The following is a 72089-nucleotide window of genomic DNA, read 5'->3' on the forward strand; positions in this document are numbered from 1 at the left end:
TTTTTTTTTCACAATACATGAAATTAATATGCAGGTGTGATGTGATGATACAAGAGGCTGATCGCATTAAAAAAAAAACATTGTTACTGCATTGTAAAGTTTTAACATAAATGTTTATCACAAAAGCGATGAAAAGCAAAAAAGCTGCAATACTCACTTGTTTCTGGCACTGGCTCCTGCAGTACCTTTTTATTGCCACAAGAGGTACTGAATGATGTCTAGTGTCTTTTAGCATGAAATTATGGGGCAATACTGTAAGTGCAAGGCAGCATGGACTAATTCTGTATTCTCTTTGTATTGTTGTGGAGACTTGCAAATATAAAATTTAGGGCATGGGGGACCAAGAAGTGTAGGGGGTCCTCTTGGGAGAAGCATTGAAGCTGCATGTAGACACTGAAGCCTACTGTAAAAATAAGCAATAGAATAATGAAACAGATTACTTACAGGAGATATTCAATTTAGGGGAGATGTCCAAACCATTCCTTTATACCTACTGGATTGTAAGCTCTTCGGGGCAGGGTCCTCTCTTCCTGTATTACTGTCTGTATTTGTCTGTCATTTGCAACCCCTGTTTATTGTACAGTGCTGCATAATATGTTGGCGCTATATAAATCCTGTTTAATATTAATAATAATATTACCCCTTCAGCTAGAAATTCAAAGAATAAATCTCTACTTTCTCATTGGTTCTCAGGCCACAGTTTCCATGCACTGTGCTAATGTGGGCCAACAAACTGCATGACGTTTGGAATAAATGGCTTTATATCCTTGGGCTGTATCTTGCCTATAAACAGGGGTTTGGGATGTACAATTAGCTCAAGAATGATTTTTTGTGGCCACTCTACCAAAGGAGGAATAGCACCCTTCGTTTTGGGGGATTTGTGATGGAATGAGACATGTAGACTGATTTTGTTCTAAGAAGATTCCACTGTGCTTTGCAGTGGTCCCATGGCTCAGTCCCACCTAACTATAGGATGTCTGTAAATGAGGCAATACACACTGAGATGAGATATATTGGGGGCAACATAGGTGGTACAATGAGGAGGCAGCAGTGAACATGGAGAGAAATGGGGTGGATCTGCGCATGGGTGGATCTGAACTGTGTGTGCTCCAGCTCAACTGGATTGAAGAGTTAGGATAGAAATCCAAATTGCTGATGCTGCTGAAACCAATGGTCCTTCTGACCCCCAAGTCTCTGGGCTGCCCTGTTGCCCCCACAATGATAGTTACACGACTGCACACACAAACTATAACACATACACTAATACATGCTGTACACTTAAACACGCTCCTACCTGGGCTCTCTGGAACCTCATCTCCTGTTCTGCCTTTTTGCTATGGCACCCTGCTGTTTTTCTTAAAGTGTACCTGAACTCAACATTCTCACTTTACATAAAAGGATAGACAACCTTTATATGTAAAGGAAAAATGTTGTTCATTTTTAATTTTATTTAGTGCGACATCCTTTTTAAAAAAAAAAATGGGTGCAGCACCTCTTCTTTTAGTCTTGATCGCCTAGGCAGAGCCTCCCGGGATACCTATATCACACATCACAGGAGGCTCTGGGTGCTCCTTCTGCACATGCCCTAATCTCGGACATGGGCAGAAGGGGCATTTTTTCTATTAAGGGAAAAAGATGCCGATCTCACGTAAGCACAGTGAGATCGGATCTCTTTTTTTTTCCCCTTTACGTCACCAGATCTCGCACCTGCACAGTGCAAGATGGGGTGACCTGCCAAGAAGACCGATGAAGAAGAAGGAAGTGAAGGATAAGGATGGCAGTGTACCGGGACGAAGAGGAATTCCATGAAGACGGGGGACCGGATTGCAGGAAGGACCAACGACATCGAGGGACCTACAGGATTAAAGGTTAAAAGTGTAATTTTTTCATTTTCGGTTTAGTTCGTGAAACACGCCATCCTCTCCCTGGAACTCGGCCCTGACTCCCAGCCATCCTGTGCACCAGGAAGCGGGTCTATATAGGCAGATACAGACAATCAAAGACATTCAGGAGTTTACATGGCCGCAATCATTTTCCTTTCTCTGGGTTGTGCTGCTGTACAATGTGGCAGAGGAAGTTGGTAGTGGCATGGTCAGATACAGACCCTTTAAAAGGGGCATTACATTTTAGCCCACCACCATGACTGCAGAGGTGATAGATAGTATTATTATCAAATATTTATATAGCGCCGACATATTACGCAGTGCTGTACAAAGTCTATTGTCATATTACTAACTGTCCCTCAAAGGGGCTCACAATCTAATGATATAATTGGAACTACAACATCTTGATACTGTTTGTTTTTATCAACCAGTGGCAGTCTTTTATTTTACAGAATACTTCCACCCAAAGCATTTTTCTGTTGATAAAGAGTTTTGTGTTCAGAGAGATAAGTTAAAGCAGAACTAAACCTAAAAGTGAAAAGAAATTGTAAGCAAGCAGGTTCTTTATTACAGAAGCAACAGGCAATGCCCCTTCCACATTAAAACAAATGTACCTACCTGTTCACATTTATTAAGTAAACGTACCTTTCCTTTCTCCTGCACCAGCATTGACATTACTACCTAGTCCTCTTCTGGATTCGGGATCTATGGCCATGAGGATTTTCCAGGCCAGAATGATTTCATTTTCTCGAGCTGCATTTGTACTTTAAAGAAAAGATTGCCAACAGGCAGGTAAGTTTGTTTCATGGCAGAAGAGGCATTGTCTGCACCTTCTGGAAAAAAAGAACCTGCCTGTTCATAATTTATAAATACAGGTAGTCCCCGGGTTATATACGAGATAGGGACTGTAGGATTGTTCTTAAGTTAACTTTGTATGTAAGTGCGAACAGGTATATTATTTTACTAAACCAATTTAGGACAGATGTTTGTCTCAACATATTATTAGGCAGCGTGGTGTCAGTTACTGTATAAAATCCTCACTGTGAGTTAATGACAAACAATGCAAAAAAAAAAAAACTTTATGGAGCCTAGACATTCATTAACATTCACATTAACTGGAGCAAGATGTGAAAAATAAACAACTACAGAATTTGTCTTGGTAATAAAGAGTTACAAGATGTTGCAAAAGAGCTCACCCCCCTAAGATCACCCACACTCTCAGCATTCTCCTCTGAAAGTCATGCAAACCCCCTCCCCCCTCCAAGCCTCTGTCCTGCACACAAGGGAGCAGGGAAGCCCTGTATCTAGGAGTCGTCTGTCAGATGTCCTTAACCCTAGGACTGCCTGTAGTAGGTTTAGTCTTACCTTTACTTTCAGGTTAACATTAATATTACATTATTATTTTTTCTTTATTATGTATTTACATTATTAATAAATAGAAATTGTAAAAGGAAATGGAGAGAACCATTCCTAGAAGAGCTAAGAGATGAGGGAAGTATTTTCCAGTGGTAAATATTATTATTATTAATATTATTATTATTTAACCACCTGGGCGTTACACTGATGTCTAGATTTCTGTACCAAAAGCCGTACACTGTTTTTCATGAAATTTCTTTTTTAAATTGTAGACCTGTAACCTACAGAAATATGTCCGAACAGGTTTCTAGTAGATATCATGAATATAAAAAATGTTTGAAACGCACAATCATGTAAAAAAAATTACTTTATTAAATACATAAATAAATCAAAAATACTGAAAATGCAATAATTCGGTAAAACACCTCCCTAGTGTCCAACAGTCCAACGTCACATACCTATAGACAAAACCACATAAATATAATTTGTATTATTTTGTATTGGATTGGATACAGGACTTTGTATTGAATCCAATACAAAATATTTGAATTTCCCGCTATGACCCCCATTGACGGGAGCATGCACGGACATCATCAGAAATCGCCAAGGGACGCGTACGAGAACGCCGGGTATTCTAATTCTTTCCAAACTTCCATACTTCCATGCAAAAAGTGGTAATTTTTTTGCATGGAAGTTTATTTTATATTGTAGGCTATAACTCACCGAATTACTCAATAATTACTTATAATTCACCGAATTAAAGCATAACTCACCGAAATATGTCCAAAATTTTATAAATTTAATAATAATTTTTTTTTTATAAAACATAAAAAAAAAATCTTTAAAAAAAAAAATAGTGTATAATGTGATGTAACTGTATAGTAGCTTATATAATATATATATAATACAATTATATAAGAATTTTTCTTTGTATTGGACTCAATACAGCTTTTTTGTATTGAGTTCAATGCAAGGTGATTTGAATCTCCCGCCCCGCCTCCCGCACCAACGCATGCAGCGACATCACCGGAGATCGTCACTGCACACGCGGGAGAAGACAGAAGAGGACAGACGTGTCCGGAGGAGCTGCGGGGACAAGGTAAGTATTTTTTTAGAGATCGACGCTGGAACAGAACAGATGATCACAGCAGGGACCAGGTAAGTTAATGCATTTAACCACCTGAGAAAAGTTCGGGTTTAACACTTTTTGCAAGTGTTTTAACCCTGAACCAAGGTCGGTTTAACGGCCAGGTGGTTAAATCTATTTGATTTATTTATTTATTTATTTATTTCAACTTAAAATTTTGATTTTATACTAATAAAATTTCATGAAAAACAATGTACCACTTTTAGACATATTAATCCAGACAGAAATGAACCGCTCTGGAGATTTTTATAATAATAATAATAATTATAATAATAACAATAATAATGGTAATAACAAACAGGATTTATACATTGACAACTCTGCACTTTTTGAGCATAGACATATGTCTAAAGAACAGAATATCCTAGAAAATGCACCATGGTATTAAACAGAAAAACCTGCCTTTGCTACGGTTTGGAAACAAGGGGAGAAATGACAGTTGCCACAGATGAAACAATTGAAGAAATATTATTTCTGCAATAAATAGAAAAGATTTGTTGTCAGAAGTGGGATTCGAACCCACGCCTCCAGAGGAGACTGCGACCTGAACGCAGCGCCTTAGACCGCTCGGCCATCCTGACTACATATTTGTGGTGATCCCTTTGTGTTCTACCTGCAATGTTTTTTAGTGTAATTGTGCTCTACACTGAATTAATATTTGAAGAAATAAAAGTTAGTTCTTTAATTTTGTTTTTGGAAACAGAACACACTTATGTAAAGGATCCAACAAATGTCTAGTATATACTAAATATGCATATACCTGGTATTCCAAGCCAATTTTGTAGCAGCCCCAGTGGCCTAATGGATAAGGCACTGGCCTCCTAAGCCAGGGATTGTGGGTTCGAGTCCCATCTGGGGTGGAAAACATTTTTCTTCTACCTTTTATTTTCCTTTTTATTTTATTTTAGGTTTTTTTGGTTACTTTATGCGAAATACGCTAAACCTCATCAAAATTAAGGTTCCTCTAAATGCAAAATAATTTCTGTAATTAAATTATTAAACATTTATTTGACATTTGAAGCATCTTTGTAACATTTGATATTATTCTTGGCCCAGGAATGCAGTTTATCATAATTCATGACATCATGACCAATTAAACCATATAGGACACCCAGATTCTTCAGGGTTTATGTGAAATAAATTCGTCTATAAAATTCGTTCAACAATGCTTTGCCTTTTGTTCCTGTGCTGGTGTACTACCACCCTCTGCTGGTGTGATATAAAACTGCACACAGCCACACCATTCATGGACTGCAGTTGATAAAATAACTCTCCTGCTGGGGAGGGTTGCAGAACAGACTTTCAAAAAACTATTCCAAGAAATATATATATATCTTTGGCTTGCTTCAAGCCACTTTAATTATAACATCTTAAGTTAGATAAATATAGGTGTGTTAATGTATTTTTATGTGTATGTGCTAATCTATTTTGAATCTGGGGAGAAAGAAAAATCCTTTTTTGCTCATTTATGTAAAAAAAAAATGAAAATTATATGCTGTCTGATCAATTTGCTACATTGAATCATTTCACAGTTAAATATAATGCCTATTCATATTTTATATTCATATTTTAGCTCTGGTTATTCTACATTGTCCTTGATTCAGCAGGTTCATTTATCTGCTGTTCTCTCCAGCTGCACCTACTCACCTTTTCTTTGTCCTGTTCATCTGCTAGAAAACGATGAAGGGAGTCCTGTGTCAGCTCCAACAAACTTCCCAACTTTTGGATAAAAGTAGCATTAAATAGTTAAAAGTATGCAGGTATTTGACACACCCCGCCACGCCTCATTTTGGGCAGCAAAAAAATTAATACACATCCATTCATTTATTAATGTTCTCCAAAGCTGGAGAGGATGCACTTTCATTAGTAAAGCTGGGTGATCCAGCAAACCTGGAATGGTTTTCTTGAAAGTAATTTTTAATTTGTTAGCAAATGTTTTCAATCCTTCTACGTTTGCTTTATCTTCTCCAGCCTTGGAAAGCTTTAATAAATCAAGCCCTTTATGAGAAGAATTGCAAAAACAGAACAAGTGGAAGGCATGGTGTACCTGGTTTGGGATGGTGGAGAGTAGTTGGCAAGCTGTGGTATCCTTGTAACATTGCAGGAGCTTGCACTACAATTTTATACAAGGTGGTCCACCAAATCTGGACAGGGGAGATGCAATGAAAACTGAATTCCAGCTAAATTCCCCGGCCAAATACAAATTTGGCAGCTTGATGGTTTGTATGCCTGTCCTTCCAGTTCATAGATTTACACAGCTCACTCACAGGTATGCTGTAAAAAGAATATTCTGGTGTCCTTTCTCAATCCTAAACCTGCTAAATGGACACTAATAAAGCAGCCATGTACAGATCAGGTCATCCATCCGCTCACTCCTATTGTCAGCATGTTTTGAGATGGCAAACTATAAATGTGACCCCAATTTAATTCACACCTTGTAATCTAAATGGGTAATTACACAATAAAGCAGATGGTCAGTGCTCCTAATTCTATACAGGTTGTCCCCGAGTTGCGGACATCTGAAATACGGACGACTCCTAAATACAAACGGGCTTCCCTGCTCATTTGTGTGCAGGACGGAGGCTTGATAGGGAGGAGGGGGCAGTTTGCATGACTTGCAGAAGAAATCTTTTGCTAAACACAGCTAAGACTGAGCTCTTTTGCAACATCTTGTAACTCTTTAATGACCAAGACAAACTGTGCAGTTGTTCCTTTTGCATATCAAAGTAACGGTACATACAGTAACTGACACCACACTGCCCAATAATATGTTCAGACAAACATTTGTCCTAATTGCATTTATTAAAATAATGTACCTGTCCCGACTTACATACAAATTCAACTAAAGAACAAACCTACAGTCCCTATCTCGTATATAACCGGGGGACCCGTATATAACTCGTGTAAAGATGCCAAACACTTAACCTTACAGTTAAACATAACCTTATATAAAGTGAACCAAATACCAAAAATGTATTTGTGCGCTTGGTCCCTTTATCAAAAATTAGGTTTTTAGTTTTTCAGGGTCCACTTTCAGGGTTCTTCCTGTGGCAAGAAAGTTTGACGGGTAATTCAACAGCCTCCTATGTAACATACCACAGGAGACTATAAGATTCTACAACTGTTGAAGGATCTTTATCTGTGTGTCTGCCAGATTGGGCACAATGGGCATTCTACAAATGTAAATGACCCGATGGCCTGATCTCACACATGTGCTATCCGGAACTGTTGCAAGAATCATCAGAGTAGTCGGCAGACAGAACAAAGAAGGTAGTAGTGTGGGATATGAGTGGAAACTGCAGCATGAAGAATTACATTAAGACTGCTTGAAATTGTCTGGATGGCGTAAATATATCATCTGGAAGGGTAGGTGCAATAAAAACACAAATAAATAAAAGGTGCAAAGTCTCAATTTATCAATAAACCCCCTAATCCTAACTTTTAAAGTCAACCATGTCAAGATATTGACACTGAAGACCCCTGTTTTGTGCAAAACTGACTAACGGGCCCCTGTGCAGATCCCTAATGTGGTGAACAGCAAAGCAAAAGCTGCTGAACAGCTCTAAAAAAAAAGTAGCCAGTGCAGGAATTTTTAGGAGAATGTATTCACCTGTCACAGACCAGGGTGTGCATATCACTTCTCTGGCCTGGTGCCTAAGGGATGAATGGTGGGGTTCTGAGGGTGACAATGAAGGAAGTAGGGCCGGCGTTCAGGCGGATGTAAGACCGTGCAAGCTGCTGTGTGGCCCCCTACTAGCCTAGTAGTGTTTGTGGCCCTCAGAGGCACACTTTGCACATTGCTATCCCCACCTCTGTTTAGAGGTGGGTAAACCTGTCATTTAAAGTCATGTAGGACATGTGTATGACATGTGTAATCATTACAAGCTGGTAAAGTCAACCATCATCCTAACCAACTAATTAGCCTGCAACATAAAGCAATGGAAACATGTAATAGAAGGGGTAACAGCAGGTCAAAGGTGATACAGCATGGTGGGGGCAGCTCTTCGTGTTCTCAAAGGTTTCACTTTTTTATAATTTTGCAGCAGATTTGGCACTTCTGTTGGCTGCAAGCAGTTTGTGATACACCAATTGCATAGTTACACTAGAACCTACCAGTTGGACTACTCATTGAGTCCCTAAGCAAGGAACCTCCCGAGAAAAGACAAAGGAAAGTTGGGAGGAGAACTAAGGACTGAAAACAAAATTGTTATCTTTCTGGGAGGTGCGGTATGATTGCACTACTGATTCAACAGACTAAAACAAAATCATTATGTGGTTGGGTATACAGTGGAGTGGTTGGGTATACAACCTTTGAAAAAAAAAATAAAGATACTAAATATAAAGCTCAATAATCGCTTAGGTAGCAAATTTTTTTTATTTTTTTTTATTTTTTTATTTACTTTTATTTTTTACAACATTTTTATTGGTAACACTTTATTAATGTATATTGAAAATAAGAGCAATAGATCATTTTTCAGAAGGTGTTAATATATGTGATGTAGAATAAAAAAACATTGTATAGATTAAAAAAAATGATAAAGTCCAAACATTTAATATATACATAAAAGGAGAGACTGATCAGCAGAACTTATAGAAGTTATACAATTTACAACAACTGCCTGCACATATTACATCATGTATACATCACCCCCTGTATAGTGGTTGGGTTTACGCAATATTCTATATATTTCAATTTTTTGATTTGTTCAGAATTAGATATGAATATTTCCTTTGCATAGACCTAACTCTTGTTTTGGAGACCAGACTGCATCATGCGTCAGGTGACAGTTGACTGATTTCAGGTGGCCTTTGATCTCTTAAATTAAATTGCTTTAAAAAATGATTTAAAAAAAAGGGGAGATATAAACCTTTGGTGAATATACCTGTACAGGTATAGGAAGTTAAGAATAAGTGTTATGATTCCAACATAGGTCCTTGAAGGTAACATTTTTTAAATGACCTAAATGAATACACAGATGTCTAGTTATCAAGAATGTTGATCCTAATAAACTAACATAAAGATCATCTTTTAGTTTGATATAGAATATATATTTTCATGACAGATGAATATTCATATTCACAATTCAATTATCTGTGTAGAAATGTGTTGGCGTCCATGTGGACATCTCTTGCTGCTTTGAGGCCAGTTTTACAAGCCGTGTCAATCCAACCATGTGGAGCTGATGTGTGTTCCCCAGCAAAATATATTCTGCCTTCAGGTTGAGACAGGTGTTCATACATGTCACCATACTGATATGGGATAAAATGGGCGAATGCTCCCATGGAATATGGATCCAAGCTCCACTTCTTTACAACGGCCTTGGTACAAAGACGTCGGAGCTCCTCTTGTGGTCTTCTGTGGATGGCAGCCAAGTCATCAAACACAACGTCAACACATTCTTCATCAGTAAGGGAAAGGAAGAATCCTGACTCATCTGACAAAGTGTATGATGCAAGGAGGACCCCTCTTCCTCCTGTAAAGTTGTGACTTGGATAATAGATGAACCGTGATGGGCGATCGGTAAAACTTCTCCCACCAACTATACCATCCTTCTCCCAGAAACTCTCACTGCAGCTCAGTAAGATTTTTGTGGCACCTGCATAGTGAATGTAACCTAATGCGTAAACCTTGTCATTGCTCAGAGGGGGGTTGAACTTAATGCGCTTGGTTGCTTTGGCAGTGGATGTGATGATGATGTAGTCTGCCTTTATACTGGTGGGAGGGGTGGATTTATTTTTACGGTATTGAACAATCACCGATTTCTCCCTTCTTGTAACGGCAACTACGGTGGAATTCAACCTGATCACATTTCCTAAATGTTTTGCAAAGGCCAAGGGCAATTGATCGAAACCTCCAGTGATCTCGTCCAACCTAGTGAGAAAGAATATTTCTTGATAACATCATATTTACCAGTATTCAGTCATAAAAGCCATTCAAGTATAACAATTCAGCCATTTAAATACTAGCTCCAATTACGGATTAAAATAAAAAGGGATTTAAACTGTCAATTTCTTTTTCAGTTTCAAACATATAAAAAAAAAATCAACAGTTTACAGATGTCAGAAACAAAGAATACAGGTAGTCCCCGAGTTAAGGACATCTGACATATGGACGACTCCTAGATACTATTCTAGATAGGCTTGATAGGGGGGAAGGGAGCGGTTTGCATGACTTGCAGAAGAAATCTTTTGCCTTTTGCTAAACACAGCTGAGGTTGTGGGTGAGCCGAGCTGATCGGTAACATCTTGTAACTTTTTGATGACCAAGACAAATTCTGCAGTTGTTTCTTTTTGTATATCGAAGCACAGCTAGCATCAAAAGTTAATTAATGTCTAGGCTCAATAAAGTTTCTTTTTTTTGCTTTGTGATTAGCTCACAGTGAGGATTTTATTCAGTAACCGACACCACACTGCCTAATAATATGTTGAGACAAACATCTGTTCTAATTGTATTTATTAAATATTGTACCTGTTCCAACTTACATACAAATTCAACTTAAAAACAAACATACAGTCCCTATCTTGTATGTAACCCGGGGACTACCTGTATATAGAAAGGAAAATATTGGGAGTTTCTGTGGCAATAGTTTTTATATAGAAAAATCTTGGTTACAAAGACGAATTATTGTTCACAACAACAATGCACATACCTTGTACTACCCTGTTTTCCCGATGATAAGGCACTGTCTTATATTTTTTGAAATGCCAAAATATGTCCTAGGTCTTATTTTCAGGGGGATGTCTTATTTTTCCATGAAGAAGACTACAGTACACATTTATTGTTGAAAATCACTCATGATCACTCATGTGCCATTGATTGTCCCCTTGTGATCACTCATGTGCCATTGATTGTCCCCTTCTGATCACTCTGTGCCATTGATTGCCCCCTTTTGATCACTCATGTGCCATTCATTGTCCCCTTCTGATCACTATGTGCCATTCATTGTCCCCTTCTGATCACTCATGTGCCATTCATTGTCCCCTTCTGATCACTATGTGCCATTCATTGTCCCCTTCTGTTCACTGACTCACTTTTTTTTTGGCTTCTACAGCCGGGTAACAGACTCCGTTAGGGCAGGGATCAGCAGCTTGCTTGTCCTTCCTGGAGTCGCGGGCGTGTGTGCGGGCCTTTGAAGTCACTTTCAGTTTCGCTCTGCACTGCAGCCAGCACCAAGGAGTCACACAGAGGCACACAGTGGCAAGTTTCGGTGGGAGTCTTTTTTGCGGGGGGGTGCTTTTTTTTAATGTTTTGAGCAAAAATCGGGGGGTGGCTTATTTGATGGGGATGCCTTATCATCGGGGAAACACGGTACAAAGATTATGGTCCTAACCCCATCTATTTCAGTGAGTAGATAGGGCTGAATACCAAGTAAGTTTTTCCTAACTATACGAATAGGCATAAATTCCAAAAAAGAGAGGCTAAACACTGTACAAGTAATTAATTAGTCTCAGGTCCCAGCTCATTTCGCCTTATGGGATTCCTCAGGGATAGTGAGAACCATCAAATAGCGATTGGGTATTCAATATGAGAGAATTGGCACAACTCATGCTCAGATTGAGTGGATAGACCTGTGGTACATGTTTACCCTTCTCACTTCTTTGGAATTGACGCCTACTAATAGAAATGTACTATCCAGTCCTATTCACCCCACTGAAATGGATGGGGTTTAGACCAAACTTTGTTGTAGTATGCACGCTGTTGACAAATTTGTCTTTGTAATCAATAGTTTTCTATTAAAAAAAAACTTTTTGCCACAGAAATTCTCTTTTTTTTTACTTCATTTCCATTTAAGACCAAGGGTTAACTAACTATATTCTTAGAACGAAAGAACCACCTATTTGTACTTCCTTCATGCTTTTACATATATTACCAAAACACAGAGTAGCTGTACCAGTAGGGAATTTTGTTCCTTTCAGTGACAAATGTCTAAGAATGGATTATCCCTCAAGTAGGATAGATTTCCTCTTACTTACTGTTGCATCCCCATGATAGGAAATAGAGGGCATCTCTCCAAAGGTATAAAGACAGCACAAAATAAATTGACCCTACACAACCCTGCACAAAACTGATTGTCCAAGATTTTTTATCCTATTAAAAACTATAAAGAAAAGTTTTGACTATACATACACTTTAATCTAAATGGTCAAAAATAAATTATATGGCTAGTTTTAGCCAGTTTACCTCCAAACATAGAATGACAATTACGAGTACCCTGATTCGCTGCCTAATACACATTTCCGGGAATACTAATATCCAGACATTTTTGGTGGAAAGAGCTTTAGAAAACCTGTTTTGATTCCAATTGTTCTCCAACTGACAAGCCATTTCTGGACAACTCTCCTGTGCTGCTTTCTGCTCTTCCCCTCATCACTAAAATAAATTTCCCACTGCAACAAAATCAAGTTTGGTGCCCTCATCTGCTGTAAACAACTCCTTAGGAACCCCCAGTGCTTGGTATGGAGTGCAAATAATTGTTTGCCACCTCTATACACTTTGCTTCCCATGACCCTGGGACAGGTGTATATTATGTGCCATACTGAAGCACAGTAATACATCGAAATCGTTGCAGAAATATTGGTACTTCAGTCCATATTCTTGTTGGATTGTATTGGTTAGTCACATGAAATATAGTAGGTACCATCTGTGTGCTGTGGCCCTGGTCCCAAAATCTGTGTACTGACATTGGCACCTTGCAAACCCCACACATTATTATGTAAAGAATCAGTTTTTTGTATTTCTCAATGACCACCTCAACCCCTCCCGCCATTAAACTCTCCCTTTCAGATAGCGCCAACAGATGTTAGTTGTTGCAGGATGTTGTTGTGCTTTCTTGTATTTCTGTATGTCATGGAGTTTGCCTTCTACCTTTAACCTGTTTAACTCTGTATTAGGTAGTTGTGTTTACAAACAACATAAGATATTGAATCCTTTTCCCTAGGGTGAAAGTACCCAATTCAGATTCAAATTTATGACCTTGGTTGGCCCCATTAGTCTTTGGTATATATACATAAGCGTTACAAAAGAAAATATGTGAAATATGAGATATGTATACATTTTGTTACCAACCTTGTGGTTTTAAAAACGTTTGTGTCCAGGGCTGCTTCCATATATGAGACATAGGGCTGGCTATTAGTATTCATGTAACTTCCCAGCATCTGAGTAGCACCAGCACTTAAATGTCCTTCATCCCTCAGGACAGACTGTTTCAGGGAGAAAAAAGAAATGATGTTAGTTTTTTTTGTAACCCTAGTTCCATTAAATCAAATGTATTTTAAACAAAGTATTTGCCCAGAGATTGACATAGACACCAACATTTCCCATAGCCCATTGTCTTAACATAATAATATTACCTGGAGGGAAGCTCTGTCAAACTGGGTCAAGAGTGCTGAGCAGTTTTGTCCATTATTTTGTTTTAAAAACTGTAAAAAGAATGTGAGAATTTACAATGAAGAATACATTTCTTTTGAATGCCAAGTTCTATCATTTTTTTAATCCTATCTGTGTTGGTTTTGTCTTCTGGCCATCTCTGCATGTATTTGCATTTTGTTGCTCCTGGTCATGATGCCATATGCTTCTGTCTGCCATGTGTATACTGGTGCTCTACTTTCATTTATATTTTTTAACTAGGAATGTGCTGGGAGTTGTTTCACCACATAAGTCCATCTATACCTTCAAAGACATTGATAGAATAAGGATTTCTTTTCTGTGCACTCTAATAAGTGTTATTTACCAATAGCTAGCAATTCTGTATAGTCTTATTTGACTGTTGTGACCTACAGCTACACCTACACCCCATTTGTGTTTCTGGTCGGTCTCAAATTTGCATTTGTCATCATGTTCCTTCAACCCAGACGTGTCCAGAAAACCTCAAGATATGGCCAGCAGTTTCCTACTTCCAATGACAGTCCCATTATTAGGTATGTAAGATATTCTGGAAAGAAGTGTGTTACCTTGTATGCTACTTGAGAATATAGGTTATCAGCGGATTGTTTTTCTTCCTCGGGTGTCAATGAAAACCCAAACAAGTTGGATTTCTTACTAACATCTTTTTGCAGTTGTCTTATATTATTGAACAAGTATATGTTGTCTTCGTCAGATATGATAAAAGGGTTCAACTGCAAATAAAATTGACTAATGTATTCTCGTACTATCCTGCAAAGAAAAAAAAAAGATTGATGTACATTTCATTAATTTCACATACAAAGGTTATAAGGCTTTCTGGAAAACAAATACATTCTGCAATGGCCTGTCTGATCGAATACAACTTCATTGGGTGGGTTAGGTTGTTCCTTATATTATTATGTTATGCGTTTTCATTATCTCAGGGTACAGACGTGAACTTTTTATTTAGATATATTTAAAAAAATATGTTTTTTTTATAATAAAGGAAACTTCTATACATACCTGTGAGATGGAGGAAGACGCATGGGTCCCAGTTCTCCATACCAGCCTTCTGGATCTCTATAAGTCAGGACACGACCTCCTACACGGTTACTGGCTTCCAACACTGTCACCTGAGGTTTAAAGAATAGAATGAAGATTTTTCTATATTGTTTCTATATTTACCAGTTACTACTTTTCAATAAACAACTATTATTGCTGCAATATTTTGATGAAAAATTAAACAAACTGAACATTTAAAATTGGGTTCTTAACGAACTGAATAAACTTCATAGTCCCTTAAGGCACACAGCAGGGAGCCAATAACGTACTGGGGGTTCCTGTAAGAGATTTGTCTGCGGTAAAGCGAATATTTCTTAAGCTGCGTAGACACTAGGTTTTTGTCACCTGAGACATACATTCAAGGTCAACCTTTTTACCCTTCATAAACCCTTAAAATAATTTTCTTCTGTAATCAGTTGAAAAAATGCTATTTGTATTGGTTGCCAATGGAAAGAATTTACCCCACCCATTAGCATTCAGAATGCCCTTTGTTCAAAAAGAAAAATAGGTCCTTGGTTTAATGCAGCTAGCTCTGCCAAGTGCTATTGGTCTTGGAAGTATGCTGGCATCATTGTATGGAAGATCAGTCAGCCACAGCTCAAGGAGCTCCTGGAAACACGGGTTTCATATTGTATGGCTGCTAAAATTTAGCTCCCATACTACCATCCTCCTACACTATGTGGTGATCCAGGAACTATAGTTGGGTGTTGGCACATAACTTTAGATCCAAAGTACCAACATGCCCTTTCCAATCCTGCACATGTCACCCCTCGTGTGTCCATCACTAAACACTTGATGAACCTATCATCCCACTCTTATATATATAATATTACACAATGGTGAAAAAACAATATTGTGCAACACAAATTAGATGTCGATGGAGTGAGAGGAATAAATATGAGGCCATTATTTATAATTAACACCAAACTAAACAACTGTAAAGATTTTTAAAGACTCACTTATAGAGAATTTCTACTGTTGCAGTCTTGATCCAAATTGCTTTTGTGTGAATGTCTTGACACATTCACTATTTACCATTTACTCAACTCATTTTTATAGGTATTTATATTATACATTCATTATATTGGAATCCATCTCATCTTCAGCTCCCAAGACTTTTTATATGCCAGCTACCCATGTTGTAAAGTCTATTTGCAGCTATTAGACCACACCTAGTTATACCACTTGGCCGCAATAATTAATTTAGTATTATTAGATCTCAGCAAGTTAGTCATCAAACATTTTCTTATAATGTTATCTCCTACATGGCTACATTGGGCAAGCCTAAATTAGTGGATTATGTATTACTCATATTACTAATACTAATTCATATTTAATGATGTTTCTTTTCTTTTTGGATAACACAAATACTGTACATTGTAGTTTATTCCATTTCTAAGAGTTGATATTTTAAGTGATTGCAAAACACGTTTTGGATAAAGACCATTGTCACTAAGACAAAAGGTAAGAGGAAATTCAACATTTTAGGGTCTATTTATAAAGCAGTGAATAAGATATTCACTAATACATTCTCTGAATTCTGAGAATCTTCCAGGTCCATGTGTTTCAATGGTAGTAATTGATTATCTACCGGAGAAATTTTCAGTGAATGTCAGATCCACTGTTTTATAAATAGACCCCACCTTTCAATAGGTGCCTCCAATGCAGCCATCTGGTCTGGGGGGAACTTTTTGGGATTAGAAATGTGTTTCCGCTCACTTCCTGCTCCGTGTTTAGGACAGGCAGTGAAAACTAATCACTGCCTTGTCATGTGTGTCTTTTTACAATAAATAAATAAAAATAAACATGCATGTAAAACTCAACTTTTTACTTATTTTTAGTTTTGTTTTTTGTTCTGCCTTTTTCAACACATAAGGTGTTCTTTATTATACTTGGTTATGAAAAAAAAAATTTTTTAAAAAGGTTAAAAATGTTTTAAAGTTTTTTGTAAATTCCTATTTCTTGTTTTTTTTAGGCATTTCTTGATGTATTTTGTTATTTTAGTAATGTTTTCTAATACTAATATAAATATATATTTATATATATATATATATATATATATATATATATATATATATATATATATATAAGAAAAGTCCAAATGATCCCAGTGTTTTAAATAAAAGAACAGAACAGGGTGAATGGGTATTCTAAGAGAGACTTGCTTCTGTACTCTTTCAGTCTCTGACTGGGGTCAAATCTGCAGGTTAGATAAGTGTTTATCTACATGTTATGGGTCAGAGACCAAAGTATTGAACCCAGAGGCTCAGCATGAAAGATAAGCAACTAGCACATTCAGCACAAGTCAGCAGCATGTTCGTTTAAACACTGTTCCCTCCACCCAGTTGCTAATACTCACTTTGCCTTTACTCTCATGATAGTTCACTAAATAGAAAAAAAATGCAATTTGCACTTTTAGGTAAGGAGGAGCATTAAGTCCCCCCTACACCCCAAATGCTGCAGGGCTGGATACCTAAATAGTCAATCCCCAGACATCAGACCTTAGAGACAAGAAAAAAGGTCATCGCCCTTGAATATTATCTGATCATTTTGTCATTTTGTTATCATGGATAATGGACAGTGCCCCTGAAAAATGGTCATTTGATTTAGGCAGAAATAGTATGGAGAGAGGAAAACTTGGATACAGTTATGGTTACGACTGTCAAGCCAAACCCTCTCATACATAACCAATGTACATCATATTGCAAGTGTGCTGATAAGAATTAATATTATCATCTATGAGTTTCATCCAACAGATTCATCTACTTACTCTATGGCCAGCATCCTTCAAAGCCTTGGCTGCTGTCATCCCGGACATCCCAGCACCGACAATTACAACATGTTTTTGGTGTATCTTTGGGACGGGAGGCAATCCACGTGTAGCAATATTCATCAGCTCTTCATATTCTGGATCCTGAAGACATTCCTCTAACAAGTTCGAACCTTTGACACTTTGACCATTTGCTCCAGCCCATACCAAAAGGCTGAGAAATACTAAGGGAAAAGAAAAATGAGATGAGTACCATAGATCAGAAATCTACTCATAAACAATAAAAACCTGACTATAATAAATGGAATCCCTTCCCTCACTGAACATCTTTAAGGTTTTTGGGTTAGACACCAATGCTTTTTAGATGACATTTCCCTTGCAGTTGCGTACAGTTGCATACAGCACAACCCTAAGTGTGAACTTATGGTAAACTGGATGTTCAGAAAGAAAGATGAATGTCTAAAAAATTGTATACATTATACATTGTATATATTGAGACATGTTAAGTTACCGACAGGTTGTCTTTAAGGGTAAATGGTTGAACCAAATTTAATGGCACTCCATAGGTTGCTGTTTTCTTAACTGCCATAGGTGATGGCGTGCTATTGAAAAGGAACTATTCATCCTATACTTTCTTGATATTGTACCTAATTATACTATAATATAATTATCATGGCCTTGCATTCCTATTACTTGATGCAATATTACCATTGTCCTGGGCAAATTTCTGGTGAATGCCGCAGCCAAAACCTTGTCACGCTCCAGACTATTGCGTCTTCATAAGATTTTGGCTGCTCTATGTTTACAATGATTAGGATGATACCTTGAAGGATGCTGACATTATCTTCGTCTAGACCAGTGATTCCCAATCAGGGTTCCTCCAGTTCATGGGGCTTCCTTGAGTAATGAGAAATCTGTGCCTCGAGTTACGATTGACACCTAACTATTTGGGTATCTGTAAGGGTGGCATTCTTCTCGTTGACCAACATAAAAATGTACAATGAAGTAGGCATATCATGAATTTTATCAGGGGTTCCCTAAGACCTGAAAGTTTTGTCAAGGGTTCCCCCATGTTAAATAGGTTGAGAAAGGCTGATCTAGACTGAAGATATTGGTAAGGTAAGTATAAATTTATTTTTTGTCTCCAAGTGCGTTCTTTGCCTAGATGATTTTGAAAGGGGCACATACCAGCGATAGCATACTTGGAAAAAACATGCAGGTACTAATAGTCTAGGGGTGTGTTAGCTCAATTTTTACATAAAGCTCTTCTTTTCAGTTTTGCATAGAATAAAACATGGTTAAAATTTCCTTTGGCTTTTATGTATTTCTATTTACGTGCAGGGGCGGACATCTGAAAATGCAAAGTGTGCCATGGGATAGGGTCCCTAGACCCATACCAGCTAACATGGCTCCCACAGGGGCCGCAAGTCAGTTAAACAGGGGGGCCAAGTCATTTTTGCACTGGAGCTCACTGTTGGCTATGTCCACCACTATTCAGCAGAGACCCCTTGTCTTTTAGAGAGACCACCAATTAGTTTTCCTGCATAAATTTTCCCAAAGATCACAAGAAAGTACCAGGTTTTATTTAGGCTACATACACATGTCAGATCATTCTCGTCTTATTATCGCTTCAGGGCTGGTATCTGACCAGAATCTGACATGTATACAGTGGCCATTCAATGACGTCCATGGATCCATCCTGGTGGATCCAGGAATGACTGCAATGCAGGTTAAGGGTTCTCCCCCTCCCCTCTCTATAAAGCACTGTATGTACAGTGCTCATTTATGCATCTTTCTGTCCTTTGTCGTTGGAAAGTTTTTCCAATGACAAAAACCTTTCCAATGACAAATCTAACGTGTGTACATGGCCTTAGTCATGTGAGTGGTAACTCCAAGCAATGCCGCCATATTGGTCCCTCTTCCACCTCCTAAAACCCCCTTCATGCATAATATGCTTTCTTTTGTATTAATAGTTACCTTTTTATGTTTTCCAGGGATGGACGGTCCCTGATGATGCATCTTTACACCGTCAATGCAGGGTCCTGTGACAACACTCCTACAGGAGGACTTGACACCCTGGCTCATGACTGAGAACAATTTGTGGCAAGAAGAAATTACTAGAAAGAGGCCACCACGAAAAGATGCCTATTGCTGTCTGAACTGAGGAGATGGCTTTTAAATAAGGGAATTAGTCCAGATGGGTCTTCAAAATCCTCAAGGTCACCTATTTGTCTCTTTTGCAGCACCATATGGGGACCAATCCTTGATGTCCTCTGATTGTTTTCTCACCCTAGATAAGCCTTTTATGACATGTAATTGTAGCATGTATTTACAGTTTATCATAAATCACTTACCCAGCCTTTTGTTTTACTAATCTTGATTCTTTGTATGTATGATCAATGATATGATTTGTTTTTAGGCATTTAGCATGATAAAAGCTGGCACTGGTTTATTACACTGTAAGTTCTTGTTAAAATGTTCCTTCATTGTTCACTGATAGATGGAGGGTGTCATCTTTGTTTCCTTTTATGTTGCTTAATAAAGGGCTAAGATAAACTCTTTTAATTATATGATATGCCTCATTGCTCATTGGGTGTGAAATGGCGTAATGTGTAATGTAGAAAATTTGTTGCTACAACTAAGAGATTAGCTGTACACCAATTGTAAATTACAGATTAAATTACATACATCCATGTTACATGTATCTACATAGTACAATGATTTTCTATGTATTTATTCTAATATAAAAATATTCTTTGTTTTAAACTGCTACCTCAAATATTGATTGTTTCTTTCATGTTTACGCCAAATTAAATTCCCATTTTGGACTATGAGGGTCTTTTCTTTCTATTGTTTCAGTCATTCATATCAGTGATGTGGCATTCTATCCAATAATTTTATCAATATATGTAACACACCATAAGTGCCTTCATTTAATTTTTTTTTTGGCATTTCTGTTGATTAGTTTTGAATTTTGTGCTTTAGGTTTATACTTGAGTTAGTTTCCTGGGATTTCTTTTTTCAGGTAAATGTAGTTATATACAGTATTTAGCTTTTTGACAACCTGCTTTAAAATTGCATATTCCTCGTTCCCTAACCACTGCAAATATTCCACTTACAGGTGTGGAATATCTGTTTTCTTGCTGCTCACAGTGGTTTCACCAACCAGCTTGTATGTCGCTTTCAGACATACGAGCCAGTAGGAGAAATCATTAAATGTGGATGAGGAAACTGGTTCTGGACTGGTAAAATACTTGCTGATAGTATAACTTAAAAGTGTAATAGATTGAGTGATTTATTGACCATGCCATCACAAACTATCCCACACTGGCTCCTCAAATAGCAAAGTGTGTGGTGCATGACAATAGTGACAACATATAAACCTGGTGGAAAACAATGGCAGCACTTGTGGTTCCTTGAATATTCCTTTACTGTGATTATATGGACCAATGGAATCACAGCAAAGATATATTTGAAGAACCATAGGTGATGACATATTTCAGGCTATATCAGGTTTCTGTGTTGTGCCCTCCTGTCCTAACCCCATTCGGTAAAATTGATGTTAGACTGACTATAAATGAAGGAAACAGAACCCAGGAAAGCAAAGAAACCCAACCCAAACCTAAAATTACAGATTTTCAAATTCGCCCTGCAAAGTCCCCCCCCCCCTGTGCAGAACTGATGTGGACCACCCCTTCTGAAATGACTTGTGGGTCCTGTGGGGCCCCTGTAGGCTGAGGAGGGCCCTCATGAATAGCATATTTTGCACCTCCCTATATCTGTCCCTGATTTTCAGCTCACCACATTGAGGGGCTTTGCAAAATACTTGCATTGGATGGTAATATGGCCACCATGTTATACATAAAAAAATATTTAAATAACAAAAATTTAAAATCATGAATCTATGCAAAGATTCATTCACCTTTGACCCCAAAATTCACACTATTGTCTTGTTGGATTCAATAAGAAAGTGTATGAATTAACTTTTACTCCTGATCTTTCTAATTAAATCTATTGTAAAAAAATTGGGTAAAAGTTGGGTGAAAACATGACTACATTTCCCCAAATACATTTTTGCATTGGGTCTGTTAAAATTATTTTTAATACTTTTTTTCTGTGTGTTGCTTTATTCAAATCACAGCAAAATATACAAAAAAAAATAAAATAAACAAAAACTAATCTTTCTGGGGCTTTTCTAATTCTATTACACCCCTCACTGCCCCTTTAAAAAACACTCCAACCCGCTTTAATCCCTCCATCTTTATTGACAACACATTTCACTAAAATGGTGTAAATTATGGGAAATAAAGAAAATGTTGCTAAAGGTTTTGATTTTGGAAAAATATTCAGCTTCCCTCATCCTAAACGATTAAATAATTAAAATAGTATAAGTTAAAAAGCATGCAAAGCTTACCCAACTTCTCCATGTCCTTCTCCTATATGTGCAGAGCTGATGCTGTACATTCGCTGAAATTTCTTATTAATACCTAGTGGGAGGAGCAGTTCCTGCATACTGTAGTATTAAATCATCAAGATGCTAATTTGATTTAATATACATAGCATACAATTGTAATGTGTTCCTGTGTGTTCTGGTGATTAATGAATATGCAAAGTAAATCCATGTACAAGTCAGCAGCTCCCATTTGAATGGAAATATTTGGGTACTAGATAAGTTCATTGCTGATAGCTTCTATTGTCTCTGGATAATGTGACTTGTATAGCTTTGTACAACTATAGATACTTCTTATATATATCTTTCTTCTGTTCGACTGTTTCTTGCCATACCAGATGCCCCTGAAAATGTTCAGGTTCTGCCTAACAACACTTCTATAAAAATAAAAAAATGGCAGCCACTGACTTTAACTTGTTTTGTTGAAAGCAGCAATCCGCCAGATTATGAGATCACATGGTACAAAGATAATTGACAAGAAAACTTTAAAAAAGGAAGTAAAAAAGAATTTCAAGTTGTTACTTCAGGAATGTATTTTTGTAAGGCAAAAAACAAAATTGGTGAAACAACGTCAAACTCGCTTGAAGTACTTGTGCTGTGTTAGTAGTCGGGCTTGTGCTGGAAGGTTGTGTGCATTTTTTAACTTGATACAGATATGAAAAGAAATGTTCTACTCACTTTATTCATTCATTCATTTATGAATGAATACCACATTCCATTATACCATTATGTTGAAAAAGAAAAACTTTTGAAAATATCAGGGACTTTAATGGCATACAAGTAACTTCTTTTTAAATAACAAAACAATTAACATCTTAAATTCAATCCATATACCGAAAAAAACATTACCAAAAGACAATAGTACCTATTAATAAAAACATCAATCATTTGGTAGTCTCAGTTTCTGACATATGTCCTAAAAATAGGCTCAACGTGTTTCGCAGACCATAATCACTGCTTCTTCAGGAGCGAAACAGGACATATCAGACCTATGTCACAAACGACTGACATGAAAATAATTCAATAAATTACAAATCACCCCATCCATATGTGACCCATAGCTGAGGACAGTAGAGGAATACCACTTGACATGGAACAGATGGGGAAACAATTGATCGTACCACAGCATCAGTGAAGTGTATTATTAGTGCTACTTTTTAGGTTAAACTTTTCAATTCAGAAATTGTGAAGCCCTATTTCACCATAAAGTTAGCTGTTTGTATCATGTGCATGCACAGGTCCACTCCACAATCGCTAATAGAGGCGAAAACACTATAGCTACATATATATGTGCAATGGTTCCCGTCCGATAATCCGCTCAGGGCTCATATCGGTTGGGAATCTTTTGTGTACAGTGCTTGTCGTCCATCGTCCGAACGACCATCCTGGTGGATCCACGAACGATGGACGACGAACCATTGTAATGCAAGTGAAGGGGAAAGGGTGCAATGGGGTGATGCTCTGTCGTTCTCCCACCTTCCCTCTCCATAGAGCAGAACGGCGCTGTATGTATGGCATTCGGTAATGCATCTTGCAGTGGTTTGTCGTTGGAAAGGATCGTGATAGATCCTTTCCAATGACAATTATTGCACATGTGTACATAACCTAAAGATTGAATTCAAGATGTTTATTGTTTTGTTTTATTAAAAGAAGTTACTTTGTTCTCAGTGTTATTTGTATGCCTTTATAGATAAGTCACATTCTGCACATAAAGTACTGTAGTAATAAACACATCAGGGGGCACTATTTATAAAGCAGAGAATCTAACATTCCCTCAAACATTCCTTGGTGGGAATCAATCACTGATTCCCTGTTTCATAAATAGAGCCCAATATGTGCATTCTACATTAATGTTTCATTTACTCATTCTACTTAATGTAGCTACATCTGTTCCTGTAGCACTTTATACTGCACATACAAAATGAATGAATGCGTGTTGTACGCATTGTAGCAACTGATGGTGTTTTTTTTTGCTCTGCACATACTCGTGCACACAATCACACTTCAGAATATTTTTGCTGACCTTTTGTTTTTGTGCCTCATTACCATCACATTCAAATCCCCGAAGGGGCTTGGTTATAAGAAGGTCTATGAAGAGGGTCCTTGGAACGGGGAGAGCAAATTCAAAAATGGAAAGCAAAGACAAACACATAGGAAATGCAAAAAATACATGTGCGTATTATATGTTTTTATTTTTTAACAAGAGGGCTTTCTAACACTTTAAAGCAGAACTTCACTGAGAGAATATATAATCCGTACGTTTTGAAGGGTTTTTTTTACAGCTTGCCTGGTTGGTGTTCCAATCCTCTTCCTTTATTATGTTCTGCATCACTGGCCCAGAATGTATATACAGCTCAGGTGTTCAGATAATTGTACAGATAATTGGCTTACATCATTTCTCAGTGGTAGGTCCACTTTAGAGCTCTTTTTGGCTAAACCCATGAAGTGTTGGTCGGTCCGGAGCAGAACGCATTTGTATCATGCCCAAAAATAATGTTTTGTACATGAGCTTGCACAATTTATTTGGTAAAACATATGAAGTCTTTTTTATTAGTTGATTTTTATCCCTTTCAGCCTCATGTTTTGTAATTGCATTGAAATTAAAGCTAAAGGTTGCAGGAGGATTTAAACATAAGTAATGCAAATTGATTGAATCTGACCTGTCAGCACAAATTGGATTCCCTATTATCAGCTTCCTCCTACTCCCTAATACATAATTATATGAAACTTTAATGTTGTTTACCATGTTGTAATAGCTTGTTCTCACTATATTGCGATATGGCACAGCACGTTGCAATGCACAAGACATACATTAGTGCACTGGGTTACAATTTATTCTCAACGGAACCCAAGTGCACCTTACCAACATGTTATAACACAATGAAAGGAAAAGACCAATAGGGTGTTGCTCTGCACTCACTGAACTAGGGTTCAGTAGGATGTAATGCATCGGTCAGCTCATTCAAATGAATACAGCGTGCCACACCTGTAATGGGGATGGGTCTTGAAGATGATCTTTTGGCTTCATTAGTTTCACATCTGAAACACACATAGAGATTATTACAGCATGAACACCTGAGCTGCTTACAGTTTGTGGGTCATTGATTCAGAAAGTATTAAATGCAGAGGATCAGAACACCAACCAGTTAAGCTAAATATCATAGAACAGGCCAGCAATGGCAGTTTACATAATCCCTGAGACTAGGTCTATACAGGTACATACTTTACATACTTACCTGCTGGCTCCAGAACCAAGATGGTAATGAGGGACAAAGCCTAAGCAGAAGAAAATCTGTAGTTTAAAAGAGCATAACAGGGGATTAGATGAGTATGTTAGTATATTTATGGCCATGTGGACAGTACCAGCAAGTGGACCAGATGGACATATATTAGATGGTAATGAAATGTGGAAAAGACCATTTAAAGTTTTAATGTTTTTTGATTGAAAAACAGCTTTTATTCATTCTGACAACAAAAGCAATACACTTAGGGTACATTCACCCAAGGTAATGGCAATCCCTCCCCAAAGTAATGGCTAATAAATACATTCACTTCTGCACACTGCGGTGTGATGCCTGACGTGTGGTGCGAGACCAAGGCCTGTCCCAACAGATTGTATGCAACAACTTATATTCCAAACTTTTACACAGTATACATGTCCTAATGAGCTGCCAGGCCCAAAGCTTTATTTTAGTTCATATACTACAACTAAATGACAGTACTCTAATTGCATTCAGGTGTGCAATGGGTTAGGGGTGGGGGGTAAGAGAAAGGGGGGGGAACTCACAGGCCCGAAGCTTTATTAAAGTTCCTAAAAAGGTGCTTGGTGGGTGAGGAGGGAAAGGGGGTCCTTCCAGACTTCCTCTTCTGGAGGATCCATCAAGGTGTAGTCCCTGAGAAGACTGAGAACCAGTCTGCGACAGTCCAGAGACACGACCCGCCCACTTCCCTGAGCCTGCGTCCTGTATGGGGGGCATGGTCCCCAGCTCTAGGCGGTGTGTCTCCCCTCGCGGGGTCCTTCTCCTGACCCTGTTTGGGGGCGCACCGGCCAGAGCCGCGGACCACCAAACTTTTCTTGCGAACCACCAATTGGCGAAACACTATTATCAATCTTTTGAGGTTTGCTACATTGCTAGCAACCAGCAGCTGTTTAATGTTGGTAATGTAAGCCATTGCCATTGACTACTGTGTAAACATTATTTGTCTTTCACCTCTATTGTTTTTTGAGTGTTGACTGAAATCACTGTATCCCATCAACATTATCCTTGTACATGTACACAATGTACACACATCAGATGATTGTTGCCCAATATGAATATTTGTTCTTGTCTGGGTCAAAAATCTGACGTGCACAATGGTCCTCCAATGTCAATCATTTATCTTCTCTGTATGACCTCTGTATGGGGCTTCGTTGTCTTCTCTGTCTTTTGTCATCTGTTCCATTGTTCAGAGTTGAAAAGATATTCATTGTATAGTGTTGTGTCTTAACTCATTGGTGTGTTAAATAATGTAGTCTTGCATATGTATTGCTTCTTTGTGTTTTTAGTTTTTTTACACTTTTATCACTCAGCTAATTAGTGTAACCTACTTAAATGGTGATTAAACAATGACAATTTGTAAACCAGTTTTACCATTTGTTGTGTAACTTACTCAATCAAAAAAAAAGTTGTACCATTTGTTATAAAAAGCTGCCATGTCTAGCTTGGAAAGTTTACAATCTTATGCATAGGAGCTATGAATTTGCATATGATGCAGATTTTAAAGATACACCTTGGTATATGTTCAGGATTATTCAATAAACAATATAAAGTTTAAAGGCCCAGCCACAGCAGGTATATATACCCACTACTTGCCAATGAAAGGGTCTATTGGGGGATGATCCACAATCCACGACTGTAAGAGATTCAAATGTTAAAGAATCAGAAAAAAAAGTTTTACAAAACCAAGTAAAACATTGACAACTCTAATGGAAATAAATGTTTTAAACTATAAATCTGTAAGAAAATGTACTTGCTTCAAGTTATATTTATGTATTCATTTTTTTTTCTGTCTGTGGCAGTCAAAAAAAAAAAACACTGATTCACAGGAACATACTGTTGAGATCGACTCCAACAATATTGGGAACATATCAATTCTAATTGATGAGGCTGGTAAATCCCTTAACATTGGTAAACCCTCAAATTTCTCTGCAAAGTTTTTTTTGGATTGTCTTAGAAAAGGAAAGTAAGTATTCATACAAAAGTAGTCTTGTCTGCTGCCAGATTACAGGTGGCTCAGCTCTTAAGCTGTATACACACGTGCAATATTAGTCATTGGAAAGGATATTTCACGATCCTTTCCAATGACTATTATTGCATACAGCACTGTTCTGCTCTATGCAGAGGGAAGGGGGAGAGCAACAGAGCGGCACCCCGCTGCGCGCTCTCTCCCTTCCCTTGCATTTGGATCGTTAGTCTTCCTTCCTCCGTGGATCCGCCAGGACCGTCGTTCAGGCGGTGGATGACTGGCGCTGTACAGACGCCAGATTCTCACCTGATATCGGCCCTGAGCCAATTATCGGGTGAGAACCGTTGGACGTGTGTACGTAGCTTTAGTGTTCAAGCCATGGAGACCCTGGTTTAAATGTTGGCTATCTACATGGAGTTGGAATGTTCTCCCATTGTTTGTGTTGGTTTTCTTTAGTTTACTCCAAAAAGCATACTGACAAGTCAATTGGCTTTGGTTTTGATAACGATATTAGACTGGAAGCTACTTTTTGGGACAGTTACTGACATGATTATATAAGGAGCAGCATAATGTTCTGACACTTGGAGTGCTTGCTAACACAGATGCATTAATATAGAAACCAGAAAAATCCAGTTGCAACCTAATCCTGGGTAGTTGGTTATGAAGTTTATCAAACTTTTCACATGGGTCACATAAGGTAAACTGTCAAGCGGTTGGCCCCATTGCAACCAACAACCATGACTGGTTGGAGCCAGCCAGTTGTACGCCTTGACCCCCCTCGGCAGTGCTTGGCTTGTGTGGATGCAGATCCATAAAACTTGAATCATGACACCTATTCCCAATACAGCGCATGTTGTTGATACAGATATGAGAGTCTAGGAGATGGAAGCTCAATTTTTCATTGCAAAGAAAATTCAATTCTTATGCAAATTGTTCTGACTTGAAACCAAGCAAATCAAAATGCAATTTTTTTTGAGCTTTAATGCTTTTATAGTTAGAATTCTTTATATCTCTAATGTCTGCTTAGCATTCAGATGAACTAGAAAAACAAGTATTACTTTGTGTGAGTTTAATTATACTGTATTACCAGAAGATTTCAGGAACAATTTACATCCTACATATGATTTCCATTAAATACTTGGCATGTGGTTCTGCTTAATGTTGGACATCTGCATTATAATGTACATTACTTTGTTATTGGCGGTGTCTTGGCTTAATATCAAACTCATAAATATTGCCACACTCTCTATTATTACATTAACATGACTTAAAAAGTCCAATAAATAAGGGAATTATAATTGTAACATTTAGTTTGCAGGAGGTAACCCCTAGCACCATGACCAATGGTTCACATTTGGTGGATGGACTCTAATGTAATACTGAATAAAAAAAGGTCCACCAGTGCCACATTCACAAACTTTAGAACCTAATTATACATATAAAATAGACCGGGACATTATTGGTACAACTGGTATTACATAAAACCATAGCTTACAATAATGAAAAATACGGGTGCATATGCCCAAATAGAAATAACCTTTACAATGTCCTCTAAAACTTAATCCACCAATTTATGAATACAGTGTACATAGAACTTGCTTCTTCAGGAAGAGCAAATTCATCCTATAGTAGGATGTATAGTCAAAGTTGATGTACAGTAGGATAAGTATAATGGTATAATAGGTGGCAACATTGGAATACAATAAATACTTTTCTAGGGCTGCCCGACTCTTTGGAATGGTATTTCTGAACCTTTTTGGCTTATTTATAGTTTTTGCACCCTTAGAGCCCTTAAACCCCATCCATTCAAACTTGGCTACCTATCTGTCTCTTAAACCCTCACTACTCACCACCAATTCATATCCCCCTTCCTATTGTGTGCTGTTTCCCCTTCCTCTTAGATTGTAAGCACCTCTAAGCAAATAATGTTTTAGTGAATGTTCTTAGCATTTAAATCTAATCAGAAACAGTCAGAAAAGATTCAGAGAAAATTCATAACATTCAATCTTCAGAGAAAATGGCATAAAACATCTCAAATAACACTGGGGAACTATTTTGAACATTTTTTTTGTTGACTTCAATTTTTAAGCTTATATACACTAAAATAGGTATGCTGATTCTAAAAGTGCAGTTAGTATTCCTCTATCACGTCAGGTTTTTTCTCTACTGCTTATGTTAATGCAATTACTGTAGCGTGGATTTGTATAGGCTATTCATTTACACGCAAGACAGTGTGGTCAGAGGTTGTGCGTGGCTCTACGTAGCGAATAAGCAAACTTTATTTTTCTACTTACACACGTATTTCATTTCTTTCAGATCATGTCTGGCTCTGCTGTTACTCGTCGTAAGTGCCAAAACAACCCTGATTCATTTTGTTATATCTGTGGCAGTTTCACCATTCCCAGTCTAAGGGCTAACATCAGCACATTTGTAGAGCAAGCCTATTTGGCATATTTCAAAATTAAACTTGGTGAACAAGATAAGTCTTGGGCCCCTCATAAGGTGTGCAAACAGTGTGCCGAGGGTTTACGGATGTGGACAAAGAGAACACGTGAAAAGATGCCATTTGGTATTCCTATGGTTTGGTGGGAGCCAGGAGATCATTTCAGTGACTTCAGAGTTACTTTTATATAGTGAAAACTTCAGTATATAACAAGAAAAATAAATGTAACATAGATTATCCTAGTCTACCATTGGCTTTACGCCCAGTGGCCCATTCAGATGAAATCCCAGTGCCAGTTATCGTTACACCACTCTCTCTTGAAGAACATGAATATGGTGATGAACTAGGTGACAACAATGATGAAAAGTTTGAAATTGAAGAGGACTCTGTTCGTAAGGGATTCGATCAACATGAATTGAGTGATTTGGGACTATTGAAGAAGGCTTCGGAACTCCTAGCATCAAGACTGCGTGAGAAAAACTTACTTGAATAAGGAACAAAGGTATCATACTTTCGAACCAGAGAAATTGCATTTCTGCAGTACTTTAGAACTGACAGTGGCTTTGTGTATTGCCATAAAATACCTGGTTTAATGGAGGAATTGGGAATGCCAATCTTTAACTCAACTGAATGGAGAATCTGTGCATGTGGGACAGCAGAGCTCGTGAGAGGTGAAAGGTGGAAAGGAATTGGCGTCCAAGATCTGCCCTAAAACCAGGTGATCCAAACATTCTACATGAGACACTTGTTGATAGAAAGAATATTATATTCCAGCCTCTGCCAATTAAACTGGGTCTGATGAAACAGTTCTTTAAAGCTTTACTAACTGAAGGAGAATGTTTTAAGTACCTCATTTGATGGTCCCCAGCTTATCAAAGATGAACATTTCATCAGGACAATGTAAGAGATCAAAAGGAATGCTTGGATATCATTCAAAGCCATTGTCAAAGACTTTCTTGGAAACACACAAGCAATTAATTACACAGAAATTGTCCATAAACTCTTGGAGAGCTCAAAATGTTTGGTTGCAATATGAGCATTAAGGTGCATTTTCTGCATAGCCATCTTTCTAACTTCCAGGAAAACCTTGGTGCATTCAGTGATGAGCAAGGTGAACGATTCCACCAAGATTTGAAGGTCATGGAAGGACGGTATCAGGGTAGATGGGATGTACATATGATGGCTGACTATTGTTGGAGCATCCAGTGGGATTGTCCTAACACGGAACACTGACGCCTATAAGCTATAGGCGTAAAATTTTACCTTAACTGTAACCTTAACGATTCATTTTCAAATGTTTTACTGTAAAAAAAAAGTCATAGAGTAACAATAAATCCTTTGTATGAACAAAAGAAATGTAAATAAACAGTACATTAAAGTTATGTCATTATTTTTTCATTGTATGTAAAATTTGTATGTTTTTTGACAGGGTACCTTGTATCGTAAAAACTGGATGTGATAGTAAAAAACTGGGGTCATTTCTAGATTCACCTCCCAAAAATTAGTAAAAACAAGTGTAAGATCTAACTCAACAAAAATGCATTCCCCAGTGTAATTTTATACTGAATTATTCATATTTTTGCAAAACAATCTCTTGTTACAGAAGTTTTATGTAAAATATTTATCTTCACCCATAGCAGGTTAGTGTTGTTCATGCAGACTTTACAATTAGAATTATTTTTACCTCTTCTATAAAATTTAAATTCAATTGGGAAGGTGTGTCCTCTGGTTTATGATTCCCAGAAGAAATAAATAAAATGATCAGCATTCCCGTAATTTATTTTGCATTATTATAGCCTATGAAATAAAGCTGTAGCTGTTATGAGTTGAGTTTCATAACCCGCCTTTCTTATTTACATGGAGGTGCAGAGGAGGAAATCCAAGTTTCAGTGTTACACCTGGGAATGTACAGAATGTGGCCATAATGTACCAACTATTCTTAAGTCCCAGGACAGGATTTTGTACATTGCTGAATGTTTAAAAAATGAAGAAATCAACTTGATGAATCAGATTACAGCGGGTAACATTATCTGTAGCTGTACTTTTATATTTAGAATGCACAAAAACAGTGCAAATATGCAAGTAGTAGCCAGCTGATGTACTTAAGTAAAGCAAAATATAACCAGATAAATATAAATTGCTTTCTAAAAGATAAAATAACAAAAATAGCTGCAATATTCAGGTTCAATCCAAAGATTTCATCTGCAGTACTTTATCTGCCACTAGAGGTCCTCAGTCTGATGACAAGCATCCTTCATCCTTTTTTAGGCCCAGGTCATCCTGGAAAAAACAGGAAGCATAATAAAATTGAATTGATGTTCATGCATTCTTTTCACATTGCTGTACATACTGCTGCCCCATATTTATAGCAGAGTAAGTGAGCATGGCCACCCTAGATAAATAGGTTAAAATAGGAGAATGAAGCCCCAAATTTAAGGACAATATTCTACAATCTTGTTCTGGGATTTAGCTTTGCCTGGACTGACACTCTGGATGTGTATTTGTATAATGTAGTTAGCTGATTAGATAATATCATGTATAAATAAATCAGTGTTCCTAAAAATGTGAGTGAAATTAAAAAGGGCTTGGCATGAGGTATGTGTTTTAATTTACATACATGTATATTAGTTGTGTATAAATATAACACTTGCAGTTCTCCATTACCTTCCACAGTGATTACAGTAACTCCGGGATAATATTTTCGTCCAGCACCACTTGTGTTCAGGCATCAACCAGGGTCATCATATACTTCCTGTAAATGGCTAAAGCCATGTACAGACAGACAATGGATTTTTGTCACCCAAGATGATTATTGGTGATTAAAATCACAGCTGCACCCCATAACTGCTCACTGATCCGCCTGCAGATCACTAAATCACAGACAGCCAATGGCTGCTGCTGTTTCCTATGGAGGAGGACATAATAAGGCTTCTCCTGCTTGTCCTCCCCCTCCTCCATTAAATGAATAATATTGTCTGTCCAGCACTCATATGTTACTACTATGGCTGGAAGCAATCAGGACTGATTGTTTAAAATTATAAATATTGAAAATGTATGCACTGCTTTAGGGATGGCACAATTACATATCATCATCATCCTGGTAGCTTTGTAATTTGTACAGTCAGATCAGCGGAGTGGAAGAGACTGAGGAAACGCCACCTAACACAGACTGATGACATCTCATTTAGGTAAAGTCATGTGACTTGATCCGCAGGGGCGGGGCTTTTTGCCTAACGTATGAGGATATTGTTGTATATTGACCAACCACTCATCACACTACCCCCTCCCCCTTCACTGAGGATGCTGGACAACTTTGTAATTATGTATTTCATAGGGCCTGATTTATTAAAGCACTTCAAGACACTTTCTAACAGTGAACCTGTGTGATCCAAAGAACCTGTAATGGATCTGGTTCAGGATTGAGAACATTTGCTAACAAATAGCAAGTGACTCTAAAAAAATCCATTCCAGGTTTGCTAGATCACCCAGGTTCATTGATTAAAATGTATCCTCTCTAGCCTTTAGTGAATCAGGCTTCTTGTATCTATACATAGTATGTCATTTCTAAACGCCCCTGACAAATATTGCAATATATGAATCTATATTAATAATAACTAGTAAAGATACAACTTTTATTTTTAATGGAAATACCTTTCGTTACTTTATATTGTGAATTTATTTGTGGACGTGCCACTTTGAATTTGTTCTGTACTCCAGCTCCTCCGGAACTCTGCATCCCTACCTGCAATAAATCATACATTGGGTGTGAACAGGAAAGAACATTTATAAGGACAGTTTCCTAATTCACATTATTATCACATAGCGTATTAAAATTTCTAAACTAGGATTGTGACATAAAAACAGTAACCTCACGGAGAATGTGGCCCGGCCTAGGAGGGACAGCAGATCTTGTTGTTGCAATCAAGTCATGCAAATCCTGGTGTCTGCGCAATCCTTCAGATCAGCCTGATGCCATCTCTTTCCTTGTGAATGCAAAGTTACAATGTTGCATAAACAACAATACCATTGATCCGCTGGGCATGCAAATTATTATTATGATCATATATATGATCTACTAGATTGTATATTTGAATATTTTGATATTTTTTCATATTTTTTATGTTTAAGAAATATTCCTTGTTACTTATTCTTTATCCCTGATTTTTTGTCTTGATGAGTAAGATGATAAGCCCCTAAAATCATCAATACGTTTACATTTCAACAGCATGTAACTATCTTTAGTAGATATATCTAGATAGATATAAATAGTTCCTTAAAAGATCAAATAAACCAGCTTTTGCTGCAATATTCAGGTTATTTTCAAAGATTTCCCCTGCAGTATATTTCTTCTGCCACTAGATGTCCTCAGTCTGATAGCCAGCATCTTGTAACACACTTCCCCTAATCCCACTTGCTCTTATCCTGCACCCCAAAAAACCCAGCAACAAAAATACCTATTAAACTTAACTGGTCAACTGGTTAATCTGCACTCTTTTTTGTGCATGTTATATTGTTGTAGATATCTTTGAGAACTACATAATCATGGCTCTCTATGCTATGGGGGACAATATATCTTACTTCCAAATATATATTTTGGAGAAAAAATTGAAAGATCTGCAGTGTTTTCACCCATTTGTATGGTTGTATGAGCTACAGAGAACAGAAATCACGATGATCCGCATACGAGAAATTATAACCCCGGTGTGCAACCATTACAATTAAATTATAAAACGTTCATGGCAGCGGTGGGATTCGAACCCACGCCTCCAGAGAGACTGGAGCCTAAATCCAGCGCCTTAGACCGCTCGGCCACGCTACCAGCTGATTATACTGCTTTATTATATATGCAATTGTACAAAGCATACAAACAATATTGTAACACAAGAAAGATTCTTTTTTTACTGAATGTAAATTGTGCCTGTGGAGTGGCTGAAAGTGAATGGTAGTAAAGGAAAACTAGAGCTTGATGACGATGAATACTATTGTTATAAATAATGCAATAAGATTCACTAACAGAGATTTTAATTCACTACATAATACAAATATATGCGCTAAACAAAGCAGGTTCTGTACTTATATACACCAGACTGTTTCCACCTTGGATGCTGCCATCTGCCCCAGTGGCCTAATGGATAAGGCACTGGCCTCCTAAGCCAGGGATTGTGGGTTCGAGTCCCATCTGGGGTGCAATCCAAGCATTTTGATTATGACCCTAATCAATTCATATTATCTCTTGTGATGTCTGTTTACACATCTGTAATGCAAATATTTTTTATCTTCTAAATAAACAAATATATTAACATAGTAATTAACCACCGGGGCGGTTAGCCCGACCTTGGTTCGGGGTAAGTAAACTTGCTACAATCGTTTACCCTGCACCAAGGTCGGGGTATCTAAAAGTATAAACATGCGTTACAGTGCAATCCGATTGTCATACAACATTGTACCACAATCAGATTACAACTGAAAAAAAATTACTTACCTTGTCCCCGCATTTCCTCCGGAGATGTCTTCTGTCTTCTCCCGCGTGTGCAGTGACGATCTCCGGGGTTTCCCGGTGATGTCGCTGCATGCGTCGGTGCGGGCGGGAGGCGGGGCGGGAAATTCAAATCACTTTGTATTGAACTCAATACAAAAAAGCTGTATTGAGTCCAATACAAAGAAATCTTTATATAATATATATATAGGCTCCTGACTATTTTTCTTTAGTGGAAGAGGAGGCAAAATGGCTCTTTTGATAGTAAAGGTTGCTGACCCCTGTACTAGACCCTTGTTCGGACATATTTCTGTAAGTTACAGATCTACAATTTAAAAAAAAAAAAAAAAATTTCATGAAAAACAGTGTACCGCTTTTGGTACAGAAATCTAGAGATTAATGAAACGCCCAGGTAGTTAATGTGTGTGATTGCATAACATTGTATGTGACATTCAATTGAATGTATGACACGCAAACACCACGTGCAGCCGAAATAGCTCAGTTGGGAGAGCGTTAGACTGAAGATCTAAAGGTCCCTGGTTCGATCCCGGGTTTCGGCAAAGTGTTTTGATAATGTTGCAAGAACTGCAGCTTTTAGTGTATTCTCAATAAACATGTGATCTGTAACAGTTTTATTGCTCAGTATCAATGTTTTTCTCATTCAGGCAACTGCTAATTTTTCTTAGCTGTAAAAAATAAAATATTTATAAAATTTTAAATATCCCATTGTAGATATTTTGAGCTTCTTTGAGGGAGAGCTAGTGACATGACTATGGACTTTGTACACCGCTGCGTAATATGGGGCTATATAAATACTGTGTAATAATAATATTAATATTATTAATAGTAGGACTTCTTATAAAAGAAGAGGCAAAGTTTAGAATTTACAACTGGGAGGAAAAAAAAACTTGGTTGTCAGAAGTGGGATTCGAACCCACGCCTCCAGAGGAGACTGCGACCTGAACGCAGCGCCTTAGACCGCTCGGCCATCCTGACATACTACTGCTGAGGGTGTAAACAGCCAGAAGCACAAACTATTGCGAAACTTCTAGGAATTATTATTCTTTATTAAAATTTTTATTGTTGTAATAGAGATGTATTATAATAAAATACATATATATATATATCATTCTAAATCCTACAGAATACATGCAATTTATCTTAGCATTTTTTTTACCATAAACATTGTTTTCAGCAGTTCTACAAGCTTTGTTCAGAATACGTTAATCAGTCTATGTTTAATCATCTTTTGTAATTTGACCATTTTTGTTTATTCTTAGTTTTTACAATGTGCTTACAATGTCACGACCGATACTGTTACAGTTGTTTAATGTTTAATTGTAATGTTTATTACTTTTTATTATTACAGCCCTCTGCGAGTACCACCCTTTTTCTATATTTTTTCTTCTTCTGCATTATTAATATTGTCACTCCCAGTTTTTTAATATTATACAAACATTTTTATTTAAAAACAAATAATTAGTCTAATTAGGTGTTATAAATGTAATTATTTAAAACATCAGAACAAATAACCCTGCATAGCAATCACAATTTAAACTTTTATGAATATCATTACCAGATTTTAGAATTATGTTATTTGGAGGTTTCAGACAGAACCAATGGCAAAGTGTGAAAATAATGGACAGCTATGACAAGTGGTGTTAGAAAGCTATATTTATTATTGACTTTGCAAAAAAAAGTTTTATTTATAAAAATAACATTAAGATACACATGATCGTGGACAAAAATGAATGCAACATTATGGGAACGGTTCACTTTTTATAATACTTTTAAATACTTTACAAAGTAACACAACATTTATCATTTGTATATGGTAACATTGGCTCAACATTGGCAGTGCAAGTGGCAGTGTCTGTGTATAAGGCTGGCAGTGAGGTTAAGGTGCACTTTTAGGATAATCTCACCAGCAAGGTGGCAGAGAACAAGTAGAAAGAGAACAACCCTTCGAAAAGTGTCCCCCAGATCTTCAACAGAATGGATCTCATGCCACTCTTTGTAAAGAAAGTATGCTTCATATTGCATCTCACCAGTTAGGTAGCAGAGAACAAATAGGCAGAAAACAACAAACTACCAGGTTTTGGAGAAACAGATCACCAGAGATCTTCAACACAATGGATTCACATGTCACCGATTGGAAAGTAAGTATGCACTTTGGACAGACAATATGGTTGGGTGATATGCTACATGATACGCTACATACCTCACACGGTGTCTAGCTTGCAGGGAGGAAGAGAACAAGTAGGCAGAAGACAACTCAACCAAAAGGGTTGGAGAACCAGTGAACCAGATCTTCAACCCAATGAATTCACGTCACTCACTGGAAATGTAAGTATGCCACATGGTGGGACAATATGGTTGGCCAAAACAGGTCCTTGAGTGAGATGTTACATAAGACAGTGGTCCCCAACCTTTTGCTCGTTGCAGACCACTAAAATGCACGGACTGCGTACAGCACATGCGAGGGGAGCCACGCGTTATTCAAAGCGGAGAAACTTCCCCCTAGAGTGACGTCATAATGCCAGAACCCACCCACTCTCCCATCTCAGGTCTGAGCTGAGACACAATCCACAAACCACCCTGAGCCTGCACTGTCTCCAGAAGACGTGGTCCGTGGCTCTGGCTGGTGCGCCCCCCCAAGCGGGGTCACTGGCCAGATCCGTGGCCCACCTGTCAGACGGCCGGGGGTTGGGGACCTCTGACATAAAACACTACATGGCTCATATAGCGTCTCACCCGTGGGGTGGCAGAGAACAAGTGGGCAGAGGTCAACTTAAATGTTTTTGGAGAACCAGTGCACCAGGGATCTTCAGCACAATGGATTTACATGCCATCCACTGGAAAAGTAGGTATGCAACATGCTGCGACAATATGGTTGGCCAAAACAGGTCCTTGGGTGATATGCTACAAAAGACACTACATGGCTCATTTAGCGTCTCACCCACGGTGTGGCAGAGAACAAGCAGACAAAGGACAACCCTTTGAAACATATTTGAGAACCAATGCACCAGGAATCTTCACTATGATGGATTCACATGCCACCCATCGGAAAAGTAAGCATGCCACATAAAGCAAGGATATGGTTGACCAAAGCAGGTGACTAATGGTGCCTCTAGCTCAATAAAGAAGGCCTTCAGAGTCTGCAGAGGATAGGAACACGCACACATGGCTGATTATGCATGTGCAGTGGTTGTTTTGTACAATGAATCTATCAACCCCTGTGTTGGCATGGACAGACAGATGTGAAACCTATGAAGGATTCCAAACCTTCTCCAGTCCATCCAGAGCTTAAAAGGATTTGGTGTTGGATTTACTTTAGAAAGTTATATTAGGCAGCTGTAAAGTTCTAAAGTAACCCCCCCCCATTGTTCAGGATTGTCCATTATCATTAGCAGACCTATCCTCCCCATTGAGATGTATTGTGATCACTGACAATCTCAGGTAACCCTAATTATTCTGAATGTGTGTTCTCCTGGATGGGGGCCCACATGGGACCCAAACAACGGCCCATTGGACTTGGTTTCCAAAAATTTTCAAATGGAGCAAATGGAGTCATCTGTGTATACTGAAATATTTGGAGCAGGCTCTATTTATTGGCTAAACTGAGTGCTAGGACAACAATGTATAGGATATATACAAATAATTATTTCAAAGGACCTGTAAACCCATCAGCCACATTGGAAAGCAGGGATACCTGGCTTGTGTAGCCATGGCAATATAGTTTGTGGTCATCCAAGGCCAAAAAACGGAAATGTTTGGCCAACAATAGCAAGAAAAATGTTCTTTAAATAAGTTATATAAAAATTGCACCCCATCGTTTCCTGGTCACATGATTTTGCAAATTGTCCATGATGAAGGGGCCTCGCCAGGGTCCAGGGGGTCTCTAGGTCACTGGATACCAGCGAATAAAAGCAGCTTGTAAGGCTGTATGTAGGTCCAGATGTTTCCTCACACAGGACTGTGCTTGGTAAGACTAGAATCAGAAGATGTGCTTTCTTCTTGTACTGGTGTTTTGCATCTATTGCTTCCTAGATGAAGACATTACAAAACTTATGAGTGTTTCCAGAAAATTGTACTCCAGGAAAATGTTAAAACTACCATTTATTGGAGCTCCCATTACATTGCAAAGGCTAAATGTTCTTCTATATCTAGGGTCAATTTATACTTGAGTTGCACCAGCAGATGGTGCTGTGTCCTCATGTAAAATGTGTTTATATTCTGATTGGTTTATATTCAAATATGCACACACACACATGCACGCACATAAATCTCCCCAACAGAGACACACATGACAATCAAGAAATGCCTCTAACCCCCCTTCCCTGTTATATTAACAATAAAATAAAATTGTGACCTGGTGACACGGGACATACTGACACATCATGATGCTAACGCAATACTCACGGATGAATCTCCTGCCTCTTTTCCTCTTTTTTGTCTGTATTATCATTGCCATAATAATTCCAGCCAGCACCATCAGCAGGGTCACAGTGATGAGAATTAAAGTGACTGTATCTAGGATAGAAAGTGAGAACCAGACACTGATTATACAGCTAACCAAACTACAGAACAATGTATTCTTAGAAACTTAAACACCATTGGACAGCTTAGAGCAGAAAAGAAAGTACGATCTCTGTGCCATCAAATTCATGTTTAACAGAAATACATGTACAGTCAGACCGTAATGTTTGTGTTGGGCTTCACAAAGGGCAGTCAAAAAAAACAAAAACTTGCTTCCTGTAATAATGACCAGTCACTGCTGCTGTCTCTTCTTGTGCAGGGTGACTGGTCTTGTATCTGCCCCCCTCCTGTAGTTGTCTGCAAGCAGCCTGTAGAGGGAGCACCAGGTGACTCCTCCCACAGTTCTGCTTTCTGCACAGTCTGTGCCAACCAGTGATGTTGCTTTCTTTGCCTTATCCAAAAAAGTTTTGGCATACACTGTACTGGGGTCAGGTTTATTTATTGGGGAGGTAAATATTTGGGTTAGACGGTAAGGTTTATTTTAAGAGTTCAAGGGAGGGGATTATATAGAATTCAAGGTTACTTTCGGAGTACATGTGGAAACTTTCTTTTAAATGTGATGTTGGCATCAAAAGTTCTACAGTGAGAGCAAAGAACTGTCCAAATTGTCATTACTATGCTATGTCTGTTGGTTTGGGGTCAGGGTTCACTGCTACACTGGAGTGCCCCTAAACCTAGGTATTTTATACAGAAAGTCCATACATTATTCCTGAGCCCTGATGAAGTGAGAGATCCTTGGCCCCGAAACGTATTGGCCACTAAAGCTGTATTTGTTTCTGTTGGACGATAATTTGTGGACTCTTTCATAGAGCCATCTCGTGTCCCTTTTCATATCTGTTAATTGACCCCATACTATGCTGTTCCCTGCTACCTTTATCTTTGTATTTTGCCCCCCAAAGAGATCTGAACCTGCCCTGGCTTAAATTTACCCCAGTTCATGACTTTGTATGGTGTGGAGTGTTTGGTGGAAGTGATGGAGATCTGCACAGTGGATGTCTCGGTATTCTCTAAAATTTTTCTTCGATGTGGAGACGTTGGGGTGACACTTGTGGCCAGCAACCAGGCAATTGTGCTCTTCGGCTTGGAGCATTGGACATCATTTGTGGCTGATCCATCGACAAGCACTGCCAGGCCTAAAGCGCTGCAACTGAAAAAAGGCAAAAGGTCATGAACAACTATAAGAAACTGTTTGAGGAGCAACAAGATTCAGATAATTATTCACTTAGGAACACAGTGTACAAAACTGGCCAAATAAATAGAAACCCAACACAAAACATGTGGTTGTGGTTAAGGGAAAGCTGCACACTGGTAGTTAATTATCAGACATTTGCCATGAGAATAATATCCAGGGCCATGGGCCACCACTGTTGGCCTCTTTTTCATTGCTAACTTCTTAAAACGTTCCCCCCTCTCTGGTTGTGTTGGACAGATACTTCTCAGGAGTTGAAAACCAGAAACAACTTGCAGCAAATGATGGAGCAAAAAGCCATACAGGAAGTCCCCGGGTTAAGGACATATGGCAGTTTGCATGGCTTGAAGAAGAAATCTTTTGCTAAACACAGCTCAGGTTGTGGTGATATTAGGGGGGTGAGCTCTTTCTGCAGCCTCTTGTAACTCTTTAATGACAAATTCTGCAGTTGTTTATTTTTGCATATCAAAGCAGAGGTTGCTCCAGAAGTTAATGAATGTCTAGGCTAAATAAATATTTTTTTTTTGCTTTGTTTGTGATTTTATACAGTAACTGACACCATGGTGCCTAATAATATGTTCATACAAACATCTGTCCTAATTGCATTTATTAAAATGATGTACCTGTTCCGACTTACATACAAACTCAATTTAAGAACAAACCTACAGTCCCCATTTTGTATGTAACTGGGGGACTACCTGTACCTAGTTATTCCTAAACAAACTTTGGGTCAGAGATTCTAAGGGCCCTGGTACACTACATGGTGTGACTATTAAAGTGCACTAAGGAGCCATTGCCATCTTATGCAAAACCCCAAACCTCCCTTCCACCCCCACCTGACCCTCCTATTCTCACTTTGTGCTCCCTCACTGCTTTGTTCAATATTGCTAGCCCTGTGTTTGAGCCTCGACATTCAATGGAAGGTCCTGAGCACTGTCACATGTCCAGGGGAGAAAAGTTACTGCTCCTTTTTAAAATAAATAGGCGATTTGAGACGAAGGAAGGAATGATCGAAGGGTTGGCAAGGTGAGAAGGTATAAGGGGTTAGAGTGTCTTTTTAAGATGTGTTGAGTTAAAGTGACTTTGCCATACAAAGGAATGATTTTATGTTGGGCCAGGGCCCATGAATCAACAGAACTCATCAATTCCTTTGTATTCTCCTGCACAGCCATTCATATTCCTAATGCTCATTTCAATGCAAAACTAAGACTCACTTTGCCACCTAGTGGCCAGATATCAAAAGCACACAGCAGTCACAATAGTAAATAATCTTTTTATTATTACTATTATTAATATTATTATTATTAATTATATAATTAATATTATTAATAATAATAATAATGAACAGGATTTATATAGCGCCAACATATTACGCAGCACTGTACATTAAATAGGGGTTGCAAATGACAGACAGTGACACAGGAGGAGGAGAAGACGCTGCCCCGAAGAGCTTACAATCTACGAGGTTTCCAACAAATAAACTGCAAAATCCCAGTGGATCTGAAAGATCAACAATTTGTATATACATCCTTTACCTTATTTATTAAGGTTTTTTAAAAAATAAAAACTTCACTTACTTGGTCCATGGTTGGCATTGGCTATTTTCATAAGATGAGAAATGTCCATAGACACAGGGCTGGCATTCTGTAACAAACAGACAGCTCTGGTCACCTTTAGATAGTACAGTCACATATTTTCCTAACGTCTAGAGATATAAATTATAAGATATAAGAACAACTGCCACTAGAGGGCACCAGTAGAACACAGCAGGCAAACTGCTTCTCAAATGGGCTCTCTGCTAGAAATCTATATTAGAGCATAAAATTAGAACTGGTCTCACAAGTAACCAATCACATCAAACCATAAACAATTAACTTTTTTTGTTTGTTTATCAGATATTTGAGTAAAAGCATTTTGTTATATTTGATTTATAAAAAGAATTAAAGGACACCTGCTGTTATCCTGCCAGAAATCTAGTCAAATGGTGTCCTGTTCTCTGAATTTGTTACATTGTTAATCATTATCCCAAGCTATTTCTGTGTACAGAACAGCTTTATCCTATCTTATATTAGGTGGAAGGTAGGAGTTTCTATAGTCCTGTACTGGGGTGACCACACTGCTCCACAATAAATTCAGTATAGTGAGTGTTGTCATCCTTGGACAGAAAAAGTGTTACTGACTGGGAGCCCAAAGTAAAAAGTTTGGAAAAAGGAAACTAATGGTGTTGTCACATTTAAAACTAGTAAGCCACACTAATACCATTTTTTGTTCTCGGGTTTCAATACATTTTCATTTTCACTATCAACTGCAGGGAAAAAAGGGAATTTTCACAAAAGTTCACGTATGCATAAATTATGATTCTAAATTGAAAAATAAGATGCTTTCTGATTGGACGCACAGTAAGTTGTTGCGGTCACCCCTGTGGCATCAGTCAATCACATAACATTATATTACGCCAATATAGAACTTACTTTTATTCACTATCTCTTTCCCCGGCTCGCACAGACAGGCCGTATTTCTTTCATTTTTGGGGCGGCTTCCTTCAGGGCACCTGCATACGGCGTCTGAGCTTATGGTACATGGCTTTACTTCAATGCTTCCCTCAGCTGTGGATTCAGAAGTACATTTATTTTATATTTCTAGGTAACAAATAATACGCAGGCTGTTAGTCATCTCGTCCCATTCCCATGGCACAGCAGACGTTCACACTGCCTGGCCCCAGCTTAACCTATAATGCACCATTTTATAAAAAGAACAACATTTACAATGAACTTTGCTTTGCAAATAACAATATAAATGGTATGCAGCGTTACTATCCTGCAAAGCTTACAAAGTGCTGTTTGTCTTCTTCTCCCAGGATCAATTGAAAAAAGATTATAAAGCAAACCTATATACGAAAAGTACAGGTAGCCCTTGGGTTACATATGAGATAGGGTCTGTAGGTTTGTTCTTAAGTTGAATTTGTATGTAAGTCGGAACAGGTACACTATTTTAAAAAATGCAATTAGGACAAATGTTTGTTTCAACATATTATTAGGAAGCATAATGTTAGTTACTGTATAAAAACCTCACTGTGAGTTAGTCACAAACAAAGCAAAAAAAAAAAAATGTATGGAGCCTAGACATTTATTAACTTTGGAGCAAGCTGTGCTTTGATATGCAAAAAGAAACAACTGCAGAGTTTGTCTTGGTCAGCTGTGTTAAGCAAAAGATTTCTTCTGCAGGTCAAAAAATGCCAGTGCTAGGAAGGCTATGCGCTCTGGCCCTCTTTTTCATGTCTTATGGGCTACATTCACATTTCACAAAGTTATTGTTTTTAGCCTTTTGGTGGGCTCTTGGACTCAAAAAAAAAGAAAATGCTGGGGTGCCATGGCTATGTGCTTTGGTGGGCCCTCTTCCTCACTTGCTCTGGTGGGCCTTTCTGATGTTCTAAGGTGCTTCTTGGAGCATCTGGCAGTTTTGGTTTGAAGAATCACCTGTGCCTGTAAACTGCTATGGACACATGCTAATAAGGTTTTTAGTTCTGAATTGCATGTGACTGAGAAGCAGTAGCCTCACCACTTCCTCTCCTTTTTGTGTCCAAACACTGGCTGCCTTACCAAACTAAACATTGAAGAATGAGTGAACATTAATTCCCTGTCTTACCTGCAATGCAGATTTTGCATGGCCTGCAGTTTCCTCTATAGTTTGCCGGGTTGTAATAACCTGCTGGACATTTTTCACACATTGATGCCGTGTTGTGTGATGTGCACACTTTCTTTATTTCTTCGCCTGCAATAACACCAAAAAAAAAACAATGAAGACAAAAGTCTATTGTACAAAGCAGGCATTGATGGCAGATAAGGCAAACATTTTCCCAATACCTGTGCCGTGGGACATACATTGTGTACATGACATACTGTTCCACAGAAACAATCTCTCCTTATCATCTTCTCATCTTATCATTGCTCCATCAACAATGAGTGAATAGTGTCATTGATATGAGTTATACCTGGAAAAGCTGGAAAACTGTCCAAAGCTTCCAATGGAAGCATTAGAATCGGCAAAAGTTAGAACCAAACCTCAGTTTTCTGTGGTAGGTTCTTATTTCTTTCTGTGTCCCCACTACAGAAGCCCAGATAAGTTAGAATTCTATTTTCTTTTACAACGATAACCCTCTTTCCAATTCCACCATTCCACCACCAACTTTATATATGGCTGCTGTAGCAAAGGGTAAACTGAGTATGTGGCTGGTGTTAATGATAAAGTTAAAACACACAGTAACAATATCATGGCAAAACATATTAAGTTGTAATTGCATCATTGAAATGAAGTTGTTGATCTCCATTCCAGTTACTTTGCCTAGACTGAGCTGCTGCAGGAAATGAAACATATACTTAGGTCTCTTTCATTCATTTGATCTAAAACCCCATGGTTAGCTGCTCTGGGCACCCTATATGAACCTGAGAGTTTTTTGGGCCAACTTAAGTTTTGATAAACACTTTGTTGTGTGGTTGAGTGCGGTTTATGGGATAATGGTTCATCTCCAGTCCTCTAGAGCAGGGGTCCCCAACCCCAAGTCTGCGGCCCACTAATGAGCCATGGCCGTCTGACAGCTGGGTTGCGAGAGAATGGAGATCAGCGGTCCTCAACCTGTGGTTCATTGACCCTACTTGGGAGGTCGCACCGGCCAGAGCCTCGGTCTCCTGTATGGATTGTAGGCTTAGGGTGGTGGGCAGGTTCTCCTTTGAGTGACACACGGCTCTCTGCGCATGCGCAGTCCGGAATCGGGAAGTTTAGTGGTCCGTAGGTCCGAAAAGGTTGGGGTTCACTGCTCTAGAGACAACTGTAATGCAACCACATTCAACCACTATTCACTGGAGTTGGAAAATGTCCCCATTCCATTTTCCATGGGAGCAGCTGGCCACTGAAGGGCAGCCAGAAGCTACATGTTGCATCCAGGAAATGTTGCAAAAAACACTGCAACACACATGCAACCATGGTTTCCAACTTTCCCTATGTGGTTGAATTGGAGTAGTTGGGACAGAGTTAAGGATGCAGTAAACTGCACATCTGAAACCAGCCTAAAGCCGCATACACACGTGCAATAATAGTCGTTGGAAAGGATCTTTCACGATCCTTTCCAATGACTAGAACTGCATGTTGCATGAATGAGTGCTGTACATATAGCACAGTTCTGCTCTATGAAGAGGGGAGGGGTAGAACAGCAGAGCGGCACCCTGCTGCGCGCTCTCCCTCTTTCCTTGCATTAGGATCCTTAGTCGCCCATCGTCCATGGATCGGCCAGGACGGTCGTTCGGACGATGGACAACTGGCTCTGTACACACGCCAGATTCTCGGCCCTAAGTGAATAACTGGGTGAGAACCGTTGAACATGTGTATATAGTCTAAGCCTCCCTCCACAATTATCCACCTCTCAGACTGCACCATTATAAGATTCTAGCAAGTTAAACCTAAAGGCTATTTCTGGAGACTGATCTGTTATTTTTGACATCTTTTGTTTTTAAATCAAGTAGTAGATGGTGACCCTGGATAACCACAGAATAAAAAAAGTTTATCCTCCCGGGTGGATAAACAGGTGAGTGCATTATCAGGGGGTGTTGGGGAAATCCATACCTGGAAGTGTTACTAAAGTGTACACCTAACATGAAACATGTTATCTGATGCTAGTGGAGCACTTCAAGTACAGATGACAATAAATTTTGTTGCTGTTTCTGTTCCCATTACGGCGATTTCCTATCAACTCAGTCACCCCATATGACCAGGACAGGCAAATTAGGAAATATTGTAATGAACACTGCGTGGCCAAAGATAAAAAAAAACACCTTGGTTGGATTTTTCACTGAAAGCCTTCTAATTTGAATAGCAGTTTCTTGATGCCGTGGAAATAACGTTGAGATCAAAAGTTGAAAAGATAGTTTCTCTACATTGTGGAAACATGCCAGTGAAAGGAAATTGTCTGTATGTATGCACCGCCAGCAAAAAAACTACCTTCTACAATATTCCGTGAAGCTCTAGATCAACGACAATCTCCATGTGAATAGGATCTGATGGCATACACATCTGATTATATGTTATATCACATCATATCATATCATTATCTAATATGTTGGCGCTATATAAATCCTGTTTATTAATAATAATAATAATAATAATAATAATAATACAATCTCTTCTAATGTTAACTCCCCAACAGAAAAAGAAAACTGAATCCGGACAGCTCTCTTTATTTCGTTTTACTATATAGTCATTCTGTCTCAGTTTTCTTTCTACATGGGAAACCCCTTTAAGCATGGGTGAAAAAATAGAGGATGTTTTCTTCATAGTTCAATAGACAGGAAGTCTGGTTGGACAAGTTCCTAAAAATCTGGTCAATTTGCAAAATTATATTTGCAGCTTAAAAATACTTATAAATGATAAAAAAATAAATGATCACAGTACTTCCTGGGATGAGCATTGACTTCTCTGCTTGGACAACAGTGTGAACTTTCAGGATTCTGAAGATCTGAAAAAAATTGTATATCAGTCTTTCTTAATCTTTTTAACATGGGGGCATCTTTGAAATAACTTTCAGGTCTGCAAGAACCCTGCTACTATTTATGAAATGCTCAGTTCATAGTACACAAGGTGGTCAATGAAAGAATGCCTCTTACAGTATTGGTCAGTGGAAAGAATGTCACCCTTATAAATATTCAAAATGATTGCTGGTGTTGGTGGTAACTAACCTGACAGACACAATTAACTCATTTCTCAAGGAACCCCTAGCAGGCTTTGGAGGAACCCTGAGGTTCATGAGTAACCCTGTTTTTTATCTTCCATTTTCAACAGTAGTGTTATATCTCCTTCTGGTCATAACATATTATATCTTATTAAAAGTTATTTTAAGGAACACAATTTATTCAGTTATGTAGTTATGTATTTGTTATAGGAAATATTAATAAGATATTAATTATATTAAACCTTTTCCAGTTTTGGATAGGGTTGGGAAAAGTTATACAGTTTGTCAAACTTTTATTACTGCTCATGACCCTGATGTGGAAAATCACCCTTCTATATGAAATCACTATTGTCATTGTTGAAGGAAAATCTTCCAATAGGGCATGTATCTGGGTCAAGTGGGTACAACCAAGGGATTTCCCTCACTTTGGGGGATTTCCTTTTGTTGTTCTGCATAAGCATTCATAACCTTCTAGGGGTTTAAACCCTACCTTAAAGTATCCAATAATTTATAAAACCTTTGGCACATACATGTTGGATAACAATGGTAAATTTACCAACACTTTGTGCATTGGGTACAAGGCCAGTGAGGGTGAATCTACCCAATGGGGATATGGACAGGAAAAAATAGGTTCTAACTCTTCAACATTCTACTCAACTCAAAACACCGTTGGAAACACTTTTAAAGTAATTGTCCGACATTTCTGAGATTAACATTTGCAAAAGCAGAACTTTCAAAAAATTACAAGCAGGCGGTTTGCTGTCGCTATAGAATTAATTTTGTATGTGAAAACATTGAGAAAACAAGACTGAGATGGGTCATAGAGCTCAATGAAATTTCCCACATATATGAAGCCTTCCGCGTAGTAGTTTGTCAATGAGGAAAGAGACATCAAACACCAGCTTTTATTAAAGATGAACTATATTTAGAAGTTCTTTTTGCTTTACTATACTTAGTCATCAAAAACAAACCCCAAGTTTGTAACTACACCAGTCTTCTGTACTGCAGGGTTTTCCCCTCAAATTCATTTTTCTTTCCATTCACTTAACTGAGAAAAATGCATTCCTGAATGTGTAACTATATAGAAAGTTGTTTCACACTTTTGCTTAGACAAAGAAGACACATCATTTTATTTTGAGAAAAAGCATTTTTATAAAGAAAATATTTGTTTTTTTTATGTCAGATGCTATTGTCAGATCCTTTAGGAAGCATGTGTCAACACAATTTAAATGGATTAGGTATATTGTCTTCCTTTAGAAGAGTCAAATAAAATGGATCATACCAATATGGTGCTGGGTCCTTCTGCTTTATGAGTAGGTATATTAGGTCTTGTTTTAGAAGAGTCAAATAAAATGGATCATACCAAAGTGGTGCTGGATCCTTCTGCTTTATGAGTAGGTATATTAGGTCTTGTTTTAGAAGAGTCAAATAAAATGGATCATACCAATATGATGCCAGGTCCTTCTCCTTTATGAGTAGGTATATTAGGACTTCTTTTAGAAGAGTTAGTTAAAATGGATCATACCATTTCATTCTCCTTTATGAAGATGTTAAAAAAGCCAAATAAAATAGAATAATTAAAGTGGATCATACCAATATGTTACTGAGACCTTCTCCTTTATGAAGACATGTTAGAAAAACCAAATAAAATAAAATAATTAAAGTGAATCCCACCAATATGGTGCTTGGTCCTTCCCCTTTGGATCAATTAAAACGGATCACACCAATATGGTGTCAGGTCCTTCTTCTTTATGTGTAGATATATAGACTCTACTTTCAGAGCCCCATAACCAGATGCATCGCAGCAAATACAAAAGTCAAATAAGAAGTCTGAGACAGCACCCTCTGTTTATTGTCTGGTTATTGCCCCAATCACTGTAGTAGGTGGCCTTAATAGCCAACATTGATGCACTGGGAATGGGATATTTAGTTTAAACTTTAAACCATACCTATCAATATTTTAAGTTGACTTGGGATGCCTTTCACAGTACAGTATGTAGCTAAAAGACACAAAAAAACTTTACCACAACTTTAACATTTGGGTAGACCATGAAGCTATGGCTGAAACATAAGTCCTTTTTTCACCACTACCTTCCCTTTACAATGGCTGTCCAAAATTAAAATACAATAATTTAGAGGTTAGATAAAATATTTAGTGTAGTATAACACTTTTGGTAATGAAAAAGAACATTTGTTTTATAGGTCTAAAAAAAAGACCACAAAGACAACTGAAGAGATAAGAAAGATTTGGTTCCAAGGGGCAGCTGAACTATGTTTCAATGCCTTAATCAATTGTTATAAGAGTGCTGTGTCGCTTGTGGATGGGACTTATTATCCCCCCACTTATGTAGTTGGCTTATTGATTGGAAGTCTTTGCACAACTTGAAGTTAACCTACAGGCATCCCCAGCAATGTTTTAGAACTACTACAATGGGTGTCTGATCCTTGGTGAGATACTGACCAAACATGAAGAACATCTAAAGGGGTTTTGCACGTTTAAAGAAGTGGGTGTCGGAGCTCTTTTCTTATTATGTTATCTAATAGGTATCTAAAGCCTGGATGTGTCTGTGTTTTTTGGGGGATTTCCCTTCAGGTTCCATCTCCAAGGCACAACAGGAACTAATAAAAAAGTTTCCTAAAATAAGGGGATATCCTCAATTTAGACAAGTGTTTCCATTCAAAAATTCCCCGCATCTCCTGCTTTGGAGTCAAATTTGAAATTTTGGATACCCCTTTTAGTCACAATGGGCAAAGAAAGAAACATGAAACCTGGGGTTTGGTCTGAAAGAAGTATTGATTCCCACACAGGAAGTTCACTGTAAGAACTATATATTTATTCTTTGTCCAAGTGTCAAGCCAAACTATTGTTCTAATATTGGATAGCATGGGGAAAGATTATAACCCCTGTCTGGTTTGTACCATCAGGGAGATTTACCCTGACTTAGATGTTTGAGGGGTATACTGAGGCATGGTGAACAAATATTTTAAGGAAGATAAGTACAAAGTCCCTCTGGTCTCTCGCACTAGCCAAGGTCTGCTTCTATTACATGTAAAAGGATAGTGACCCAGTGATGATACCTCTGGAACCAAAATACAATATACTGTAAAAGCAGAAAGGTTGTATTAAAAAGAGCACCAATATAAGCAGATGAAACTTTGACTGTAAAAGGCCAGGAAGAAAAGGAATTGGTTGCAGATATAAATTAAAACGTGAAACGTAAAAGCTATTAAAAAAAACAACAGGATATTCAAGTGCTTGAAATCAGCTCCTTAAATAGAAGCAAAACAGTAAATTCTGGTGAAATGTTGCTGTATTACTTTACTTATCTAGATGGATGTCTCTGGTTTGGGTGAGGAAATTCACCCTGATAATTTTCATACAGCCATCGATGCAGCAAATGCCAAAGGTAACTGACTGCATAGAGGATACAGGTAATCAGCAGCACTGAGATACAACAATAAAAGGATAGAAAGAGGTATTTTATAACGTATATGGTAATCATTTTGTTGTCATTCATTCAGGATTTACATCTACTTTAGGATAATATTTATAAGACAATATAATAATATTAATGAATGAATCACTTTTGTAATTACTAAACATAAAAGCACTGAGAGGCAGCAATCAAACTTTCTTTTAAACAGAAATACAATTTTTGGGAATAAGTCATGTCATCATATTCAGAATCCAAATCAGTCATATTACTTATTGGGTAAATAACCTGTAATGGAATTGATGACTAATGCTGAAATGACTTTATGTCTGGATATGAGCACTGCTTCTACCATTCATTTTGATTATCTAAGAGCAAATAGGAAAAGTTTATTATTTTATATCAGCTTTGCATAAGCATTTTATTCCAGAGAATCCCTTACCATGATGCCTGGGTCTCAGGGAACCCCTGCTAAATTGAAGTTATGGAGAATAATTTGGAAAATGCCCCAACCAAAGATAGTCAGTGTGAAGAATGTCCTACTTACTGTGGTGGTCTGAATTCCTTCCCAGGGGTGCTTATACCTATAGACTTATGGACCTGAATTATGTAGGCACCAATAAGATGAAAGGACAGTTAGCCACAGTTCAATGGACCTCTGTCAACCAATGGAAGAACCCTAGGGTTCCATGGAACCCTGGTTAGGAATGACTGTCTTATAATAAATATGTAGACACCATCAGATGGAAGGACAACCTAAGGGTCCCATGGAATACTGGTTAGGAATGGCTGCCCTATAATAAATATATGGGCACCAAAAGATTGGTGCAGTTGGCCACAGCTCAACAAACTTTTGGCAATCACTGAAGGAACCTTGGGGTTCCATGGAACCCTGGTTAAGAATGGCTGCCTGATTTTAATACTTTATAGCTTAATAATAATAATAATAGGAAAAATACTTACATTTATTTAAATATAGTTTGACACAAACAGGTTGATTATGGAAACACACAATACTAAATCACAAAAGCTGAATCCAACCCAAAGCTGATATTCTTGGGGTCAATGCAGGGGAAATAATACTTTAATGTTTTTTGGTAAGACCTTATTAGTGAGATTCCTACTCATGATCCTGCACATCAGTCTTATCATTTTTTACAAAAAAAAAATATAATTTGCATAGTCATCAGCCTGTGCTCTTTTGAGGGGATTTGATATCACTATTTCCCAAGTTTCCTGGTGATTTCAAGCAAACTGAATTTTCATTCATTCCTTTAGTTCAGACATGTTTACCTTGGTGTATAACTACTCCTGTCTGTCAAATCAAATCTCAGATGTGCAAAGTTTAAAAGTGGAAAAGTAGGTTTGCCTAAAAAAAGAATAGATATTATACTTTGCCAGTCCCACCTTCTGTGACACTTTCTTCAAAAGTTAGGATGCCCTCATGGGGATTCTCATTGATTGTACAATTCCAATTGGTGTTCAATGATGCCCACCAAAAGCCCTTAATCCGTCCGTTGGCCCTTATTGTTTTTCTAAAAAATTAAAGTGGCTGCTGAATGAATTCACAGAGTTTGGTGGCAGACTGAAACCCTTAATAAAGCAAAAGTATATTTCATTTTTCCAAAGAAAGTGACTTTATCAATACTTTAAACCCTAACTTCAGGAAAAAGCTACCCCAACACACTAAGAGTTAAAGGCTGGTTTTTGCCTAATGGGAAGTAAAATAAACTTTTATCCTAATTCCTTACCCCTGCAGAGTCCTACTACCAGTCCCCTGCAGCCTATTCCTTGCGTTCCTTGCTGTAGTCACCGACATCACCCCTATAACACAGTACCACAAGTCCTGCATTATAACTAAGGACAAGGAAAACCCACAGACCAGAGCGTGAGCAGTAATGTAATTAAAAATGCTTTTAATAGTAATGAGCATTTAACCCCTTGCAGTACAGTGGTGCCCCCTTTACCCCATTTTGTTATTCCTGACATTAAACATAAATCACCAAATATACCAACAAAACTGAGTGACTGCAATTTAGAAACCTAAATCCTTATCAGAAATAAACAAAAATCAATCTATAAAAAAAAAGATAATTGAAATGAAATGACAATTGCAAAACCTTTGTAATTGCAAATGATACATAACATTATAAAGCTGAGATCCTCTTCTGTAAATATTAAATGTCTCACCTGCACCACAGTTGTTGCAGCAGATGTCCCTTCCACTGACGTAGTGTGGGTACTGGGTATTTGGGCATTCCCCAAGGACAGCGAGTAGGAGAGACTGAAGAGCTACAACGTGGAACCACAGACCATTCATCTTCACTGCTAATGACTGACTGCTGCCAGTTTCCTCTTCTTCACTACTAAATAGCAGGAGGAGAAAATATGTAATGACATGGGGCGGGGAATCCCTGGGAAAAAAACCACACATGATCATCATTTTAAAAAAGATTATAGATTAACTACTTTGAAACCAAAACAAATTCTGCAATTTCACTATGCAAAATTAGAACCGAATGTAGTCGATTTGTACATCAACACTAAAAACAGAAAATATTTTAGAAGGATCTATATCACTTTATTTTACTAGCATTGAAAAAATATATTTAAGTACAACTAAGGGCTTTTGTTTGGAAGCTAAGTAAATCCCAGATCCAGGTACTATGTGATACACATGCAAATAAACTTCCTTTACCCTTCCTTATTCTTATTCCAGACACTACAAATCCCAGATGGGAAAAGGTGCGGCAGGGACATGGTTACATAAGAGTGGATACTCTGCTTTAAATTTAGGAGAATTGCAGCATTGTTGCCCCACCATTACAGCAGGTTGCGGTGGACTTCACTAGGATATTTAACAGGTAAGACTTTGCAGGGGGACTACAAGTTCCAATCTCGGCCAGGACACTATCTGCAAGGAGTTTCTAGGTTCTCCCTGTGTTTATGTAGGTTTCCTCCAGGTACTCCGGTTTCCTCCCACATCCCATAAACATGTGGTTAGGTAAATTGGCTTCCCCTCAAAATTGACCTTAGACTGTGTTAATGACATATGACTATGATAGGGACATTAGATTGTTAGGGACAGCTAGTGACAAGACTATGGACTTTGTACAGCACTGTGTGATATGTCAGCGCTATATAAATACAGGTAAATAATAAATTCTTTGTTTTAAAGCAAGGCCATAGTACTGCTTTAGTTGAGAAACTTGAACATCTCAACCATACATAACAAAAGAGAATTTTGTTTCTGCAGATTGTTTAATAAAAGGGAATGTAATCGTTTCATCCAGCTGTGCAGAATCAATTTGTGATTTAATTGTGGGCAAAATAAACTTGTCAGGGGGTCGGACTTTTGCCCCCCTCAATTGAAAATTTGCCCTAACATACACTTTAAACTGAACATTGAAGAATTGTTAATACCTGAGTATTGTACCTTTAAGCAGACCTATCACAATTTGTACTTCATATATCTATATAAGGTAAAATGTGTTCTTTTTAATTATTTAAAAAAGGAAAAAAGTCAAAGTCTTTTCTGTTTTTACTGCCACAGTGGTAAAGATTGAATGGGAGCTCTGAACCTCCTGGGACATGTACATCACAAATCACAGGAGACTTGGGCTGCTCCTTACAAATTCAGCGGCATACATCACCCGATCTCACGCCTGTGCATTGCGAGATTGGGTGACATGGGCAGAAGAAGGAAGATGACCGGGATGATGTGGAACTGTATGGAGGACAGCTCCAGGGGGATCCTAAGTGTTTTTTTTTTTTTAGTTCCGTTTAAGGTACTTCTTTAATTCACCTCTGCAAGCCACAATGCAGCCCCATTTTAAAACTTCTAGGTATATGGCATTCTTGCCCACCCCTCCCGGCCTCCCAAAATGTAGTAACCAATGTCTAGGGTTACTACATTTACTACAATATCTAGAATTTATAGTCATGAAAATATAATAAAATATACAAATAATAATAATATAACAATAATATAATAAAATATAATAATAAAAAATTATGCTTTGATTGGATGGTGGCAGATGTGGCTTCATTAATACTATTTATATAACAACGATTTATATAATCCTAACCACATTGACATATACAGTATATATATCTAAAAAAAGCTTTATTTTCTTTAAACTAAGGTGGGCATGAGAGAGCCCCTGATGTTATTCTGGGTACCTTTAATCTCATTTTCATTTTGATGTGGCTTATGTGTGAGCTGTTCCGGAAAGAGGGTGTCTGTAGTGATAGACGACTGCTGCACCAAAGACTTGTGTGATAGATAAACCAGACAATACATCATAGCATCTACACTTAGAGACCCCTGTATACTGGGGAGAAGACACTTTTACTTTCATTATAGCTTGAATTCTTCCAAGTATGGATTCCAGGTGCTAGGACTGTCCTATATAGATTCTGGTCCATGCCGACTCAAAAGCAATGTCAAAGCAGAAATGAAAAATTGTCTATACAAGCAATGTTTTCCAATTCTCGTCCGTCCGATCTCAGTGATGCCGTGTCCTTTAGTTTTTCTTTTGTGGTGCTGAAGCATTGGTTGCTTGGCTTAGAGATAACCACTGCACAGTGGTTTAGGACCAGTTATTGAAGCAGTTGTGGGCTTTCTGGCAGCCGTAAAGGTATGGCCATTTTTGGACATCTCCCATTATCAAGGTATGGTAATATTATTATTATACAGTATTTATATAATGCCACCATATTACGCAGCGCTGTACAAAGTCGATAGTCATGTAACTAACTGTCCCTCAAAGGAGCTCACAATCTAATGTCCCTACCATAGTCATATGTCATTAATGTAGGTTAAAGTAAATTTTTGAGGGGAAGCTAATTAACCTAACGTGCAAACTCCATGCATATAGTGTCCTGGCTGAGATTCCTGAACCTGGAACCTAGTGCTGCAAAGACAGAGTGCTACGTCTAAGCCACCGTGCTGCCCAGTACCAAATGAAATTAAGGCTACTGGATAATGTTTTTTTTTTTTTTTTACATTAGTTACTGTAAACTCCACCGACTGCATTGTGAAAATTGCAAGACGTTTTGGAGGTCACGGACCACTAAATGCATGGACTCCGGACCGTGCATGGGTGGGGAGCGGTGTGTCACTTAAAGGAGAAGAAACTTCCCCCAGAGTGACGTCATGATGCCAGAAGCCACCCATACCAGGTCTGAGCCTACAATGGGAGAGGTCTGTGGACACAACCCGTTCACCACCCTGAGCTTTCGTACCAGAGACATGGTCCGTGGCTGTGGCCGGTGTGCCCCCCCAGCAGGGTCCTTCTCATGATGCATCCCATTTACTGGCCATTGGGAAGAATGTCATCCTTACAGATAGCCAAAAGATCATTGGTGTCCCTTAAGCTGACCTGAGAGGCACCAACTGTTCACTCAACTTTTCCTGGTATGTCCTAAATAAATTGCCACTCCATTGTCTTACTGAAAATCCAAAGGAAAAAAGAGCAGATAACTGGGGTTTTGTAGGCAATGTGTACTTATATTGTAATAAATGCAACAATTATTAGAATATACAGAGCTAAATTGTAGTCTGTACCCATTGTATCATCATGGGTATAGTCAGACCGATAAACTATACAGGTAAATCCTTGGCTTTAGACAAAACAAAAACAAGGTGGGCAAACGTCTCTGGACCCGACACGTTTTGCCAATGAGCGCCTGCAGGGGATATGTTGAGATTGTAACAAAATCGTATTTGTTGTTGGATCAGAATATTATACCAGGGAAGGAGTAAAGATAGGTAAGACGTTGAGGGTTCAAACCATTCCTAATGGGCAATAATGATGTTTGTCAAGATGCAGAGTTTGAGAGCTTAGAGGTACTGGAGAATGGATGGCAAAAATAACTGTATAGTTTATCGGTCTGACTATACTCATGATGATATAATGTGTAAAGACTACAATTAAGCTCTGTATATTCTAATTGTTGCATTTATGACCATTTTTTACAATATAAATACACATTGCTTACAAAATACCGGCTTTCTTCTCTTTTTTTCCTTTATATCTGATCCTAATAAATTAGAGGTTGTAGGACGTTTGACGATGTCCCCATATCTTGGCCATATAGTATAACTCATATAAAAATAATTTAGCCTGGAGAACCAGAAACATAAAGGTAGCCCTATACTAAAGATCTCTTTTATTCTTCAATATTCAACAACACCAGTCTTTGAATGCTTCCACAATAGCTTTCAGCAAGCAAGAGTGTGAAGATGTATTGAAAACGCAGTGTGTGAAAGCAACCTCTACTGTATTCTGGTTTCCTGTGATGAGAATATGTGTCAAATTTCTCTTTGCTATTGAACTGCTTTGCAAGCAGTTGCACAGGAAATGATTATGTCCGTCTCGTAGTATATCACGAAGAAGGATGTGTGTGGTTGATTGCTATCAGCAAAGGTGCATTTCTAGCAGATATGATGACATCACAGCTCACGTCTGATTCCATTATCCTATGGAACATAAAGATAATTGCACATTTTTTGTAGTGGAAAAGTTAAAGGTTCACTCTAAAAAACTGATGTTTCCTTTTTTGGTGGATGTTGGGGTGTAAAACCAACTGACACCTCCTTTTATCATTTGTGGATTTGTGTTGGTCAAATTTCACTCTTCTTGTTGGATTTTGATATATTTATATAAGGGAGAATGTAGCGGGAGATGCCGGAGGACACAAAAGTGGCAGGAAAAATCAAAAGTCACATGTAGACAACAATAAAGTCAGGAATTATAGCATGTTACCCATCAGCCTTTACTGGAGGTTGAAGATGAGCATTGAAGTTTATCTCAGGCCATCACCCTTTGTCCTTTTTTACTTTCCCTGGTCCTGTAAATGGTTTAAGTTTTTTTTAAATATTATTATTACTTACCTCTAGGGAGAATATATCTCCTCCTCAAAACTTCAGTGATGTCTTAACAGAGGCTCCTGTGCTTTTCTATCTGCAGGAATTGGAAGGAGCATGCCTTTCATCAATTCATCCAGCCAAAATTAAGGGCTGGCTCATTGGTAATATATCTGGTTCAATGGCATCACATTGCCACAGTCCATGCAGCTATAGCCATGAGCAGGGTAAAAGCCCTGAAGTAAGTTTACTGCAGATCATTGAGAGTTGTCATCCTGGTGAAATAAGGCTTTGCTAGCAGGATCAACCAGGTTTTAAAAAATGGAAACAATTAAACAACGATTGCAGGTTTCATTTATGGTGTTTGCATTGCTTTTTAAAAGCCTACTGTAAGGAACTTACCCGCCCTGCGAGCCTGCGGTGTCCCTGGGGTTCCCAGCCACAGAGGGAGACCCCTCAGTAGCAAGCAGCATAATTAACCCTTGCTGTGCTGTACCATTCTGAATAAACCTTATTCAAGGATATCTGGAGTCGGTAGTGGTTTGTGTGCCCAGGCGCATTACACCTACAGTGCTAATCAAACTTTTATAAGGGTGAGGAAGGGTTAGATGCCCAACTTTTATGTTTGGCTGGTTGCCCCCCATGGGAAAGAGAAGGAAGTAAGAGAAAATTGATCTAAGAGGAATATATATTAAGCAATGAAAACAATAAAATTTGTAATAAGGATGGGAACTGTTAGGTTGTATTGATCATATCCCGAAATGGAGACAGGGTTTTGGTTATTGCACCATCCCCATGTAGCATCACAGTCTATTTTCTAAGTATTGTAATTACCCATTCGTGGTTTTGTACATGTGTTTTATTTATTATAGTAAGGGATAAAAATCATGATGAAATATGAACTGAACATATTATCTATAATGTAATGTTATAATGTATTATTCTTTTAGGAAAGTGGGTGAAGTTTTACCTCCTTTTTTCAAGCAGACACTCAGAGCTTCAAAGCAAGAAACCAGTTTATTTTTGCTGTTAGCTTACCCATAATCCTATTTGGATCTTTTGTCTCATTACATTACATTGTAAAACAAATATTTATGTACTGAATGTAACATTGATGAAGGAAGTAATACAATGTGGCATTACGTTTTGTTATTGTTCTAATATAACTTCTTAACAAAGCCTTTTCCTCATTACACAATGGCTTGTTATAATGAATTAATAAGTTACGCAGCAAAAAAATAACTTATTCTATGAAGAGCGCTAATCCTTACATCGTAACTTACACCGTAGCCTGGAATGTGGGGTCCTGTTTCCTTATTGTTTGATCAGCATTTCTCAAACATTTTAACATTGAGAGGACCCTTAAAAACAACTTTCAAGTTATTGGGAAACCCTACTATAACTACTATATCCGCAATACACAGTACATCGGCCTGGTGTAGAAAGAATGTCTTTTATATTGCTAGCCAATAGAAAGAAGAATGTCACACTGACAGCCAAAAAGATCATTGGTGTTGGGTAAACTGACCTGAGAGGAACAAATTGCTGATTGCCCATAGAACTCATAACAAGCTCTGGGGCAAACCTGATTGAAAAGACTGAATCAGATAAAAGAGGGGCCATTGCTGCAAGGTCAAGGTCATTTTGCAGAGGCAGTAGGAAGAAACTTCATGAAAAAAAGAACACACCAACTTGTGATTTACTGATCTGCAGGTAGATTGGCAATACCCTTCTTTTTGTAGTTTGTATAAAGTTTTAAAACTTCCCAAGTCAATGTGACTTCCTGTGAAAGATGTGATATATATATGTTCACATGTAGACCAATCCACCCGCAGTATGAAGAAACCATAGGATGCCAACACATTTGAGAGGGGGATATACCACAAGGGTTTATGAATCCCTCTAGTGCTGTGGCACAATAGTGTCCATGGCTTCCAGAACAGGGAATTATACCTAAAATTTTATTTAAAAAAGCCCCCATGATATGTATTTTTACTGTGTCTGCATTAGGTTCACAATGTGGCAATCTTAAGCTAAATCTTTACTATAGGAACTGGAGTTGTGTTAACCTCAGCAACCAGTCGGATGGCAGGGATTTTTTTGTGTGGTTCCATTACAAAATAACAGCAGCCTTATTTACACCATTTATGGAAACGTACATACAATTTACTTCTTTATCATATAACTAAATGTAAAGGGGGACTATAGAAAATACATATTTACCCTTCACTGTCTCCCAACAAGGCAATGAAAAGCACAACATATACCCAACAGGGGTTCCAATTCAGCTCTTTTTTAAATCCAAGGTAAAAGTTTTGGCTTTAGATACATTTTAATGAAGATATGAGAAAAGAAAGTGAAAGAAGTCATGAATGTTTTACTTATCTGATCCATCAGCTTTTTGCAAGTCATGCGCTGGGCCACAGGCATTGGATTGTCAGCTGATTTAGCTAAAAAGCCTGTGACCTCCTATCTAATGGAGCCAGCATAGCTGGAGCCAATGCCACTTGGTAAAGGCTGCCGCATGACACCAACAACCTTTTAAGCTGCCTGCAAGGGTGGTATTCTGACAACTGTATATTAACACAAGTTAGCACTGTGGTGGCAGGTTCGAATCTTGGCCAGGACACGATCTGCATGGAGTTTGCAGGTTCTTCCCATATTTGGAAACCTGGGGCACTCTTGTTTCCTCCCACATACCAAAAACATGCAGTTAGGTTAATTGGCTTACCTTGTGTTAGAACATATATACCTATGTTAGGGACATTAGCTTGTGAGGAACAGTTAGTGACAGGACTTTGGAAAGCACTATAGAATATGTTGGTGCTATATAAATACTGGATAATAACAACAACAACTGTAAGGGGAGAATTTCTCTTTCAAGGTTCCGAGGGCTCTCAGAGACCTAAAAAAATATTTAAAAGTTTTCCTCTGGGGTAAAAAGGTTGTAAAACGCTGTTTCATATAAACCTAAGCCTGCCAGGATACAACAAAGGTGAGCGATAAGCTTTTAAATCTTTGTAAACATGACTGTTGATTCAGCAGAATGCTCTGCTTACTAAGTCAGCACATGACAGAACACACAGTTTGCTGCTGTACATTTTGTAAATTATTGTCTTACAATACATATCTTCCTGATGGGTTTTCCCAGATTATTTCCTTGTGTAATGGGCCCAGGAAAACAAAATGTTTCCCCTTGTTTTTTTGGCATTTGTATCTTTTAACAGTAATTTGCAAAAATAAAGACAATGTGAGTCAGTACAAAAGTTTCCTGGTACAAAGTGGAGCTGCAGCCAAAACAATTCTGTTGAAATTTGGATAGAGCAGCAAAAGTTTGGAGAGTAAATGGCAAAATGGAATGTACAGCTGGTTACGGCGGCCCCAGAACACTGGACGGTACTGCAAAGGGAAACCTCAATTCTAAATCTAATCATAAAAGAACTTCACAGGCAGACAGAATTAGTGGTCAGCCCCAAAGAGGTGGGGGATTCCACCGACAAACCCACTGAGAGAGCAAAAGCCACAATGCCATACTTGAAAACTGAAGATCTCTAGTTTGGATGAGGCTATGTGAGATACAAATACTTACATTAAACTTATACTTTTATGCAGCCTTGGGAGCTTTAAAGGTAATGGTTACATACACTTATGGGTGTGTGTATGTGTGTATATATATATATATACATACACACACACACACAAACACACAAATATACACACATACACACACACACTGACTGACTTGTTGATTATCACATTCGCTCACATGTTCAGCATTTGGAGTCACATTTGCTCAATATCTGAATTTCCTATTTGTCAGTGCTGTATTTCAAACATTGCTAATATTACAATCAATAAACTGACCACTTTATGAAGACCCACAATTTCACTCCTTGCAATGCAGCAAATCTGGATTCCAGGCTAAAATTACTTTTTAAATACAACAACATAAATAGAACAGTCCTCAGATTCACTTTTAATCCAATGTGAATTAAGCTCCCAAATCTTAGAGGTCTACTCATAAAGAAGTGAATCTGACATTGACTGAAGTGTACAGCATATTTTGTGCACCAATATCTTTTACAGATTAGTCCTTGCCGTAATCCTTCACTTTGCAACAAGCTACAAACCAACATAGTACAGTTTGATTACTGATGGAGAAGAGATTGAGAAAATGTTTCTTGTCTGCAGCAGATTGATGGTATAAATCAACATAGGTAGTCATTGGACTAGAGCTAAGTTTTGAAAAGATATGTATATTGCGACTTATTACAAAGTTTATTGAACAGTTAATTCCATAAATATTTGGACGGAGACAACTGTTTTCTAATTTTGGTTTTGTACATTACCACAATTAATTTTAAATGAAATAACTTTAAGCTTTAATTCACTGGGTTGAACAAAAAGATGGCTAAAAAATGTGAGGAACTAAAGCCTTTTTTACACAATCACTTCATTTCAGGGGCTCAAAAGTAATTGTATAATTGCCTCAAAAGCTATTTCATGGGCTGGTTTGGGCAACTCCTTCGTTATGTCATTATAAATTAAGCAGATAAAAGGTCTGGAGTTGATTGGGGGAGGGGTATGTGGAAGATATACATGAACATGCGTTCAAAGGAGCTCTCCATGCAGGTAAAAACAAGCCATCCTTAAACTGCAAAAACAGAAAAAAAATCAGAGAAATTGCTACAATATTAGGAGTGGCAAAATCTACAGTTTGGTACATCATGAGAAAGAAACAAAGCACTGGTGAACTCAGCATTGCCAAAAGATGGCAATGGGACACTGCCATGGCACTGGGACACTAGTGTTTATCGATGATGTGACACAGGACAGAAGCAGCCGAATGAATTCTGAGGTGTTCAGAGACATACTGTCTGCTCAGATCCAGCTAAATGCAGTCACATTGATTGGGAGGCGTTTCATCATACAAATGGACAATAACCCAAAACATATAGACAAAGCAACCCAGGAGTTTATTAACCACCTGAGCGTTACACTGATGTCTAGATTTCTGTACCAAAAGCGTTACAGGTTTTCATGAAATTTTTTTTTTAAATTGTAGACCTGTAACTTACAGAAATATGTCCGAATAGGGGTCTAGTAGATATAATGAATATAAAAAATGTTTGAAACACACAATCATGTAAAAAAAAAAAAAATTACTTTTAATAAAATTAAAGGAAAAACACAAAATTCAGCTTAAACAAGAATACATAAATAAATGAAAAATACTGAAAATGCAATAATTCGGTATACTGTATAGTAATATATTTTTCTAAAACACCTCCCTAGTGTCCGTCACATACCTATAGACAAAACCAGATAGGCTATATTTGGGACAGAAAGGCCCACAAACAAACAGCAACTGAAAGCCGCTGCAGTAAAGGCCTGGCAGAGCATTAAAAAGGAGGAAACCCAACATCTGGTGATGTCCATGAGTTCAAGACTACAGGCTGTCATTGCCAGCAAAGGGTTTTCTACCAAGTATTAGAAATGAACATTTTATTTTCAGATTTTTAATTTGTCTAATTACTTTTGAGCCCCTGAAATGAAGTTATTGTGTAAAAAAAGGCTTTAGTTCCTCGCTTTTTTATTCAATCTTTTTGTTCAATCCACTGAATTAAAGCTGAAAGTCTGCAGTTCAACTGCATCTGAGTCGCTTCATTTAAAATTAATTGTGGTAATGTACAGAACCAAAATTAGAAAAATGTCTCTGTCCAAATATTTATGGACCTAACTGTATGTGATTGCCCTTTGGATCATAATAGCCTATAGATTGTCATTACACAGTGCATCTCTATTCAATGGTGGCACCTCTTAATCATCCCACAGTAGCACAGAGAGCTCTAACTTTACCAATACCATATATAACTCTAAAACAAAATTCTATAAATCCAGGCCTTGATGAGAATTGTTACTTTGTACTTGGTGACTGAATACCTGTTGAACCAATTTTTAGTCGCATAGCCGTCACCCAAGCTATTTTGTGGTGCACTAGGTCAGCGGTTGCCAAATGGTGGTACGGCGCGCCCGAGTGCGGTCAGGAGAAGGACCCCGCTGGGATGGCAGACCGGCCAGAGCCGTGGACCATGTCCCCTGTACGGATCGCAGGCTCAGGGAAGTGGGTCTCTGGACACTGGGCCTGAGCCTGCGATGGGAGAGTGGGCGGGTTCTGGCATCATGATGTCACTATGGGGGAAGTTTCTTCCCCTTTGTGTGATACCTAACTCCTCACACATGCGCCGTCTGGAGCAGGTAAATTTAGTGGTCCATGGGTCTGAAAAGGTTGACGACCACTGCACTTGGTGACTGGTCTTCTGAATGTTTAAATACACACACCGCACTCATAAATAAGACCAGAATAATCTTTTATTGATAGCGTGATACAATTTTTTGTGTCTCTCTTGATAGCCTTACAAAAATAAACTCAAAGACATTTATGACACAGATGAGCTTGAAGAAGCAAGAACCATAAACAATTATGAACAAATTACATTTTTACAAGCTGTTATCATTTTAGCCTTTCTGTTCTTTGACTTTGTACTAGGATGAGGGACCAGTTGTGCTGAAGTCTGCTGAAAAGCCCACTGGGGTCTATTCGCCCAAATCGGATTTCAGTGTTCGATAAACATCAAAAAAGTTAATCATCTGATTCTTTCTTTGATGTCTTTGGGACAGCAGTGGTGACTACACACTTCTGAGGTTTCAACTTTGGCCAAGACAAGGGGTCTTCACTCTCCCTGTAGTACGTTTTACTAATAAAATACAAGATGGATCTTAAGTCTGATATCCATATCCAGGGAATATGTTGGGGATTATTGGTACTATACTTAGAGAAAGTTAACTAGAAAAATGAGTGACCCAATCCATAAGCATTACCCAAACATGACACGTTGGTTAGGGCTGTCTGACCATGCAATTGTCCGGAGCTCAAACAATTAGAAATAATTTAAGTGAGTGGCAATGAGGGGGGGGGGGGGGAGTTGCTGGAATTGAGTGTACAAAGACCACCAGCAACAATAGTCATCAAATCTACATTCTCCATTAAACAGCACTCTATTGGAAAAACCAGCAAGTGTAAGTATGTGCTGGTACTCTAAATACTAAGCCCTGATTTTTACTTATTGTTACCTCTATACATACCCTTTGGTAAAGCTACAGAAAGAAGAAAAGCCTCAAATAATAGCTGTCCTCTACAGAGCAACTCAATCATCATCATTACCTACATGGAGAGTCCTCCTAGTCCCTTTAGCCCACACTTTATTTAGCTAGGGAAGGAAACAGATTTATCAATTCAGCAGCCGGTTAGGTCCAACCTTAACCATCAAATTTTATAATAACATCAATGGAAATGCACCTAGAATAATGTGTGACTGCGTGACTGACAGGATAACAATGTCAATGCATATTGATATTTATTAAAAGTTCATTACAATGCATGTTAAAGTTTTTAGTGGTTTCTGTTAAGACAACTTTTAAGAGGAACAATGGGGTAGAAGGAGGACGCATACTCTTCATGTGAGTATTATAGTCACTGTTCAGAAGCTTGTCATTCCCCTTGCTTGCTATAGTCCCTTTCTTGGGTCTGATCAGCAGAAAGACAACTATTTCAGACCTAACACAACATTTTTGGGGGCACTGGCTCCAGAGGTTTGCCGTCCCTTTCTCTTTTCTACAGTTTCTTGCCCGATTCTTACTGTATAAACTGAAACGTTCACATTTCAGGTAAAACAAAACAGATAATAGTAATCCTTTAGGAAGTCAAAATACTGTTCTCAACTTCTATATTAAAACTTCCCCTTCTGGGTTTACCCCATACGTAGTTTGTAATTAACAGACCGTAAGGATTTGAGAAGAGGTAAAAAGCTGGAAAAGCACAGACTGTTCATGTATTCCGGAAAATTAGGTTAAATGTTATAAATGAGGGAAATACACAAATTTATGTTGCATAATTTAGGAAACAGAATGAATCACGCAACAGCAAAAATTTGCTTTGCCAACAGTAGAACAAGATTATTGTTTTGGTAGACCCATTCTACCTACCAATGATGGTCAACCAGGTAAAAAGTTCACTCAAAAATTCATCCAGGTTTACCTGTGAAGAGAATTACTAAAAAAGCTGAAAAAAACTACAACAGGTAAATTCTCAGGTTTGTCTAGGAGGGACATAAAGAGCAGTTATATTTACCCTCCTGTCCTACCCCACAGACATCATCAGGACTGGTCCCCCTTAAGCTGCTTCTCCTTAATCTCCAATCACTCAGAGGTCATCCCATACAATACAGGACCAGTAGACCTTAATTGTAAGTAAGCACTCAATGGGCCTGCCCATAACCAAGAAGAGGCATGTCTTTACTTTTAGAGAGGTAAGAGACTGGGGATCATTAAACTGTTTTATGTTTTCTTTCAACAAAAAAGGCCATTAAACCCATGATATTTTACATTAGAGGAAGGGAAGTGTGTCACATGTTTCCCATGTACTAGCCATTTTGCCTAATCATGGGCATGATTATGAAATTCCTGAAATTTACATAACCTCTCTGGTACTGCAATACCTACAATATTGATAATGAAAATTCAGAGAGCAGCTTCAAAGCTTTAAATGTGATAAATTTTTTAGCAACATAAGTTACAAAGTACAAGGCTTTGGAACCCTGCACATGTTGTATGAATATACTGATTTCTAAATATGGGCTTCACCCACAGTATCACAGCCTGCCACGGGGAAACCTCTTAAAAGGTTGTGGAAGTGTCTGAAATTCATCCTTGGGTGAGAGGAGAGGTCTGCGGTGAAAGCTCAGATTTACAAAGTGTCCTGGGTTTAAGGGATTCCTAGGGTGCACAAAGAAGAATGTGAAATAAATAGATATTTCAGCTACTGTAAGGCAAATTCTCATACTCCATTACTTGATACATATTGGTAAAACAGATGTACTTTATTTCTTTGCGGTGTCTGAGCACCTTCCTCGCCATAAGGATTGTAGGAGCATAAAAATATAAAACACAGGGCGTAGTTCTTATTTTTGCTTTCTCATTGATGTTCATTCAAGCTCACAAAACAATTGCTCTTACATTATGCAAAAGACAAATTTTCTTTATATTACAACACAAAAAAATATATATTTCTGGGCATGATAAGCTAATTACAGATTTGTTTTCTTGCATATGCATTTACGTAATGACATTGCACATAAATAAATCAATTTTCATATTTAACAGTAAAGACTTATGGTACATTACACACTTAACACGGACGGCTTAACAAATGCCATATCCAGGTTAGTCCTTTTTTTATTTCTTTTAGTGTCACCAAGGAAAATCAGTGGCAGAAAAGAGGATGGATTTTGCAGACATTTCTTATAATTACATTAATGAAATGAAGCACATCACTGAAGCAAATCAAAGACTTATGTGCAAATTCTGCCATGAGGGTTGCGAGTTGGTAGGGAAGGTGATCTCCCCACTCAATACTGCACACTAGGAATACACAGGTAGAGTAGCAGCAAGACTGGTGTATATTCTCTCATCAGACTACGAGAGATGTCCCTGTGACTACAGCTTCTTCAGCTAAAAGGGCGGGATGGTTCATCAGGGTGAACAGAGGGAGCGGTTTAGAACTCTTCATGAACGTTTCGTGCGTAGTCCATCAGTTTGCTGCCTGTAAAATACTCGCCGTATTTAAAGACTTCCCCTAGATTCAGGTGGTGGTCTTGATTTTCATCTGCTACAGCAATCATCTGTCTGGCTTCATTCAATGCGTTGTATTCATTCATAGGATCCATGTATTCCTGCAAAGTGTAGATTTAGGCAAATTATTTAAAAGGAAAGGGGTATATTTAAAAGAAAGCAGTGATCAGATAGCGTAGCTTTTTGTCTGGTTGCCATGTTATATAAAATACCTTGGGTGGAGGAAGGAATGGAGTATGTAATCCTATGGTGATTGATCTAGAATCAATAATATTATAGTTCTGAGAACAAGATGTCTTTACCTTGGCAAGTTTAGATGGAATTTGGTTGATCAAACTGAGTGACCCTCTACGTTAATATTCTTATACTCTAGGCATATACTACAAATAGTATACACAGCCGAACCTCTGGGGACACCAGCCTTCTATACTTTCCCCGGGACTTACTTCAACACTATCGGATTTATCTCCATACCATTTCCATATCTACTGGAATTATTTCCACATCAACTCCTTTACAATACAATAATTGTGATAACTAACACTCCTGAAGAAGCCAAGTCGGCGAAGCGCGCCAGGGTTTACGTGACTTTAACAGGTCACTTATTTTATGCAACTAACCATTGTTGATACAGAAACGTTTATGTCTAGGAGAAATATCCAAACCCTGTGACTGTAACAGGGCACAGGATATATGGTGTAAAACCAATATTGTATAATTATAAATGAACCAATTGTGAATAGAAAAATACACAATTCAATATTAGTGCACCAATAATTGGAGCCTTAAACCTCTTTCTATCTCTCTTATCCATTTACTTTGTACAGACCTAGTTGTGCCATTTATCATATTGTACCTAAATTTTTTATTCTTCCTGAATGTTTATGCTGGTGAAAGCAGTGTTTTTGCAGTGAATAATGTTCAGTTGTACTGTAATATTGTGATGTGCAGTCTAATTTCCTTGATAATAGTGAACTGTAAGAAATTTTCATCCTTCACAGTTCAGGACTCTTCTGAATTGAATATTGGGGGTTATCATTTAACTTTGCTTTTTTGTGACCAGTAACATACCTCAGTCTGCATCGCCAATCTGTCCTGGGCTAACAGGGAAATACTACAGAGAACAGCTTCCATGTGATTATGTGAGGGCAATTCTCTGAAGCCTGAGATGTGATCACTACCCTTCACATGGTCAAACTAAAAACATCTGGGAAAAATGTACAAAGATGTACAAAGACCTGCACCTAAATATTGCTGTGGTGCTGGTTGGATTCAAGGCCAAAATGAAACTTACTGCAAAATGAATAACTTGTATCTGTATAGCCCTTATGGACAAGAGCAGTTTTTACTTCTTGAAACAGGCCTACTTATTCAGCAATAACGTTTTCATTACTTAAAAAAACATATGATGATTTTTAGGGTAGTGTTATCACTGACCTCCAGCTCCTCTATGGTGACAATATGATCATGGTTGGTATCAATCACTTCCTCAAACTCTTTTTTCCGGTCCCGCACCCAATCGTCATCGATATCCTGAGCCTGCTGGTTCTCGACTGTGCCCACGGGTAGAGAAATGAACTCTGACAGGGTCAGCTTCTTATCACCATCCTGGTCTATATGGAAGATAAACAAGAACTGTAGGACACTTCAGACAATAGAAACATAACACAAGGACATCAGCTTCATCAAAACATTACCTACCAATATGAAAGAATTGCCAGACCTTAACATCATAAAAAAAATTCCAAATACATAAATAAAAAAGTTTCACCTCGCTTATGCAATTTACAATATATAGGTAATATTTTTAGTTCATTTAGTAGTATGCAATTAAAAAGGACCTGTACTATCCCATTAAAGCCAAATATAAACTTAATTTAAATCTGCTATTTATATCCCAGGTGCATCAAAATAACTGTTTATTGTCTTTGTAAAGCAGCCACAGTCCAAGTGGAAAAGCCTGTCCTCTGTCAGCATGCTGTAGAGAAGTATCCTTGCTATCAGTGCAGAAGCAATGATCTCTCTGTAGGGGTCCAACAATCACCTCCCCCGAGTTAGAACTGGAGAGCACTAGCAAGGACTCTGCAAACGAGTGACAGCCAAGAAACAAGCATTTTTATTTCTCTCATGGCAGGCTTTACTTAATGTACAGAAAATCCTTACTTGTAGGCTGGATTTTCTGACCTGTTTTTATGAAAATACTAGTTCCCTGCCAGTGATGTTGATCAGCAGCTTTCATATTTGAAGGGCACCAAGACAGATGAAACTTGTAAATCAGAAATTCTACTATCACACGGACTTTTGTATTCTGCTTTAAACAGTCAGGAAACATTTTTTTCAGCATTTATTCTCAGGTACCATCTAAGCATGTTTTTAAGGGCCAGCTATAATAGACTATGTTACTGTCTCATGAAAGATTCTTTTACTATGGGGTGGCAGGAAGTATGTGGTAACTTGCATGATATATGCCGTAGTCAGCAGGTGGAAGCCAAAATTTACTTTTACAGTAATTTTTACAATAATATGCTGTTTCATGTGTGTGCATGGGAACCTAGAATGATTTTGTAATCATCACCACTTATAGTAAGAGAAATGAAAGATCTTTACATACCATCTTGGTAACATTTTGCATGATATAGCGGAAACATTCACTATGCGGATTCATCAGTGAGGAGGTGGATGTGTGCATGCTAAGCAAGGTGGGGTTCACTAGTGCACAGGTATCTCAAAATTGCACATATCATGTCCTGTATATTTTTTACTCTGTGCAGACATGACTGGAACAACTAAAGCCATAGGAAGGTGTCTTAATGGTAAATCTGGATGGTGACACCATCCTTGGTTGCATCATTCTGCTTACTGAATCTTCTAAGGTGATTTTCTTATTCTGTTGATGATGATTAGCTTTTTATTTCATCTTACAAAATGGGGATTATCTAAACCTGGCCACACAGATTTTTTTTCCAACATAGTGGGTAATCTCTGTGTGCTATAAAGAGTGTATCAGAATGATATGTGTTGTTGGACCCATAGGAAAAACCCTAAAGTCTATCAAATAGTTACAAAATGATTGAGGCTTCTGACCCATTTATGGGTTATTCTTGTAAATCTTGGTAACCCAACTTTAGAACAACAACAAATTTCTATGTGTGTATATGGATAATTGGTATGGAAAACGGGATTGGAGATAAATACAATGATAGGTATTTCCCTGGTTACATACAAAATAGGCACTGTAGGTTTGTTTTTAAGTTGCGTTTGTATGTAAGTCGGAACAGGTAAATTATTTTAATAAATGCAATTAGGACAGATGTTTGTCTCAACATATTATTAGGCAGTGTGGTGTCAGTTACTGTAGAAAATCCTCACTGTGAGTTAATCACAAAAAAAGGAAAAAAAAATATGGAACATAGATATTCATTAACTTCTGGAGCAACCTGTGCTTTGATATGCAAAAATAAATAGCTGCAGAGTTTGTCTTGGTCAATAAAGAGTTACAAGATGTTGCAAAAGAGCCCTGTCTCAGCTGTGTTTAGCAAAAGACTTCTTTTGCAAGTCAAGCAAACTGCTCCCTCCTCCCTATCAAGCCTCCATCCTGTACAAGAACCAACAAACAAATGAGCAAGCAGAGAGGCCCCATTTTTATCTAGGAATCGTCCTTTTTTTAATGTCCTTAACTCAGGGACTACCTGTATACAGTTGCCAAACATACTCCCCAAATTGCAAAAAAACACTAGACTTTGTGAACATAATGTCCGTTCCAATCATTGACATCAATACTAAAACATCTGATAAAGTTTTTGAAGTGGGGGTAAATGCTTCAGCAATTTAATGTGTCACATGGTGATTTGTTTGTTTGCATGGAAAATGGACTGGCCATATATTATGCTGGTATATACAAATGCAGCGATTGACCTCTTAGTGATTGACCTTTATTTGTACAATATGGCCTGTTAATAACTAAAACAGTAACAGAAAGCATAGATTTTGTTTTTCTATGGGTAATAAAAAAGGTTTGAGATATGAGACTGCATATAAAACCTGAAAGTATTTTTTTGTACGCTTACAACGTTGGTTTCTATCTGCAGAAATCAATACAAGCACTCCCGCTCTAGTTCCTTTACACATACTACATACCGCTATATCACATGACCTTAGTATACTAGGCTTTTGTGCTTTTAAAGACCATAGCACTTCCACCTACCCATCACAGCAGCAGAAGCTATGTGGTGCATTATCTGACTAAGCTGCACCTGGCTTTCAGAGAAGGTGGGTGTATGTGGTGAGCCACACTTTCCATTCAATGGAATGTACAGAAAGAGACACAAAGATTTGCTTCAACAATAAGACTAACATGGCAAGGATTAAAAAATATATATATTGTTTGTTTTGCAGTAACATTCTTTATTAGATACAGTACAGCAAGCCCTGTGCAGAAAACCAGTTGCAGGAA

General features: G+C 38.0%; 3 protein-coding genes and 6 non-coding genes across 9 annotated transcripts in view; 3 read left to right on the plus strand and 6 right to left on the minus strand.

Moving 5' to 3' along the window:
* Positions 1 to 4884: 4884 nt before the first annotated feature.
* On the minus strand, positions 4885 to 4967 carry TRNAL-CAG (transfer RNA leucine (anticodon CAG)). Its single transcript has one exon. It is a non-coding gene; the product is annotated as a tRNA-Leu (tRNA).
* A 206-nt stretch (positions 4968 to 5173) lies between these two features.
* Positions 5174 to 5246, plus strand: TRNAR-CCU (transfer RNA arginine (anticodon CCU)). Its single transcript has one exon. It is a non-coding gene; the product is annotated as a tRNA-Arg (tRNA).
* A 3550-nt stretch (positions 5247 to 8796) lies between these two features.
* Positions 8797 to 22045, minus strand: IL4I1 (interleukin 4 induced 1). Its single transcript, XM_072426397.1, has 7 exons — positions 22015 to 22045; positions 17601 to 17824; positions 14792 to 14901; positions 14338 to 14539; positions 13738 to 13806; positions 13454 to 13587; positions 8797 to 10258 (listed from the first exon to the last, which is right to left on the minus strand). Exons 1-7 carry the CDS (start codon positions 22025 to 22027, stop codon positions 9475 to 9477), a joined length of 1536 nt encoding a protein of 511 aa, XP_072282498.1. The 5' UTR covers positions 22028 to 22045; the 3' UTR covers positions 8797 to 9474.
* A 12411-nt stretch (positions 22046 to 34456) lies between these two features.
* Positions 34457 to 34538, minus strand: TRNAL-UAG (transfer RNA leucine (anticodon UAG)). The gene has a single exon. It is a non-coding gene; the product is annotated as a tRNA-Leu (tRNA).
* Positions 34539 to 34833: 295 nt separating this feature from the next.
* Positions 34834 to 34906, plus strand: TRNAR-CCU (transfer RNA arginine (anticodon CCU)). The gene has a single exon. It is a non-coding gene; the product is annotated as a tRNA-Arg (tRNA).
* A 776-nt stretch (positions 34907 to 35682) lies between these two features.
* On the plus strand, positions 35683 to 35755 carry TRNAF-GAA (transfer RNA phenylalanine (anticodon GAA)). Its single transcript has one exon. It is a non-coding gene; the product is annotated as a tRNA-Phe (tRNA).
* Positions 35756 to 36108: 353 nt separating this feature from the next.
* TRNAL-CAG (transfer RNA leucine (anticodon CAG)) lies at positions 36109 to 36191 on the minus strand. The gene has a single exon. It is a non-coding gene; the product is annotated as a tRNA-Leu (tRNA).
* Positions 36192 to 36854: 663 nt separating this feature from the next.
* On the minus strand, positions 36855 to 53802 carry LOC140340933 (uncharacterized). The gene is made up of 7 exons (XM_072426398.1): positions 53266 to 53802; positions 44569 to 44694; positions 43395 to 43529; positions 42501 to 42567; positions 40664 to 40881; positions 39618 to 39728; positions 36855 to 39241 (listed from the first exon to the last, which is right to left on the minus strand). The coding sequence occupies exons 1-7, from the start codon at positions 53516 to 53518 to the stop codon at positions 39162 to 39164; spliced, it is 990 nt and encodes a 329-aa protein (XP_072282499.1). The 5' UTR covers positions 53519 to 53802; the 3' UTR covers positions 36855 to 39161.
* A 10498-nt stretch (positions 53803 to 64300) lies between these two features.
* The window catches only part of SDF4 (stromal cell derived factor 4), a 23604-nt gene continuing 15815 nt past the window's right edge, over positions 64301 to 72089 (minus strand). The window contains exons 6-7 of the mRNA XM_072427032.1: positions 69074 to 69249; positions 64301 to 67737 (exon numbers count right to left, since the gene is read on the minus strand). Of these exons, the coding sequence (XP_072283133.1) occupies positions 67561 to 67737; positions 69074 to 69249 (353 nt within the window). The 3' untranslated portion in view covers positions 64301 to 67560. The remainder of the gene's footprint in view (positions 67738 to 69073; positions 69250 to 72089) is intronic.

Source organism: Pyxicephalus adspersus, chromosome 11 (assembly GCF_032062135.1).
Source record: "Pyxicephalus adspersus chromosome 11, UCB_Pads_2.0, whole genome shotgun sequence".
Lineage (NCBI taxonomy): Eukaryota > Metazoa > Chordata > Amphibia > Anura > Pyxicephalidae > Pyxicephalus > Pyxicephalus adspersus.

What these genes read in the sequence shown, in the direction of transcription:
- LOC140340933 (XM_072426398.1), bottom strand. Translation starts at nt 53,518, where the DNA reads ATGATGATCATGTGTGGTTTTTTTCCCAGGGATTCCCCGCCCCATGTC. An exon ending in CAATGCCAACCATGGACCAA is followed by an intron (nt 40,882 to 42,500) that starts GTAAGTGAAGTT and finishes GCCTTTTTTCAG; the next exon opens with TTGCAGCGCTTTAGGCCTGG. An exon ending in AAGAGGCAGGAGATTCATCC is followed by an intron (nt 39,242 to 39,617) that starts GTGAGTATTGCG and finishes GTCTTCATCTAG; the next exon opens with GAAGCAATAGATGCAAAACA.
- IL4I1 (XM_072426397.1), bottom strand. An exon ending in TGAAGGATGCTGGCCATAGA is followed by an intron (nt 14,902 to 17,600) that starts GTAAGTAGATGA and finishes TTTAAACCTCAG; the next exon opens with GTGACAGTGTTGGAAGCCAG. An exon ending in TTGACAGAGCTTCCCTCCAG is followed by an intron (nt 13,588 to 13,737) that starts GTAATATTATTA and finishes TCCCTGAAACAG; the next exon opens with TCTGTCCTGAGGGATGAAGG.